The 72,089-nt window shown below is 33.8% G+C and overlaps 5 protein-coding genes and 1 long non-coding RNA gene across 7 annotated transcripts; 5 read left to right on the forward strand and 1 right to left on the reverse strand.

Annotated features, from left to right (window-relative positions):
* Positions 1-1,112: 1,112 nt before the first annotated feature.
* LOC11428804 (pathogenesis-related thaumatin-like protein 3.5) lies at positions 1,113-2,502 on the forward strand. Its single transcript, XM_003614737.4, has 3 exons — positions 1,113-1,267; positions 1,349-2,012; positions 2,151-2,502. Exons 1-3 carry the CDS (start codon positions 1,207-1,209, stop codon positions 2,272-2,274), a joined length of 849 nt encoding a protein of 282 aa, XP_003614785.1. The 5' UTR covers positions 1,113-1,206; the 3' UTR covers positions 2,275-2,502.
* Positions 2,503-5,271: 2,769 nt separating this feature from the next.
* LOC11432446 (ubiquitin-fold modifier 1) lies at positions 5,272-7,946 on the forward strand. Its single transcript, XM_003614738.4, has 4 exons — positions 5,272-5,429; positions 5,518-5,615; positions 7,160-7,192; positions 7,599-7,946. Exons 1-4 carry the CDS (start codon positions 5,359-5,361, stop codon positions 7,682-7,684), a joined length of 288 nt encoding a protein of 95 aa, XP_003614786.1. The 5' UTR covers positions 5,272-5,358; the 3' UTR covers positions 7,685-7,946.
* A 13,693-nt stretch (positions 7,947-21,639) lies between these two features.
* LOC11436038 (O-fucosyltransferase 10) lies at positions 21,640-29,212 on the forward strand. Its single transcript, XM_003614741.4, has 10 exons — positions 21,640-22,361; positions 22,776-22,860; positions 23,213-23,280; positions 23,376-23,464; positions 24,465-24,662; positions 24,814-25,018; positions 25,137-25,304; positions 25,623-25,790; positions 26,748-26,938; positions 28,242-29,212. Exons 1-10 carry the CDS (start codon positions 21,990-21,992, stop codon positions 28,465-28,467), a joined length of 1,770 nt encoding a protein of 589 aa, XP_003614789.1. The 5' UTR covers positions 21,640-21,989; the 3' UTR covers positions 28,468-29,212.
* A 4,293-nt stretch (positions 29,213-33,505) lies between these two features.
* LOC11436039 (serine/threonine-protein kinase MPS1) lies at positions 33,506-39,804 on the forward strand. Of its 2 annotated transcripts, none has more exons than XM_003614742.4 (6): positions 33,506-33,861; positions 33,947-34,093; positions 35,507-36,516; positions 36,940-37,140; positions 37,762-37,923; positions 39,005-39,804. In XM_003614742.4, exons 1-6 carry the CDS (start codon positions 33,759-33,761, stop codon positions 39,578-39,580), a joined length of 2,199 nt encoding a protein of 732 aa, XP_003614790.1. In that variant the 5' UTR covers positions 33,506-33,758; the 3' UTR covers positions 39,581-39,804. The 2 variants fall into 2 exon arrangements, with proteins under 2 accessions (XP_003614790.1, XP_013453986.1); XM_013598532.3 differs by having other exon boundaries at positions 35,576-36,516.
* Positions 39,805-41,537: 1,733 nt separating this feature from the next.
* LOC25495017 (uncharacterized) lies at positions 41,538-45,300 on the reverse strand. The gene is made up of 3 exons (XR_003011898.2): positions 45,097-45,300; positions 43,578-43,722; positions 41,538-43,486 (listed from the first exon to the last, which is right to left on the reverse strand). It is a non-coding gene; the product is annotated as an uncharacterized lncRNA (long non-coding RNA).
* Positions 45,301-55,723: 10,423 nt separating this feature from the next.
* On the forward strand, positions 55,724-62,580 carry LOC25495019 (oxysterol-binding protein-related protein 1C). Its single transcript, XM_013598538.3, has 10 exons — positions 55,724-56,366; positions 56,664-57,020; positions 58,048-58,147; positions 58,315-58,745; positions 58,848-59,003; positions 59,601-59,768; positions 59,860-60,000; positions 60,125-60,355; positions 60,608-60,721; positions 62,209-62,580. The coding sequence occupies exons 1-10, from the start codon at positions 55,911-55,913 to the stop codon at positions 62,392-62,394; spliced, it is 2,340 nt and encodes a 779-aa protein (XP_013453992.2). The 5' UTR covers positions 55,724-55,910; the 3' UTR covers positions 62,395-62,580.
* Positions 62,581-72,089: the final 9,509 nt, after the last annotated feature.

Here is a 72,089-nt window from a genome sequence, read left to right on the forward strand (position 1 = left end):
ACAAACACTTAGACGGTTGTTACAAATGAAGTGAGAAGTGAAGGTTCGGCACTCGTTTTGTGAAGCTAATAGTTGTGCTGATGCATTGGCATGTACATGGTGTAACATGAGATATGGTTTGATGTTTTACGAGTCTTGTCTGGCTTAAGTTAGCCATCTTTTAGTTGTTGATCAAATGAGAGTTTTTTTCCCTCTTATGATTAAGATTTAATTTTTCTTTTGGGTTGGGCCCCTCCATTTAATAAAAGAAAATGAAATGTGAACAAATACTCTAGGGCACTTGATAATAAGTTTAAAGTATAAAAAATTTCTTGGGATTTACGTATTGAACAAATTGAAACATAAAAAAGTAGTTTCTGTCACATGAAAGTTATCAATTCTTTCGATTTTTAAATCCTTAAGCCCTTGTTAGCAAAATCCAAAAACATGCAAGAGATTAGGCAACGCCTAAGACTACTATGCTTTAAAATATTGCGTGAAAAATGTAAGGGTTTTTGTTTTGACCACAATCTCAGTCGATCAAAGATATATTTTTTTGTTGATCATTTGGTTTGTTATTGTTTGGACAGAAATCACTTGATTTTCAATGAAAAATATTTTAATAACAAAATCATATTGACCATTAAAAAAAAAAGTAACAAATCATGCTGTTGAGGCTAACCTAAAGCTGATTGGAAAGGAAACAAATGTTCAGATTAAATTTAAAGTTTCCAGTCATTAGCTATTATTAGGAATTGTATTTGTATTTTTTATTTTATTCATTGAGTTGCTACTTTGTATTGGAAAATTCATGGGACTTGAAAGGTAATTAACATAGGGATTGTGCCATTGTGGGTTGTGCTGCAAAGTTTGATTTTTATGTATTTAATTTAATAACCTGTTGGTTATACTTAGCATATATTTCAAGTTATAAAACTCAAAGTTGAGTGTTGTTGCCACGTGTCATATTATAAGTTTGCAATCTGTAGCTCTATTAATGGAAGTGTATGAAAGATATAGAACATGGATAAAACTTGTAACTATGTATTAGGAAAAGAATAATCCAATTCTTTTCATAAGATGATGGATAACTTGTGTTGCTTTGATTCACTTATTTTCTTTGTGCACGTATTCTTTTATTTCTTCACCTAGCTTCTTTTATATTCACATGTTGCTTTCACTTTCTTGCTCTCAATTCAATCCTTATCAATCATAACAATCACCGATATGGCTTTGCATGTTCAAATGATTTTACCAATCTCATTGGTTCTTGCAATAATTTTATCAGGTAATAACAAACTCAAATTCTTTTATAATAATTTTTTATTTCTTTCACAATAATTGCTAAAAAAATTGTTGATGAGGACAGGGCAAAGAACATGTGAGTCAGCTAGAGTATTCACCATAGTAAACTATTGCAAGGAGACTCTTTGGCCAGCTGTGTTTCCCGGGGAACACTTCAACGGCGGAGGATTCGTCCTTAAACAAGGACAATCCTCCGTGTTCACCGCTCCAGTAAGTTGGAGTGGCCGAATTTGGGCTCGAACTGGGTGCAACTTCGACCAAAATGGAGACGGACAATGCCAAACCGGTGCATGCGGCACCACTTTAAAATGTGGAGGGGCAGGAAAAACTCCAGCATCGCTCGCTGAATTCACACTCGCTCAACCCGATTTCTACGATGTTAGCCTCGTCGATGGCTTCAATGTGCCGATTTCTGTTAAGCCGATAAACGGAAAAGGAAATTGCTCAACTGCTGGTTGTGATTCTGACCTAAGATTAACTTGTCCCAAAGAACTTTCCGTTAGGTCTAACGGAAAGACCGTTGGGTGCCGAAGCGCTTGTGATGTGTTTAATACTGATGAGTATTGTTGTAGAGGAAATTTTGGGAACCCTTCTACTTGTAGACCAACATTTTATTCAAAGAAGTTTAAGGAGGCTTGTCCAACTTCTTATAGTTATGCTTATGATGATCCAACAAGTATTTTCACATGCACCGGAACGGATTACGTTGTTGCTTTCTGTGCTGACAGGTTTGTGTGTAAAAACCTTAAACGACACTCGTTTTAAAACTGATGGAGTATTTTTTTTTTTTTTTTTGTGAAAGTCAAAATGTTAATGGAATATTATATTGATTGGGACTAACTTTTATGTTTTGATTTGGACTTCAGGAAGAAACAGATGTGCACTTACCATGATCACAAGCTTCATTGTAGTGGATCACAAGGCTTAAGGTCATTGATTGGAAGCTGGTGGATAGCAATGATAATGGTGTTTTTAGCTCTTAGCTTGTGAATTGGATTCTAGTTCAAGTTGAAATTGAGTTGATTTTATGAGTTTGTATAAATGGAACCGTTTTCTTTTCTATGTGATTTTTCTTTCCTTTTTTGATTGAGCATATATTGTTCTACATAAAAAAGGCACGTACGTGCTAATGTCTATGCGCACGGAAGCTGCTATCATAGTATTTTAATTGAATGTTTGATAAAAAAATTAATGTTAATTATTTAAATTAATGGATTAGTTTATTCATATTCTTTTCCTTCAGCATAAGGAAAACGGTGATGTGCACTAGAGGTTATCCTTATGATTCATCCATCTTGAGTCTTGACAAATGCTAAACACAAGCATTCAAACAGAAGTTAGTGTATTTTTCATTTTTATTTTATGATTATTGGTCACGCATTTACAAACTACACTAAACTACTAAGACCCTTTAACATGCATGACAATGTAGCTTCTGTACCTAAGAGTGGCTAAACGGACTAGCCCGACTCGTGATTATTCAGTCAATAGCAAGACACGACAAACATGTCAGTTTAAATGGTCGAGTTGAAACTCCCGCTCCACCTCGCCCTGTTCCTCGGCTGCCTAACCCTAATGTGTTGGCGGTACAAAATGGTAAACGACGATTTGCGCTGGAGGTTATTCTTATTGATCCATCTAGACAAATGTTAAACACAAACATTCAGACATTATTCTCAACACTCGCACGTCCATATAAATTTGATAACATTGTCACTTTTTTCATCTCTTTACTTGTTTGTTAATCGGTTTAGTAGGTTAGTGTATTTTTCATTTTTATTTTATTTTATAATCATTGGTTACACATTAACAAATAACACTAAACTACCATAACCCTTCACCATGACAGTCTTAATGTAGTTTTTGTACCTAGGAATGACCGGACGGATCAGCCCGACCCATAATATGAGGGGATCTACACCATTAATTCTCAAGCATTTTTTTAAGGGTTGAGATTTCATTGTTATAGTCACCGCAGAAGATCTAGTTTCTTAGTATATAGGTGTTAATGTGTTGGTATATAATATGAAAAATTATTAATTAGATGATATATTCATGTAGTTCAATTAATTAAAATGAGGCCTTGTGTCCTCTCACATCTGAGTTCAAATCTTTAATTCAGTAATTTTCATATTTTATTTCATTTATAAGCCATGTATTTTTTTTCAATTAGTGTTGGTTGAAAATGTACATGTTGAAGAAGTCCTACATTGCTTATGATTATAGAGGAAAAGGTAGAACAAGATTATATGAGTCTTTACGCTTTATCTTCGTTTTTCAATATTCACTCAAATAGTTTCTAATTCGAAGATAATATCATTCAGAGTACTTAAATGACCAACCACTTTCGTATTTTCATCCATGCGTAAGCTATGAAATTGCTCGTTCAAAAACTAATTTGAGATACCCTTTGCTTGATATAGACCCTCAAGTTTCTCCCAATACTTTTTGGATGACGACGTGCCAATTGAACATTCGCAATAATATATTTAGCCAAAGACATACAAATTGCACTCGAAGTTCTCCTATCTAGTTCCTCACATTGAAAATGTTTCCTTTCAACGCTTTGTATAATCCTAATTGTACCGACACATTTTTAACTTGTATTTTCTATAAGTTAAAAATTGATTCTTCTATTAAATTTCTCTTAATCAAACTTCATTGAACTTGAAATTGACATTGCTGGAAGCCATAACCTTTCCCAAAAAATTCTTTAAAAATATAAAAACTGTTTTTTTTTTTGACGTGAAATATCAAATAATGTTACAACCGTAAAACACACTAAGAATTTTATACCCCACTTAATGGAAGCTACTCATACAAATTGTTGACATAAAGAAAAATAAGACAACACAACAAAAATACAAGAATATAACGTGAAAACTTTAAAGCGGAAAAAATTCATGAATATTGTCTTATGACAACCTAAGAATAACAAAATGTAAAAATCGTTACAATACATAGACTACCAATACTAGGGTTGGGAATAGGCTAGGCCGGCCTACAGGGGCCTACGGCCTGGCCTGTTTAAGCCTGGTCTGGCCTGGCCTATTTATTAAAAAGGCCAGGTTAAGGCTTTTTAAAAAGCCTATTTGATAAAATAGGCCAGGCTTAGGCTTTTAAAAAAGTCTATTAAGCCTGATAGGTCGGCCTATTTATACCCATAAGTTAAGCCTAATAGGCCTAATTATTATTATTTAATATATATCAACAAAAAATCATTCCCAATTCCCATTGTCCGCTAAAAAAAAAAAATCAATCCCAATATAAATAGAAATAATTTTTTATTGAGATTTAAAATTGTATTTTCAGCCTACAAAGAAAGAGAGTCTCACTATGATCATACCCCTTCATTTGAAGAATGGGACAAAGTTGAGAAAGTGTGTAAACTACTAGAAGTGTTCAATTCTGCTACTCGTCATCATATGAATTTCTATTTTTTTTGTGAATTGTACTCAAATGGTTGATAAACATTGAGTACTAACGAAAGATTATTATTATTAGCTCTAAATTCATTGTGATTTGTTGTTTTGTTGTTATAGGCTTTTAAACAGCTTGTTATGTTGTTAAAATTTGTTTTTAGCAAAATAGACTTTTAAGTAGGCTTTAAGTCTGTTTAGCCTATTTAGTATGTAAAATGAACTATTTGATTACCATAACGTTAAATAGGCTTCAAAGTAGACTTTCAGGCCAGATCAGACTTTTTAATAGGCCAGACTTAGGCTTGTATAATTTTTCGTAGGCCAGGCTCAGACCTTTCAAAGCCTGGCCTGACCTATTCCCAACCCTAACCAATACACACCTGAACTCTTCAAAGAGATTCATTAGCTGGACTATAGCTTTTAAGAAGAAAAAAAATAGTCCATTTTTTAAGTCACAAAGTTATTATTTAATATTTTCTGTGGTGTCTTAATTTTTTTTTGGTGGTGTTTATTATTTAATTTTTTTTTACCAAAAAATGATTATTTAATTATTGAACTATTAAAGTTGATTCTACCAAAAAAAAAAAAAAAAAACTGTTGAAATTGAACCTGTTGAGAGAGGGTAGCGTTCGAGTTTTAGTTGGTGGTGAATATGGCGAACGGTGGTGGAAAGGTTTCTTTCAAAGTCACTCTCACTTCCGATCCAAAACTACCCTTCAAAGTGTATGTTATCATTATCATCATCATCTTTTTTTATTCATCGATCATAAATATTCTAATTTTCCGTTTTATTCTTCTTTCACGATTTCAGTTTCAGTGTTCCTGAAGCTGCACCTTTTACCGCCGTTCTCAAATTTGCAGCTGAAGAATTCAAAGTTCCCCCACAGACCAGCGCTATTATCACCAATGGTAATTTCTTTCTCAATCATCATCACCAATTTTGAATTTCTCTTTTTTTATTACTGTTATTTTGGATAAATATGTTTTTTTTTTTTTTAATTTGATTATTCTTGAACGGACTATGCTATAGGGAGATTGATTTTTACGATTTTGGGGAATTTTTAGTGTTGTCAATTGTGGATCACAGAAAATTTGTTAGGGGATGGGACTTTGTTGTGTTCTCTATGGTATTCTTCTCATGGCTGCTATAAGCTCTATTTTGGAGAAAGAGAGATTGGGTAGCCTTAATGCATTTTTTAGGTTATCTCTTAGGATACATTCCTCAATCTTCATCCTATAGTGTAGCAGATTTTAAAGAGTTTGCTACATAAACCGTGATGCTATCCCAGTATCGCTCTGTGGAAATAGTAGCCGCTATTCCGGTATTGGCCATAGAGATTGTGGTGACAATAGTTGAAAAATAAAAATTGAAGTTTTTTTGGCTTTTACTGCTCAAAATTCCGTCCAATGCAACTTCACCGATCTATTAGCTTTACAATAAATTTTTATTTTTTGGCTTAAGCAGTACTTTTTATCACATAAAACACCACCCAAGGCCCTCCTCTATTTCAAGTTTCAACCATTCCGCGTTTGTCCAATGGCTCGTATTTCCCTCTATTTCTCCATCGTTTAGTACAATGGGCCTTAGGCATTTCAACTGTGTGCCTTGTGGTATGATATGGTCTCCAACTTTCATCTCTAAACTATGGGGTGCTTTGCCTTTTGGCAAACTTATATTTCATATACTCTTTCTTACTTCTGCTCATATGGAAGCCATATAAACTTAGTCTACCAAATATGAGAATGTTGTGCTGGATGAGTGAAAATACTAGATGAGACAGGATTAGGACGCCCAATCACTAGAACTACGAGAACGACAAGAAAAACTACACATGAAACTATCAAATAAGATTCAGATGTCAATAGTTTGACTATAGCCCTAAAACAAAAAAATTAGTTTGACTATAGAAAATAAAGTGAAACCAAAAGGACATTTTTTAATTAAAAGTTAAAAAGAAATGTTTTCTGAAACCAAGGACTCCCTTAACTACTAAAACATCAAGATGGCGTTAATGAAATATTTGGTTTGGTAACAAAGAGGGTTGGCTTAACTGGTAGGATCAAACAGTGTGGCAGATACAATTCTTGCAGGTAGTCGTCCATTGGTAGATATAAGGACCTCTATAAGCCCCTGCCGGGGCTGTGCTTTGTGGCACGTCTCAACCTTTGACGTGAGGAAACTCTTTCCCCCTTAGATTCCACAACCAAAAAAGAGGGTTCAATACAGTTAGTAAATCTATTGGACTAACGGTATGTTGGGAGTTAAGCCTTGAGCATTTCTTGAAAACAGGGGAGTTTTGTGGGTCATTTAATAAATGATGGTATATCTGTATGTTGAACACAAAATAGTACAAGAGAAGGAGATAATTTATTTATTCTATTCTTCCAAATTTCTGTTATAGTATTGTTAAATGCGTATTTGCTATAACTCTTGTTACTCGCTATGCTTGCAGATGGTGTTGGGATAAATCCTCAGCAGAGTGCAGGTATATCCTTGGTTTACGTCACTGTCTGCTTTTGAATTTTTGTTCTATGTCACGTAACATGTTTGTATATCTTTTATTTTTCAGTGCACTGCATACCTTTATCAAAGTATGTTAAAAAGTTCATCATAATGTCCTGATCGAAGATGTTTTATTACAAATATTCTTAAAAAAAAAAAAAAAAAAAACTTATTTTAGATAATTATTCCACCAACCAAAAACAAACAGAATGATGCATTCACGGCTTTTCCTTTTTCTCTGTGATTTGATTAAATATCTGGGATGGGATAATCTGATATTCTGTTCCAACATTCTGACATTGGTTTTGTTACTATCTGTAAAATAGTTATACACTCAAATGCTTAATGTTTACTTTGATCTGACATGCTATGTTGTGACACTTATTCAGGAAATGTCTTCCTTAAGCATGGTTCAGAACTACGTCTAATTCCGCGTGATAGAGTTGGTGCATCTGACATGTTTCGGGATGTCTGAGCTGAATGCTTCCTTTATCTATCTTGGCTGTTTTAGTTCAATACCGGTGCTTTATTTATATCATGTAGTCGATATTAAGAGTGTCCTTTAGACAGAAAAAGTTTAATCCAATAATGAATAGCCTCCACCTCCTCCCATAGTGACTATGTTTGTAATGGAGGATTGTGCAAAGATTGTTCAGCATGTGAGTTTGTAATGGAAATAGGGGAAAATATATCTTCTTGCTATTGAAAAGATTATCGTCTGATCTGCAACATCGAAATTTTCAAAAAATATTGGAGATGTGCAAATCTCGTAAAATTGGAAGCAACTTCTAATCACTAGTGAAATAAATGTTTTCATTGTTGAAGTTTTAAACTTCTGGACCACTTTCCTTGCCCGACGAGCCCGACGAGGGCAAGGAAGAGGCATGATGGGATTAAGAAATCCAGATCATATACTTCTTTCTATAGTAGTAGGAGCTTCCTTTTCAAATTGGAGTTTAAGCAAAGTGGAGAGAAATGTCATATCATGACATAACCATTTTACGTATGTTATTTCATATTTTTATTTGATAATTGTGAAATGAATAAAATGAGAACATTTTTATTTGATGATCGTATCGAAAATCTTAAGAGAACTGTGCTCTTAACCTTTCGGTATTTCGTACTCTCAACCTTAACTCAAACTAGTTGATCTATCTAACCTCCCCCAAGTAAATACACACGGAAGTGTTGCAAATTTTGGGGTAGTGAGTTTCATTTCTTGCTCCTGAGAATACGACATCATGCAAATAAATGGGAGAAGTTTTAGTTAATTTGGAATTGAGAACACAGTTTGTGCCGTCAGGACATGTATTTTCAAACAGCACAGTTTTTTAGACAAAAATACAAAATATTGTTTTTCCGTTCAAAATTATGTGATTTTTTTCAGAAATGCAGAGTCAGGAGAGTTGTTTGCTTCTTAAAATCATGAGTAGTGATATTTGAACAACCATTTGAGACAACTATTGTGACAACTTCATTTTTCTCTCTTTTCATTGGTTAAACACATTGGAGAGAGAAAAAGGAAGAGAGAGAACAAGAGGATAATATGAGTATGAGAGAGAAAATTGTCAAAAAGTTGTCTTAAAGTGGTTGTACAAATATCATTTCCCTAAAATCATACATGAACTTTTTCTTTAAAAAAAAAAATCATACCTGAACTTTGGACAAAAAAATAAAAAATGATAATGCACATAACTTTCTGGCTATGGAGTACTACCAACTTTCTCGCTACAGTACACTCGTAAATTGAGGTGTATCGATATTCTTGCTTCATAAATTTATAAACTAACGATCAATTTTATGAAATAAATAGTTATTTGTCGACATTTCTATTTTAGAAAATATGATTTCAGAAGAAAAACACATCATTCACTGTTTATAAGAATCATAGTAATTTTATTACATATTATCGTATAAAATAATCAATGTTCTCTATTATGAGCGATAAAAATTTTAAAAAATTATTTCATTTACACTTTTGATGAATAAGATTTAATCATTATAATTATAAATGATAAAAAATAACATTTTTCTTCAAAAAACAACTCATTTACCTTTAAAATTAAAAGATTGGTGTATCGATACACTCAAATATGTTGGGTGTACCGTAGAATTTGCCTTTATTCAAACAACTTTATTTATAATTTTGTATTTTTTATCCAATGAAATTTTGTAATTTTTATCCAATGAAAATAATTGAATATTGTTATCTGTATAAAAAGATGATATCGATTTTTGATGTAATTCTCTTTTCTTCCAATTTTTTCTAACAAATACTTCCTCCGTCTTAATTTATAATAAAAAAAGATTAATTCACACTTATTAAGAAAACTAACACTTAGTGATTTGAGGTATAATTTTTTGTGTTCTCCTTGGAATAAGTTTCATGGAAAGATGTAAAAATAATTCTCATTGGTTAAAAATTATGGAGAAAATAAAAAGGATAACAAATTAAATGCAACTTGCATTTAATTTTACATTGGAAAAGATGATTTATTTGAAAAAATATAAAAATAGTATAAAAGTTGGTTTTTTTTGCTTATATTTTGAGACAAAGACTTGCATTTAATTTTTTGCTTATTACTTAACTTTACACATATTAAGAAATTGTTTTAATAGTCTTTTTTTACGAAAAGAAATTGTTTTAATAGTTTTGATTTTACTAGATTATTATTTATTACAATAATCATTACATTATATTTGTATTGGGACTTCATATTCATCTTAGAAAATTAAAAAATAACCAAGTGTTAAAGAATATTCTGGTGGATATCCAATTCCTAATAATCCTTTTCATATTTGCTATGAGTCACTGCAGTTCATGATCTTTAAAACGTAAACATAGTGGAGTTCATGTAGAGGGGTCCAAGGTTATTATGAATTTTTTTATGGTTGTCCTTTTGAACTATTTTATCAGCAATCAACAATTAAAATGGACAGTACAAGTTTCAGAAGCTGCTAAAGGTAAGAGAGAGATCAAGGATGTGGACCAACATGACCTAGTTCTTGTCCCCTTATGGTGTTTTTCACTGCCTTTGACTACATCTTTTAAGAGAAACTATAACCGACCGATTTGGCTCTCTTTTCTTTTACCTTTAAACACCCAAAAAATAACATTTACTTCCACAAAAGCCATCTTTATTTTCTTTCAAATTAATTTCTTTAGCAAGATTTTATTAGGTTGTCTAGGATTTCAGAATGTCATTGTTCATCATGCTCGTAAATTTGACGATTTGTGTTTCTTGTGTTTGATCAATTTGAAATATAAGGAACTCCATTATGTTTTAGAAAAGTTTTTAACTCTAACTTTGTTGAAATGCATCAAATTATTATCACGGTTATGACTTCAATACAAAAAAAATTAACTTAACTTTTTGTTGGAAATCGTCAAGTTATTATCGTGGTTATGACTACTTTTTGTTGAAAAGCGTCAAGTTATTATTACTCACCCCGTTTCAAAATATAAGCAAATTTTACTTTTTAGATTTATTGAATTAATGATGTATGTGGTCCATATTATGAACCACATACATCATTAATTGAATGAACCTAAAAAATAAAATTTACTTATATTTTAAAACGGAGTGAGTATCTTGATTATAACTTAAATTGTTAGGTCGGTAACATTTATTCAAACTCCCAAACTTTTACTTATTTGTTTTTCTTCTTCTGAACAAGCTAAAATGAAACTTATATTCACAAAACGCTCTTTCTGACTAGCATAAGGAATGCCAGAACATAAAGCAAACAATGTTTACAAAGTTCACCTACAAGTTACAAGTGCTAAAAAGCAAAATTACATGGCAATACCCAAACAAGCCAATGTATTAAACCACCAACAATGATAACTAAAAGCAAAAATTATATGTTTCGTCTTCAGCCACAAAAAGAAAGTAGCTCACCTTGTAGTTGTATCTTTTTTAAACTCTTAACTCAACCAATTTAGTTTCCTTCAAAAAAAAACTCAACCAATTTAATTATGGGAAATGTTAACCGGTCCTCCCAAGATACTGGTTAAAGAATCAAATGTAGTAAGCATTGCATTGAAACTTGTGTTGTCAACTCCTAAAACGCATAAAAAAAATGTTATTTTTACTTTAAAACATTCCTTTTTAATTTCCTTAACCAGTCCTGAGACACCGGTTAAGGAGACCTTTAATTATCCACCCCTTATGTAGTTGTATGTAGTGTAGTGCACTCAGCTGACCTTGCAGGATTACATCAAAAACACGTCAATGTTTGGATATATGGAATCCTTCATATTCCTATCAACTTTATGCTCTTCTTATAGCTTTGTATGCCGTTGGAGACAAGCATTCGAAGCATATGATATTTTTGGATACAATTGGAAGCATATAATATGATTAGTCATAGTCATTAATCAAGCTATTACAAGTTTCAATTCATATATCCCACTATGGTTCAATGAAAAGACCAATTCTTCTTTCTATTTTCATATGAAAATGAAGATCAAGGAGAAGTTAATTCGATTCTTTTATTCCTTACGTACCAGAACCATTCTAAGTGGTCCTATTCTTTTCCAAGGAATGTTGCAATCTTATCCCTCCATTTTTTAATGCTTCATCTTCAAGTTTTTTGATTGACAAAACCAAATTGAACCAAAAAAACTCGATCATATAACCTAGATCTATATAATAATTTGTTTTTATATCAAATTATATTGAATCTACTCGATCATATTTATGTCCAACTTTATGACACGTTTTTCATATACAAATCTCTAAATTACATATACACACCGGATAAAATATACTTTTAAAATATTTTTAGTAAAGCTTTTACCAGCACCAACGAAATTATTCATCAAACAAAACTATGAATTATTAATACAAAAAGAAAAGCAAATAAAGTGACTGCATTTAAAATGAAAGGCGCAATTAAAAAAAAAAAATCACTTTCTTCTCCCTAGATATCGAGCGCCTTCCATCTGCTTTCTTTGAAGTATCATCTTTTGTTGGAACATATGTGGAAATTGAGTAATTGACTAAACACAAATTCCCACAATGGGTAGAACTAGTGTAGTGTGAATTGAAAAAAGGAAGTCTCACTTCGAATGGATCACACATTAGTAGTGTTTATATAATGGGGTTGTACCTGTATTTAATAGGGGTACATGATTAAGTGAACGAAGTAAGCACTAGGAAAAATATATTGATATATATTTTATTATTTGGAAATGATAAATTAAAGGATTAATTTAATCATTATTTGAAAGTGCTTTCTTAGTCTCCAAGATTGACTAAGATATTTTTTGGAACGCAATCTAGAATATTTTGGAACACAATCTGAAATATTTCTAGTAGGCAATCTAATATATTTTAGAGCATAATATGAAATTATATTTTAGTAGTCAATAATATATATTTTTGTACTGAAAAATATATTATTGTCCTCAATATAACATATTTTGGTACTCAATTGAGATATTTTTGTACTAGATCTAATATATGAGTTACTTGTTCCTAAAGTCTTTCACTTATTAGTAGAGAACTTTCTCTATAAATAGAGAGCTCTCACAGTGCATTCTTCACACCGAATTCCACAGTCGATGATTCCTGTGTGATTCCTCTCTTCTCCCTTCGACTTGAATTAAAGAGTCATTCTTCTGCTTCTACTCCTTTCTGTCCCTTTCGATTTCAAACAGAGCGGCTACGTACCGTATTGAATAGTCTAATCAAACGATTAAACTATATTTGAGGTGTATATCTACGAGCGGTTGTATACTGTGCAGTATATAATCGTAACAGTGATCTGGGCTGTTTTATCCTGGAGACGGCGTGGTTGATAGTCTACCTTGCACAACTTGGATAGTGCCGCGAAACGTCTTAAAGAGAGCGACCTGGTCGTGACTCATCCCGGTATTTTCTTTTGGCAGTTTTAATTGCAAAAACAACATCTTTTCACTCTCTTCTTTTAAGATGAGTAGTGGCGACGAGTGTTATAGATGTCGTTTTTTTTCAGTGGTTGGTAAGTTTAGGAGTCAGCTTTCGGAGGTGATTTTTTTTTTTTTTGTGGATGTTGTCCTTATGAGTGTTGATCGTAGGAGTGTCTTTGTTAGTGTTTGTTTTCGGATGTTCCGACTATATATGACGTCTTAGTTTGTACTTTCCATAACACCGGTCTTTATTCGTCTTGTGCAGAGACCTGATTTTTAATAAATACAATGACCTAATTGAGAAACTTTTGACAAACTCAGATTAATTTAAAATATTAATAAAAGAATGGACTGATTTAATAGTGGCTTACAAAAACATGATCAATTTGAAGATTTACTCGATATTTTAAGGAAGAAAGCTGAGGCCTATGGAGAACATCTCTTCTCTGATTTTTTTTTCTCTTCTGCTCCCTCCGTTTTAAAATGAGTGTCGTTTTAGCCAATTGCACATAGATTAAGGAATAAAATGAAATAATCATTAGATATAACACTTTTACCAAAATGCCATTGTTTTATATAAAAAAAAAAAAAACAAACTTAAATGTAAAGTGACATTCATTTTGAAACAAATTTGTTTGGCTAAAGCGACACTTGTTTTGAAATGGAGAGAGTAGAAAATAACAACTATGCATTGAACCTACCGACACATAACGGTAAAATACCCGGTTCAATGCATGGTTTTTTACCCTTATACAATAATTAACTCCGCCTCAAAAAAAAAAAATCATTAATTCCATTTTGCTTGTACATAGCCCCTTTTATTAAAACAAAATAAAAAATTTAGGGTTCTGTTTGGCTTAAAAAGACATGTGTTGAGTAATTAGTTTTTGACAGTAAATAAAGAATTGTTTTAGAAATGAAGCTTTCGCATTTTCACTGTTCGAATCTTCCACCACGTTGTGTCAGGAATAGAGTATAAATGCACCATGAAATAATTTGCACATGAGTGTCTGTAGTTTCCGTTATTTTTTCATCACTAAATTATAATTTTTGTCGCTACAAACTAAAGAAAGAACGAACAACAAAATTTATTGAGAAGTACTAACATCTTACTCTTTAACTTTAACACACATTTTCTATCACACTTTCTTTAATTAATTATAATTAACATGAATCATACAAAATCACGTGGATTCAATATAAAATTGGTGGTACTTTTGTGAATTCTTTATTTTGTTAGTGTAAGCCTTCTAATTCTAAAGACAAAGAGATTTTGATAATTTGAAGTTCGATCTTAAAATAAGTATAAAAATTATTCCCCGAAGAGTTGAAATGAGGTTATGGCTCTTGTGAATTCTAACCAATTAAAAAGATTACGTTGAAAAAATTAATGTTAAAAATCAATGAAATAAAGTGCATTGAAAAATCAATATTAAAGAGTGTATTGTTAACGCTATTCAAATTTTTTATCTTAAAAAAAGCTTTCCGGAAAAAGTTAGGACAACAAGTAAAGAGAAAATAACAAAAGAATTCATTTTCCAACATAATATTATTAGAAGATTCTATTTCTTTTCTCTGATCGACATAAGGGAGAGGTAAACATATATAGATAGCAACAGCCATTGCATTTGCAATATTATAAATATCACACTACAAGTGATGATAGTGATATAGTGAGTGTCCTTCATTTTCTTCCATTTCCCAATATGGTCACTCCCACCTTCTTCTCTTCTCCACCATAACCATTACAAATGGAGCCAAATTAACTAAGCACACTACAAAACCCTCACTATTCACATTTCTCACACTCACTACAACACTAACACATCATTTTCAAAATTCAACTAGCATCAAATCACACTCTGTAACGAATATGACACACATTTAAAACGATTACGCGTCTTTGCCTCGATATTTTGGTGTTTTGAGTATACGGAGAGTACGACAGACTAAGACATTGTCGGCAGCGTTTGTAACACGGCGCGGAGCCTCCGATACTACTTTCTGCTTCGTGTGGTTTACCTCTCCGGTCTTTTGATGTGTCTGGAAACGCTTTCCTTGAACCAAAATGTTTGAACATTGAACAAATCTACGCTCCATCCTTAAACTAGTTTCATACACATTAAATGCATCGTTGAAGCTTGTTTTTAAATTTGTTCAAAATCTCAAGTTAAACATTCTATTTGTTGATATTGTTGATAGTTTCCTATTCCAATATTAAAAATCAACCACAACAATAATATAACAATAATCAATGGTTGGTTTAATGCATCTTTATATTTATAATAAGTTGTTGAGTGGAGCTGATTCCTCTTATATGTATAGTATACCTTCTATCTCTAATTATAAATTCTTTTTTTAAAAAAGCTCTCTCTGCATCTAACTCTTATTACAAAGGTCCTAACCAGTGTCTCTAGAACACTAATTAAGAAAAAAATTACATTGAAAATAATGTTTTTTACACTTCGAAATAGTTCTATTACACATATATAAATCCTAGAAAACAATTCAATAAATTAAAACAAAAAAAAGTTGGTTTTTCCTTGTATCAACACTATATTTAATGCATAGATCAGTTGGTAAGAACAATGCATAATATATGTAAGGTCCAAGATACGAAACTCGGACACCACCAAAAAATCATTATATTTAATCTTGAACAAAAAACATATATTTAACGAGAAATTCATGAGACATGGCTCCTAACTATTAATGTAATTGATTATAGAAAATGATAACCCCGTAATATTTTGTTTTATATTTTTGAGAGGTCAATATTTTTTTTTAAGTAGGTCCATAATATTTCTTTATAAATAGGATATATAAACATATCATTTTAAATACAACACGCTTTTAAATAGTTAGGGTGCCTCCTCTTTTATGATCTCCTTTTGTAGCATGAAAAATCTAGTTCCTAATCAAATTATTTGATTGCCTCATGTGGTCTCCAACAAAAAAAAAAACATTATATTTAAAGAGAAATTCAAGGGACGGGACTGCCAACTATCAAGGTAATTGATTATAGAAAATAATAACCCCGTAATATATAAAGGTAATTGATTATAGAAATAATAACCCCGTAATAATTTGTTTTATATTTGAGAGGTCAATATTTTTTTTGAAGTAGGTCCATAATATTTTTTTTTTTTTGAAGGAAGTAGGTCCATAATATTTATTTATAAACAGGATGTATAAACATATCATTTTAAATACAACATGCTTTTAAATAGTTAGGGTGCCTCCTCTTTTGTGTTCTCTTTTTGTAGCATGAAAAATCTAGTTCCTAATCAAATTATTTGATTGCCTAATGTGGTCTCCAACAAAAAAAAAAACATTATATTTAAAGAGAAATTCATAGGACAGCCAACTATCAAGATAATTGATTATAGAAAATAATAACCCCGTAATAATTTGTTTTATATTTTTTAGAGGTCAATAATTTTATTTTTGAAGTAAGTCCATATATAATACTCTCTCCGTCCTAAATTATAAGCAAAAAAATTTCATTTTCTTTGTCGCAAAATATAAGCAAAAAAGATCAACTTTTATGTTATTATTATGTTTTTTCAACAAAAATCATCTTTCCAAAGTAAAATTAAATGCAAATTGCATTCAATTTGTTCTCCTTTTTATTTTTTCCATAATAATTAGCCAATGATAATTGTTTTTACATCTTTCCATGAAACTTATTCCAAGAATAACACAAAAAATTATATCTCAAATTATAATGTTTTAACTTTTTTAATAAGTGTGAAATTGTGTTTTTTGCTTATAAATTAGGACGGAGTGAGTATTTCTTTATAAACAGGATATATAAACATATCACTTTAAATACCACACACTTTTAAAAAGTTTGGGTGCCTCCTCTTTTGTGTTATCTTTTTGTAGCATGAAAAATCTAGTTCCTAATCAAATTATTTGATTGCCTCATGTGGTCTCCAACAAAAAAACATTATATTTTTAGAGATAAATTCAAGGGACATGGCTGCCAACTATCAATGTAATTGATTATAGAAAATAATAACCCCGTAATATATCAAGGTAATTAATTATAGAAATAATAACCCCGTAATAATTTGTTTTATATTTGAGAGGTCAATATTTTTTTTTGAAGTAAGTCCATAATATTTATTTATAAACATGATATATAAACATATCATTTTAAATACAACACGCTTTTAAATACTTAGGGTGCCTCATTCTCTCAACAAAAAAAAAAAGTTAGGATGCCTCCAAATTTGTGTTCTCTTTTTGTAGCATGAAAAATCTAGTTCCTAATCAAATTATTTGATTGCCTCACGTGGTCTCCAACAACAAAAAACATTATATTTAAAGAGAAATTCAAGGGACAGAGCTGCCAACTATCAAGGTAATTGGTTATAGAAAATAATAACCTTGTATTATATAAAGGTAATTGATTATAGAAATAATAACCCCGTAATAATTTGTTTTATATTTGAGAGGTCAATATTTTTTTTTGAAGTAGGTCCATAATTTAATTTTTGAAGGAAGTAGGTCCATAATATTTATTTATAAACAGGATGTATAAACATATCATTTTAAATACAACACGCTTCTAAATAGTTAGGGTGCCTCCTCTTTTGTGTTCTCTTTTTGTAGCATGAAAAGTCTAATTCCTAATCAAATTATTTGATTGCCTAATGTGGTCTCCAACAAAAAAAAAAAACATTATATTCAAAGAGAAATTCATAGGACAGCCAACTATCAAGGTAATTGATTATAGAAAATAATAACACCGTAATAATTTGTTTTATATTTTTGAGAGGTCAATAATTTTTTTTTGAAGTAAGTCCATTTATAATATTTCTTTATAAACAGGATATATAAACATATCACTTTAAATACAATCACACTTTTAAAAAGTTAAGGTGCCTCCTTTTTTGTGTTCTCTTTTGTAGCATGAAAAATCTAGTTCTTAATCAAATTATTTGACTGCCTCATATGGTCTCCAACAAAAAAATATTATATTTAAAGATAAATTCAAGGGACAGGGCTGCCAACTATCAAGGTGATTTATTATAGAAAATAATAACCCCGTAATATATCAAGGTAATTAATTATAGAAATAATAACCCCGTAATAATTTGTTTTATGTTTGAGAGGTCAATATTTTTTTTGAAGTAGGTCCATAATATTTATTTATAAACATGATATATAAACATATCATTTTGAATACAACACGCTTTTAAATACTTAGGGTGCCTCATTCTCTCAAAAAAAAAAAAAAAAGTTAGGGTGCCTCCTCTTTTGTGTTCTCTTTTTGTAGCATGAAAAATCTAGTTCCTAATCAAATTATTTGATTGCCTCATGTGGTCTCCAACAAAAAAAAAAACATCATATTTAAAGAGAAATTCATGGAACAGGGGCTGCCAACTATCAAGGTAATTGATTATAGAAAATAATAACCTCGTAATAATTTGTTTTATATTTTTGAGAGGTCAATATTTTTTTTAAGTAGGTCCATATTATTTTTTTATAAACAAAATATATAAACATATCACTTTAAATACAATGCACTTTTAACTCGTATGCGGTTGATCACAAAAGGAGTTCAGTGCCCCCAACTTATGCCATATGCAACAATCATGAGGAAGATGGGAAACATCTGTTTTTTGCGTGTAGTAAGAGTGTTGGGTGTTGGCAGCGGCTGGGTTTTTGGCCTTCAATTCAGCAGATTTGGTCTCATAATGCCTCCTGTGTTGATATAATTTTTTCTTTACTCCAACAGTTAGACATCGCTCAATAGCAGATTTTTGCGGTTACCCTTTGGAGCTTATGGAAGCACAGGAACAATCAGTGGCGGATCTTGAGTAATTTTGTTGGGGGTGCCAAATATCGATAGAATATATAATAAACAGTTTCAAACACTTTCTAGGATTATGATGTGGTGTGGTGGTTTGTTAGCCTGAATGTTACTTGGAGGGCACTGGTTCAAGTCTTGCTAGGAGTTATTTTTTTGAATATAAAACATTAAAAATACAGTTGAATTAGGGGGTTGTCTAACCACTGCAACAGCCATTACTCATGTGTCATGCTATGACTAATATCATATTTATAGAGAAGTTGGGGGGTGCAGTGGCATCTGCAGGTCTCCAAGGAGATCCGACACTGAGAACAATAAAGTGTGGAATAATATTGTAGAAACAACAGAGCAGATTGGTGACCGAGCGGTGGCTTTCCTAAAGAGTGGGAAGACTGCGCAAGAGACAAGGATTCACAACTCGTCAGCAAACCCTCATTTCGACATAAGTAAGTGGTCAAAACCAAGTGTTGGGAGATTCAAGTGCAATGTTAATGCTGCCTTTTCTGCTTCTCTCCATAAAGTAGGCTTTGAAGCTTGTATTCGAGATGCAAATGGAAATCATGTTATAAGCCGTACCGAGTGTTTCACACCTTTACTTGATGTGGAAATGGGTGAAGCTATAGGACTCCTGCATGCTATGCGATGGGCGAAAGACCTAAATTTGGTAAATATGGATTTCGAAACGGACTCAAAAGTGGTGGCAGAGAGTATCTATAAGAGGGATGGTGTATCAGATTTCATGGCCATAATACACGATTGTAGACATCTATTAATGACTGATTTAGCGAACTCTGATGTGAAGTTCATTAGGAGACAAACCAATAGTGTTGCCCATAATCTAGCTAGAGAAGCACTAAATCATGCTAGTTTCCATTATCATCTTAATATTCTACATTGTATTCATACTTTGATTAATAATTAAAAACTATAAGCTTCTTTCCTTAAAAAAAAAAAATAGTTATGATGCCTCCTCATTTGTGTTCTCTTTTTGTAGCATGAAAAATCTAATTCCTAATCAAATTTTATGCACCGTTCCGAAGGAATATAGTAAATTTCTTCTATAACCTGTATTATTGATTTTAAAATTATCTGTATTATATACTGCTATTACGAATCATTATGGCAATTATTTTTCAAAAGAAATTATGACAATAATTTAAATAGACACTTCGCCACCAACTTAGTTCTATTTAAGTTTTTGCGGGCTATGAACTAACTACCTATTGTTCATTGTTATAGCCCGCCGTATTTTTTATGGAACGTAGCGGATTGCTTATTTTTTTTGGTCGAGGTATAAATCTCAGACCTTATATATATTATGCATTGTTTATATCAACTGAATTAAGTTTATGAAGACTTAGCATATTAGTTTATATGAACTAATCAATTTTGACAGTTCAATGATAATTGAACGGACTAGACCACCATATCACAATTTAATTGATTGAATAATGTATAATAATTTATGATAATTATTAACTAATCAAAATATAAATGTGGGAAAAATAAAAAAAAAGAGCAAAAATACAGTATAAGAAAAAAATTTATCCAAAAATTATAATATATATAAGGCTAAAATATGGTTTTGGTCCCTGCAAATATGCCTCATTTTGGTTTTAGTCCCTGCAAATTTTTTTTGTTGTTTTTGGTCCCTGCAAATATGTCTCATTTTGGTTTTGGTCCCTGGCTCCACTTTTGTGATAATTTGCACACGTGGCACATGATGACTGAACCATTTATTAGAGAAATAGTCCCTGCAAAATCTTTTGATTTTGTAAAAGGTCCCTGCAAAATATTTTGTTTTTGGAAATAGTCCATGCAGGGACTATTTCCAAAAAAATAATATTTTGCAGGGACCAAAAACAACAATTTTTTTTTACAGGGACTAAAACCAAAACGAGGCATATTTGCAGGGACCAAAACCATATTTTAGCCTATATATAATAACCGTAGAAATGTTATTTTGTTATTAATTCAACCAAACTTGATACCTACTCATTTTACATTGAAATGGAACTAACCGGCTAATTGGTGGTCCTGATTTTTTTTTGTTTTTTTGTAGATAGACGAAATGGCAAAGCCATTATAAACTCACACACACAAGTGGAGGTACCGGGGTTTGAACCCCGGTCATAACATCCGACCTAACAATTTCGGTATTTTGCCAGTTGAGCTAGGACTTCTGGATTGGTGGTCCGGATTTAATCTAGTAAATTTTTAAACATTGAGAGTAATAAATATCTTAGTGTAGTGTTTGTTTGGCTAAGAAACGTGTTGGAGGGGTAATTAGTTTTTGACAGCAAAGAATATAGTTTTAGCAATCACAACACAAGCATTGTCATTGATCGCATCTTGTACCACGGTGTGTGTCAGGAATAGAGTATAAATGCACCGTGAAATTATTTGCACATGAGTGTGTCCCGCAATTTCCGTAATCTTTTTTAATCACTATTATATTTTTGTGGCAACAGAATAAAAGGAAAGAACAACAACACCAGCCGAATTCGTCTATGAAATGAGTTTAGTTATATAAAATTGACTCATCTCTATCTAAAAGGTTATTAACAAAACATACCAATATCAATGACTATTTTGATTAACAAAATACACAATCAAATACCATTTTAAAATTTGGATATATTGAAGAACAAGTGTGTTTATTCGTTAAATATTCAATAAAAGTTGACTCTGTTCTTACCAATTTCACAAAATAAACTTAGATTCTCTTTCTCCGACCATTGTAATTGCAATATTCACACACTCACTCACAGTCACAGTGAGTGCCGTTCATTTTCTTCCATTTCCACATCTGGTCCCCTCCCACCTTCTTCTCTTCTCCACCATCATCACAACACAACAATCCAAATCTCTCTCTCTCTCTCTCTCTCTCTCTCTCTCTCTCTCTCTCTCTCTCTCTCTATTTTCTGCCATACCAAACAAAACAAATATCTCATTCATAAAAATCCAAACAAACAAACACACCACACTACAAAACCCTCACACATCATTTTCAAAAAATTCACTAACATCACAGATCACATTCTCTCTGCACAACTTCTTATGAAATCAAAGACACATAACGGAAACGGTTACGCGAACGAGAATGGCGGTGGCGGAGGCGGTGGTGGAGGTGGAAGTAGTAGCTCACCCAGTCCGCCGCGATCTCCACCGCGACATTCTGGAGTTTTACATTTACGGAAACGATTACGCCGGACGAAGTCACTGTCGGCGGGGATAATGACACGGTGGAGTCTTCGCTATTTTTTCTTGCTGCCGGTGGTTTATCTCTCCGGTTTGTTGATGTGTGTGGGACCGTTTCCGTTCACGTTCTTCATTGGTCATACTCCTCTTCCTGGTTCTCGTTACCGGAGTCACGAGGTTTTCGATCATCTTTGGCCTGAAATTGATTCTGATAATTCCTCTTTCATTGAGGTTTGTGAAATTAAGTGTAATGTACAATAATCGCGTTTGGTGAATAATTTTGTTTATGGATTTGGTGCTATATGAAATTTTATTATGGAGCTGAATTCATGTTACTAATTTTGGATTATTATGTAGCTGAATTTGCGTTACTAAATCTTGTTTGGTGAATAATTTTGGCTTATTATGTAGCTGAATTCGTGTTACTGAATTTGTTTGGTGAATAATTTTGAATTATTATGGAGCTGAATTCGTGTTAGTAAATCTTGTTTGGTGAATAATTTTGTTTTTGGTGTTATTTGAAATTTTGTTGTTTTGTTGATTTTGTTGTTATTTATTAACTACTTATTATAGATGTGTGATCAAGAATGAAATTATTTTTGTCTATAAACAGAGTTGATTTTTAATTGTTTATTTATTTTGCAGTTGTCTTCTGTTTGGAAATACAAAAGGAAGTTGAGAGAGAAGAAGCCTTGTTCGAATTTGACTGATTTGCATCATGAACATTTTGGTAATAATTTAATTTAAGAAAATGATATTAATTCAATGTAACCGTATGTGTTGGTATTGTGTTGTGTCGGACATGCCTTCGATTAGAGATGTCGGTGCTACCGAGATTAATATTGCTGCTAATGTGTGATTTTGCTTTGTAATATAGTCAGCTTTATTTGAAAGAGCTTATTAAAATATGAATCATAAGTTATTTTAAGCTGATTTTCATAAGCTCAGTTGTAGAAATAGTTTATATAGAATTCATGCTGAATTTGCCCCATTTCCACTTTGTTTGTAACCTTATATGATAAACTGCTATTTTAGTTATTTATGGAAAATGCTCTCTAATACTATGTTTTCTATAATTTCAGTGTCCCCTGGCCTGAATGGTTTTTTGATTGTCGAGGCCAATGGTGGTCTTAACCAGCAACGCTCTGCGGTGTGTCATAGTTTTCCCTTTCTGTCTTTCGGCAATTTTTTTATTCGACGGATGAACTATTTTTTACCATTGTGATTTTAATTGTGGCTCTGTAGATTTGCAATGCTGTGGCTGTTGCTGGACTACTCAATGCAATACTAGTTATACCTCATTTTGAATTTCACAATGTGTGGAAAGATCCAAGGTGACCACTTTACTTATTTATTATCTTTCGCTTTGAACCTTAAAAGATAGGTCTTACTAAGTGTGCATGAGAAATTTTTCATCACAAATATTGCTAGTAAAGTTTCATTGTTTGGCCTGTTTTTGTCAAAGTATATCACCACATGTAACAACTCAGTAATATGTGGTTGGGGCGAAATTGCTTTATATTCTTGTTTATGTAAACTAATAATGTGCTTGGAAGCAATTGTTTATGAACTGAAGTTTTGTCTTCCTTCAAATGTCTATTTACAATATTTTTAGATATAAAACAAGGTACTCACTGCTGCCTTTGTTAGTCTGATTTTTCTATCTCTCATATTGTATAATGACAACTCTTGAGGAAAAAACTGATAGCAAATGGAAAAAAAGATTTTCAATTTCAGAGAGGAAGTTATTTGCTAGGCTGTTATTATTCAATAGGAGGGACACATGAAATGGGGATAATGGATTTGAATCCTTTCCTAAGAGAACTATACCACATGCCAAAAAGAAAAGAAGAAAATAGAATTTCCATTCAATAGTTTTTAAGAAACTTTCCTACCATGTAACTCATAAAATATTTGATGTAAATATGTTTCAAAAGGTTATTTAATTTAATCATTTCCCCATAATCAGTGCCATGTCAACGTTGTTTTTTATGTTATAAGTAGTGCATTAATTTTACTTCCTATACAAAACCTACGCTAGAGGCTGATTCTCCTGGGATATACTTTTTGAATTACATTAGTTAGCACTTTTAACTTTATGGTATGTTTATGATGCCGTCGGTCAAGCATTACTTGTTTAACATATGAGCCTTTAACTAGAAGATACTGAAATCATACCTCATTTGGTTATGTATTTTCTTGTAGAACCGCCCATGCAAACAATTAATTATTAAATATACCCGTAGTCAACAATATTAGGCTAAATAAACTTTTATGCCTGATTTCATTTCTGCATTCACTTATCTATTTTAAATAATGTTATTTTGTGTACAGTGAATTTGGGGATATATATGATGAAGATCATTTTATATCCACACTTGATGGTTATGTGAAGGTGGTTAAAGAACTTCCTGAGGCAATAATGGAGAGACATAATTACAATATGACCAATATAACTAGCATCAGAGTCGAAGCTTGGGCTCCTGTCAGTTATTACCTTGGAGTTGTTCATCCTATCTTGCAAAAGGAAGGGTAGGTATTAGACCACTTTGCCCTCATTTCTTATTCTCTGTATTGGTTTTGGAGTGAACTTGTACTGTGAATCCATATTAGGCAGTCGACACAACTCAATTTTAAGCAAACAATTTGATTAAAGGAACTTCGTTTTGGCAAACTTATGCAGGGTTATTCGAATAGCTCCATTTGCTAATCGTTTGGCAATGAGTGTCCCTCCGCATATACAGTTTCTAAGATGTCTTACTAATTATCAAGCATTAAGGTTTTCTTCTTCTATATCTGCACTAGCTGAGAATCTGGTTTATCGAATGAGTGAGAAGAGCTCGAGGACAGATGGAAAATATATTGCTGTGCATCTTCGCTTTGAGGAGGTACCGATGCTCATTCTATCACATTGAAAATTAGGTTTTGCTATATGCATCTCTAGGTGTCAAAAGTAAACAGAATTGAAGTATTATGTAATAATTGCCTAACTATTCTAACATACAGGACATGGTAGCATTCTCCTGTTGTATATATGATGGAGGAAAGGCAGAGAAGTTGGAAATGGATTCAGCTCGTGAAAGGGGGTGGAGAGGAAAGTTCAAAAGAAAAGGTCGTATCGTTGTACCTGACCTCTATCGAGTCAATGGAAAATGCCCACTAACTCCCCTAGAGGTATTTATTTGCTTGCTGATTCTTCTCAGATCTTGAATTCTTTTTTCCCTTAATTTAAAATCTCGCCAGTCTCATGTCCCTAAGTTATTGACTTCTTAATGAGATACTGCTTTTCTTTTTTCCCTTAATTTATTCTTGATTCCAATTTCCAATTGATTATGGCCTACCTTTGTGCACCTTTTAAATTAATTTTGTAGAAAAGCAACATATTGAGATGAAAATCAAACAAATCTCTGGAAGTTTAAATTTTGATAAAACTGAGATTATATTATGGAAGAGACTGATGTTTATTTCATGTTGATTTCCATAATTATGTAGGTTGGGATGATGCTACGTGGCATGGGATTCAATAACAGTACATCAATATATTTAGCTTCTGGGAAAATATATCATGCAGAAAAGTATTTGGCTCCTTTAATAAAGATGTTTCCCAATCTTTATACCAAGGAGTCTCTTGCAACAACAGATGAGCTTGCTCCTTTTATGGTAAAAATCTTTACTGTGGTGAAAAAAAAATATATTTCATGCTTCCGTTCCATGAAACTGGATGGCTACAAAGCTCTTCAGCTTATGTTTTATTTTAGTTCATTTTTCTTAGCAACCCATATATTATTATTATTATTATGATTTGGAATATTTTTAGAATGTTTTTATTCTTGTAGTGGAGGGGTAACCTTGGCGCAACTGGTAAAGTTGTTGTCATGTGACTGGAAGGTCACGGGTTCAAGTCCTGGAAACAGCCTTTTGTGTAAAAAATAGGGTAAGGCTGCGTACAATACACCAAATGGTGGGACCCCTTCCCGGACCCTGCGTATGCAGGAGCTTTAGTGCACCGGGTTGCCCTTTTTTTTTTTATTCTTGTAGTGACTAAATGAAAATACATAGGAAGTCAGTTGAAACGATAATTGACATTGGACATGTAGATGTATCATCTACATGACCTTTCTGTGATAAAATTTTACAGTTACCAATTCGACTTGGTGGCATGGAGTTGTAACAACCCTTCATTAAAACTCTTAAATTTGGGTGGGAATTGGACCTAGGATCCGAAGTTCATCCATCTTAAAAGAGGATCAACAGTTTAAACTTCCATTGGTTAATTGTTTTGGATTTATAGCTGATGCCCCAACACCAGATTGCATTACTGGACAGGAAACCTGAATATTGTAATATTTATAATAATCAAGGATGTAATTAACTTTCAATTCCAAATGATGTATTTGGCTTTTTATTGTGGTTCTCTCTTCATCCCTCATTCTAATACTTATTATATTTGGCATGATGTTTAGTTGTTAACATCTTTACTGCCCTCTGTGTGACTGAGGTAAAATGTAAAAAAAATCATGGGCAGGTTTAGTTATTCTTTCTTTCTTTTAAGTGTATGCCTTAATATTTTGTGTGATTTTCGAATATGCTCTTATGCTTAGTTTCATCCTTCTTTAGGGCTATTCCTCCCAATTGGCAGCATTGGACTACACAGTGTGCTTGTTTAGTGAGGTTTTTGTAACAACCCAAGGTGGTAACTTCCCTCATTTTCTAATGGGCCATAGAAGATTTCTCTACGGTGGGCATGCCAAAACCATTATTCCTGATAAACGCAAACTTGTTGTTCTTTTCGAGAACACAACTATCAGGTACTCTCTCTCTCTCTCTATATATATATATATATATATATACACATTTATAGTTTATAGTAACCCTATTCTCCACTAACATATTTTGATAGATCTTGTGGAATACCATACATCATTTTCGTTGTCTTTTTAGAAATATAATAAAACTTTAGGTAATATGTATCTAGGATTCATATTATAGTTTCCAGCCTGTTTTATGACATGAGTGCTAACTGATTGAAATATTCCCTAGACATGAATGAGAACCTTTTGCTATGCACTAGGTAAAATTGAGAAACAGATACTTTTTTTCTATTATATCTTCTTTTAACTAAAATAGGATACAGCCAAATTCACGAGATCATTTACAAGTACTTATTATACTTTTTTTTCTATTATATCTTCTATTATACTCTTCATTTTAGCCCAAAATATCCAATTTTCGTCTTGTTTTAACCATGTTTAAGTAATTCAATTCCACTCCTCCAAATGCCAATTTTCAGTGGTAGCTGAATTTAAAATCCAACTAAGAACACCTTGGAACCCTTAACTCGTCCAGTAATTCCTCTATAACTAGAAAGGGGGATTTGTTGGGTATTGTAACTTTGTTTAGAGGCCCTGTAATTCATAAAAGATTCTCAGCCGCCACTTTTTTCTGCACTAATATCATGGGACTCGAATAATAACTTACACTAGGTCGAGTGATGCCTGCGGCTAGATGTAAACAATTCGAACTGAGCACCTAAGACTTGAATTTGGCTTGTGAAAAAAAGAGTTGCTCAAGTTTGACTCATTTATTTTAACGAGTCTATTTATACATGTATATTTGGAGGGATCAAATTACACCAGTGTCATACTTGGATATTGTTGCACTGTTTAATAGTTTTTTTTTCTTCCAAATACTGATATTACAAAACTCACCGTTAGATAAATTATTATTGTTTATATCATTTATGTAAATTCTTACGTAAATATAAAATCATTTGATATGCCAATGAGATATTTACAGGTTAACATTGTTTGATAAAAGTCCATAAGTCGTTAATCTTGATGTATCCTCAGCATCTCTCCTATCAGAACCGAACAGAACAAGCTGTTCTGATCTGTGTCCACTGTCCAAGTCCCAAGTGCTTTCTCTAATTGTTTGATTATGTCTATGAATTAAAATTGCCAATGAGTTTTATACTGGATTTGTTTCCCATCCTTGTCTGCATCTTATATTTAAGCATAGTTGCCATGTGGATGGATTCAATATGGAAGCTTAGGCTATGCAATCTTTGAAACACACAAGATGACACGAAATATTTGTGTATCAATTTTGCAGTTGGAGTGCTCTCAAGGACCAGATGGATGACATGCTTAGTGAAAGTGACCGCAAAGGAATCATGGTCCCTAGAGTTAGAAAAATTAACAGAAAAACTTCTGTTTACACTTACCCTTTACCAGAATGTAGATGCCTACAGGAGAGTCTTGTCAATAAAACAATTGACCATAATGTAGACATTCCTGATAACTACAGTCTACAGCAGAACAAAAGCTTGAACAGATGACATGATTCATATATTCCGAAGTCTCTGCATCAGATTTATATTATTTTCAACTCCATGGCTTTGGTGTTTCAACTTCCAGTAGTATGGCTTTCTGAAGTTGTTTTCTCTTGTCAAGATACCGGCTTCCAAGTTCTGATAACACAAGTAGAGATTTCGACTTTTGTGTGATTGGAAGCTTCAACTGCTTGAAGATTTTGTGTGCATATTACTTAATTCATTTAGCGGGACAGTTTTCTAGCCTCCAGTGTGAAGGTTTGAGTGGGAACACTACATCAACGTAGTTTCCAGGAAAGGATATATCAGGAGCAGGACTTACAAAAGAGGGGATTATAATTGATTTTCTTCTGATCAATGTCTTTTCTACTAGTATTACTCTTCGCTTACATTTAAAGATGATAGCAACTTACTCTCTAGCACACTTCCAAACACATTATCCTATTGGTTGAAATTCAAATGGATTTCACTAAATTATGTTGATAAAGTTAGTGAGATCCATGTGAATTTCAAACAATAAAATGGTGTATGTTGAAAAGAGTGTTAAAGAGTGCGGTGCTAACATAATTTTTTTACATTTTTTAGTTCTTGTGTAAAATTCTTTGGCTAGAAATAAGATAACTAGTCTATAGAGTCGCGAGTATTCTTTGTTTTACCCAGTTTTGGTTCAGTTGACTAATGGCTTTGTATTTGCTCCCTTTCCAGTTTCCACCATTTTAGAAAGGTAATATCATGTCTTCTTTATACTCTATTCTATTCTATCATCAGTACTTTCTGAACTCATTCTCTATTTCTCTTAATGATCCTAGGGAAAAGAGGTTATGAAATGAAATGAATCTTGATCCGTGGACAATTACAGAAGTTCTTTACTAATAATGTAGTTTTAAAAGAAACAAAACTAGCTACTATTATTTGAGTTTGGGTTTTTGCAAAGAAAATGGACCCCCAAAGTTGATAGAAGTTTCTTTGTTGTCACTTTAGGTAATAGAAGCCATGGGACCTAGAAATTACATAGAATCTGTTTGTGGCCAGGCTTAAAGTTGGTGTTAAAATTTAATGAATGGTTGAAGGTACAATGGAGAGCAGTGGAATGACAAGAGTTGGTCCCCATAAGGTAGACATAATAATGTAGGGGGGCTGTGTAACTCGTGTAGTTGTATGTTGTATGCAGTAGATAGCTGGGTCAATGTTGACTGAGCTCATTCTTTGTCTGCGGGTGTGAAGAGTTAGTATATGTAATGTAAGTTGGAGTGTTGATGGTAATGACGACAAGAATGATTAGAGTAGAGAAGTGTCAAAGGATTCAGAGTTCATGAGGAAGAAAATGAAAATCTTTTATTGAATGAATCAATCAGAAAGCAAGCGTACAAGGGCTCCCTTTATATACACGAGGCAGTTAGCTTTGAACTAACTAACTATGCCAGCGCAGCAAGTGGTAAATCAGTGTAACTAACAACTAACTAACTATTTTAGAACAAGTAAGATAATTAACTAGTGTTAATCTTCTAAGTTTGATACCCCCGACAAGTTGGAGAGTGGTAAATGTCCACCATTCCAAGCTTGGAAAGAAAATCATGAAAGATACGAGGGTTTGAAGCCTTAGTGAAAACATCAGCAACTTGAGCCTATTAGGAAACTGACAGCAATCTCATGGATATGCTTGAAGCTTTTCACGAACCAAGTGGCAATCTATGTCTAGATGTTTTGTGCGTTATGGGAAGACAACATTTGTAGTAATCTGTAACACACACTGGTTGTCGCAATATAAGACAGACAACCTAGATGGATGTTGTAACAAATCACGTAGGAGGAAAGAGATCCATTGGAGTTCTCTTGTAGCTGAGGTAAGGGCACGATACTCCGTTGCAGTTGAGGAGCAGGAAATGGTTTGTTGCTTTTTGGACTTCCAAGACACCAATGAGTGTCCAATAAAAAAGCAATCACCAAGGTCAAAAGTTCTGGGAAAGAAAGTTCCACACCTAGGAGACCGTTTAAGGTATCTGAGTACTCTTAAAAGCAATCATCAGGTCATAAATGTATGATTAGCTTGACCCCGAGTTAATCCATATTCTATTAGGAAAAATACACAATGACTTAAGCAACTTACAAACTTGCCCAGGTTTAGTAGGTGTCACTTCTTGTGGTGGCTTCAAATAGACAACTTGATGCAATTCTCCATGCAAAAATTCGCATATAATTGATGGATATGCCAACCATGAATTGAAGCTAGAACCACTAGAATTATAATTGTGGACATCTTTGCAAACTCGGGAATAAGTCAAAATAATCTAACTTTAAATCTCTCAACAGTCCCATTTGCATGTCTTTTGATTTTATTTACCCACTTGTTTCCATTTGGTGCAGTATTAGCAGGTAGGTCAACAAACTGCCAAGTTCCACTGGCATTTAGTGCATCAATTTCAAGTTGCATAGCCTTGACCCATCTAGGATCTAAACTAGCTGCGGTGTAAGAATTAGGCTCAATTTCAGAGTTGAGAGATACAATATAGGCCTTGTGAGATGGTGACAGATGAGTGTATGAAATGTAAGGAAATAATGGGTTAGTTATAGTAGTATAATTGTAGACTGTTAAAAGGGAGAGAAACATGCTACTCCCTGAATAAAATGTCGTACATATGGTGACCACACATTTCATACTAACTACAAATCCTTACCGGGGACGCTTCTCCAAAAAGACTTGGTTACCAAGGCTTTCGGATCCACCCAACCGTAAATAGAAGCATCGGGGGAAGGTTTTAGGGCCACCATAAACCTTGGTAACCACCACTTAACGTCATCCTCGGGAAGAATTTACATGTAAGTTTTCTCTAATGTGTTCTTTACCCATTGGAGCTTATGATCTTCAAGAAGATTAGAAATAACAACGAGGGATCTCAACTGGACTTCAAAAAAAAAAAAAAAATCCTCGACCAACTCTAAAAGATTAAGTCCCATAATCACCTTGTGTGAGGTCAATCACCTTTGAGGCTCTATTGGGATTCTTTACATTCAGAGGTAAATTTGAGTTTCCTATTCCATCTAGGTTTCCCAAGTTCGCCGTTGATGCGATCAACAACACCAAGCAACAAACAAAGAAGAAGAGGTAGATGGAGTACCTTTTGAGGCTGGAGTTGAGGGGCAATTGTTCCGGACTGGGCCTTGACCCACATCGTCAACCCAATACATAACGACCCATTAGCTTATAATTCCCCACTGTTCAAGGAAAGAAGGGAGACTTTATGTGTGCTTCACCGTATAGAAGTGAACTCATCCAATCTAGACTGTTCATATGTTCTCTTACGACCTCCCACATATCTCGTCAAATTTCGCATAGTTAGTTAAAACTATGCTCCACTATACAAGTGTGGCCCACACACATGATCTCTTACGACCTCTACTAATTTTTTTTTAAAAATATCAACTGAGGAAACCCAAATCCCCATTTTATAACTTCAATGCCATCGGCTACAGACCTAACTTTTCATGTATTGCTAGATGGTCTGAATTAGATCTCTAAACTATGATTGTTCATCATCCAATAAGGTGATTTGCTTACAATTGTTACCATCAAGTGATTTTATTTCTACTAACATGTGTATTTACTATCTAATACTTTCTCCGTCTCATTTTTAATAGTATTTTTAAGTTGATTTTAATTATAAAACTAGTATAACTTATTAAAATACTTTTATTAATTGTAGTTTGTGGAGTAACTAAACGGAGTGAAATTTAATAAATAAGACTATATTAGTCGAAAATAATAAATGTTGTATTGATATTCTAATGTGACAATTACATAGGAAAAAATGTTAAAATGACAATTAAAATGAGACGAAAGGAGTATCAATCTACTACGCTACCCTATCCTTATAAATATTTCTACCAATTATTTGAGGAAAAAATGCCTTTAAATATTTGCATTATTTCCGATTATTAGATTTATTTATAATTTTTCTAAAATACATTTGTACCAATTTGTCTTAAAAAAGTTAATATTAAATACATCCATTCATACACAAAATATAATTTAGTAACTGTCATATACAATAATTATCTTGCCATATATTTTTTTTAACTCAATTACTGATTTTTTTTCTCTATTTTTTTACAATAACGTTTTCTCTTTAACATGTGAAATTTAAAAACTGGCAAAGAAACTTAATAAAAAAGAGGTTTCTAGTGTATTAGAAACTTTTTGATACGGTGGAGCTATTCTAGTTAACTGCCGAGGTAGTTCTTTAGTGAAATTACAATGAGATTATAGAGATAATCTGGAGAGAACTATATGAAAGAGTAAGTGGAAGTTGTGAAAATGTGGAACTTGTCTTTGTTGTAACGCGCAATCACCATTATATAGGGGTGTCCAACCATAACTCTCTCCATGAAGTCTGACGAAAGAAGCATGAATTTAATGGAGATTGCATCAACAGCCCTGATAGATAGAGTCATGTTCTGGTAAGGCAAAGCTCATTGTGTAGTCCTCAACCAGGCGATGGTTATGGGTTATCGGGTCATTGTCTGTTGGCTTGCCATATAAACGAAAATTTTAAGAGAATCGCTCTTCACACTTCCTTAATTGCTCAAAATTACAAGCGGTGTTGGCTGAAAAACATTTTAAGTGTCATTCGACCATTTAGTGGCGGTTAAGTGTCTTTCGACACATTTTAGTTCGGTTCAATCACTTTTTAAGTTGATTTAACCAATTTAAAAAGTCTCTTTGAACAATAAAGTTAACTAGAGAAGTTGAAAGCAATTTTCAACTTTTTTTTTTGAAAGAGCAATTTCCAACTTTTAAAACACCCGTTAGTATTTAAAATAAATAAAAAATACCCACCATAGAGAAGCAAATTCTGTTCCCGTGAGCATAGCTCAATTGGCAGGACATTGCATAATTTATGCAGGGGTCGGAGTTCGAACCCCGGACACCCACTTCTCCACAGTTAAATGTGTGAGCTCCAGCCACTGGACTACCACTGGACGGAAAAAAAAAAAAAAAACAAATTCCTAACGGGCATTTTAGAGTCCCATCAAACCCAATTGACAAAACCCAACTGAGTTTAGAATCGTCACATAGCAGAACTTAATTGGAGCCATTTTCATTTTCAAAATGTTACTACTACTTTGTTTTCGTCTCACTCTCACCCACTTCATTCATCACCATTGAAATGTGAAACATAACATCGATACTATACTATATACACACCATGATGACATTATTAACACCACCACTAAAGTTTAATTTAAAAAACAAATGAAAATGCTCCCATTTTGGGATTAAAAAATGTCCCAAATTTTCCATGGATGGGAACCCTAAATCTAACCCTTCGCATCTTCCTAACCCTTCCTCTTCCGAACTCCTCCGCCAATTTCAAGTAGCTCTTAAACGCCGTCGAAACCCCGGTACCGTTCCTCTTCTCATAACTTTTTTTATGTTTCTACTTCTTCATTCAGTTTCTGATGTTAATTTTTGTGAATTCTTTATCAGGTGGTGCGTTGCAATCGAATATTATTCGACCAAAGCGTTCTGCTGTTGCTGAAGCAAAGGCTATGAGCAAATCTGAAGATTCTCAAACGAGTTTGGATCAATCTGGGAATCATTCGCTAAAGGGTAGTGCTGTTGTTGCTGGAGAGGGTAATTTTGTCATTTTTTTCACCATTTCTTTGATATATACATGGCTGTTTTTACTATTTAATTTTAAAGTGTATGTGTTGTGTTGTGTTTTTAAAACACTCACATTGGACAAGTGTTTTCGTGCATGTTTTGATTGAAGTTGGGTTTGGCGAAATTGTTGTAGTGATACACTGTGATTTTGTTGAAGATTCAAAATGCAGCTTTTACTAAAATCCAAGTGGCCTTCTGTTATTCTGCCAAACTCACTGTTGGTCCAATATGGATCCTATTTAATGATTTAACCAAAACATGGATTGAGTTTCAAATTGAAATTTGGAACCAAACTAATTGGAATATAAAATAAGAAAACTACTTTTTTTCCTTCAAAATTGATCCAATTCATGAACACTATATTATAAGGGTGTGTTTGGAAGTTGGGTTTTAGAGGGTTTTGAGATGGGAGATTTTGGAGGGCTAAGTCTATATCTTAATATATGATTTCAGGCACCTACCACAATTTTAACCGACTTTAGAAACATTTTATGATGTTTTTAATGAAAATTAAGTCTTCATATCGCTTTTCATCCAAAACCCAACTCCCAAACTTGGTCTAAGGCTTTGTGGGGACCGGTGAATGGAGGGAGAGGTTCAGTGGAATCATGGCCTTCTAAATTACAAGATTTAATATTAACACTAGGAGAGAGAGAGGCATTTAAGGGTGTGGATGAAAAATTGAGAAAAGTTCATGGGAGGGAGTCTGTTCCCATATGGGATTTTGGAAGGGAGGGCTTTGGAGGGAGAGAAGGACAGAGAAAGAGGGAGAAACCTTCTACCTTATTTGAGATAATGCTTTTGTAGAAAATGATAACAGAATGTTTATGCTTAGTATATCTTTAATTGTGAGGATGTTATAAAAGATGGAAATAATTCGAAGAATTTTTTAAGCCCTCTAAAACCTCCTCTAATACATTTTGAGTCCCCCCCATAGTAGAGAAATTCTTTATTATGAACAAAAATACACCCCCATTAAAGTTGGGGAACTATTCCCCTTTTTCCTTCCCTTTTTCAAAAGCCCTCCCCTCCCTTCCCCTTGTAAGCTCCCAATGGAGCATAAGCTCTGCCTAGTGCACGAGGCTTCCATTAGGTGGGATCTGGGAAGGGTAGGTAGATGTATGCAGCCTTATTTCGCAAGCAAAGAGATTGTTTCTGGGATTTGACCCCGTGACATCTAGGTCAAAATGCAGTAGGTTTACTGTTGCGCTAAGGTTTGGGCTCAACCTGTGCACACTACTACGATGTTTGGTTTGGCTTTTAGACAATCTATTTATGCATTGTGACAGACAGATTCCTAAAGATGATCGGTGACATTGCGCAGATCGTAAAACAGTTATTATGCCCTCCCATGTATTTCTGTTCTTCTCTTTCAACATGCAGGGTTCAGTGATGTTAAGGTCTGTGAGTTGGAGAACATATCATCTCACTTGAGTTCACTTGCATTGACAGAAATGGATTTGGCAAGTGGCGTAACTGAAGCATCAACCAGAATCAATCAAGACATGAAGTACAGAACTAGTCAACAGGCAGAGTCTGAAAAAAGCTTGATATCTAAGGGAGGAAAAATTTCTATGTTGCCAAGGAGAACGTTAATTTCTCAAGATCATTCAGACAAATTCAAAAACTTTTTAAGTCAACCAGCTACACAATCTTCTATAGTTGGTCCATCTTGTGCGACAACTACATCAGTCCATTCAAGTTCAGCTCCAATGCTGAATTCTCTAACTGGTTCTTCTCATTCCCATCCAAATAGTGCCTCAAATTTGGTTGCAAACCGTTGTGGGAACCTCAATCCTCATCAAATAACTCACGGGGTTGTTAATTCAGTAAAAGAAACCAATATAACATCAACTGATCAAGCAACTACTGGGGTCCAAGCTTGTAGTTCACTTACTGATGCTGAATTGACGTTTAAGGAGAGAAACTCATGTAAGGAGCAGCAAGGATGCGCATTAAAGGAAACTATCATTTCAAATAATGCTTCCTGTTATGATGATGCGTTAAGTAAAGGAAAAGAGTCTGCAGTTGCTACCAACACTCAGCCTGAGGCTCCAACTGTATCTTCAGATGTAAAGTTGGAGTCTTCAAAGTTAGGTAAACCAGATAAAGCTGCCAGTTCCAAAGGACCATCAGGTTCTCGGAAAAGGACCTACGACCCTGATTATTTTTTTAAAGTTAGTGGCAAGCTATATCAAAGGCTTGGCAGAATAGGAAGTGGTGGAAGTAGTGAGGTACACAAAGTGATTTCATCCGACTGTACAATCTATGCACTTAAAAAGATAAAGCTTAAGGGTCGTGACTATGCCACTGCATATGGATTTTGTCAAGAGATTGAATATCTTAACAGGTTGAAAGGGAAAAGTAATATCATACAACTTATAGATTATGAGGTACTCTCTCCCGACTTCTTATTTCTGTTATGAATATAATAACCAATATAAATTTTTGTTAGATATTGCTGCTTTATATCCCTCTTATTAATATCTATCTGAAAAGAGAAAAGAAGGGATGAACTGATTATAATTTCAGTTCCATCTTGTACAAAGACATGTTACATTTTATAGACTCGGGTGCGTAAAGTGTTTAGTTGCATTCCTAAAATCAATGAAAGATAATATGTCTTACTTAGTCCTACTTAATAAAGATATAATGGGCCGAATACAATTATTACTAATATTTACAAATTACTAATAGACATTATTTACAACACTTTTCTCAATTTTGTATTTGTTATGGATTATATATAAGTCTGTAAGGGTTATCTTATTTTTGTTCTAGTATAATTCATTCTATCCACGCTTGTAATTAATTAGGTGACTGACAAGGCTTTGCTTGAGGGAGTCTTGAGTGGCTCCTTCAACAATAAGGATGGTAGAGTGAAGGATGATGGATTTATATACATGGTACTTGAATATGGGGAAATTGATTTGGCTCATATGTTGTCTCAGAAGTGGAAGGAACTGGATGGGTGCAACCAAACCATAGATGAAAACTGGCTTCGGTTTTACTGGCAGGTTTCGAGTCTACAATTTAACCTTAAAGTTATTTTATCATTTTCTGACATGCATGTTGTAGAATTACATTTTGCCTTGTCTGTTCAATCATTAGAAGATTTTCTGTTTAAATTATCCAAAAGAATGCGGGCATCCTTGTCTTTCCAGTTGGACATGTATGTTTTGGGTGGTCTGGTCTGTTCCTCATGTTTTGTTTTTCTTTTACCAGTCTAGTGTAGTTTTGGGGTCAAAATTACCAATCTAGAGGAAATCTAGCATTCTGAGATGTACAATTCTTTTTTTTATAGAAGTTGTGTACATGCCATGATAGAACTTCTACTATTTTTTTATTTTTTTTAAAACAGTAGTACATAGAGTTTGCAACTTTTAAAATACCATACATCCCATTGAAACAACCTCTTTTACATGGCATCAATAAAAGGCGCATTCATTCAGTCTTACTGATGATGATCTTTGAAATAATTTTCTCTTACAATTTTATCCAGTTTGCCTTTTAATTAATTTTACTTGCGATCAATTATGAATTTTTCCCTTCCATTTTCTTTCTTTATTGGATAGATTAAAATAGGACGGAAACTCTGCCTAAGTAAATTAGCTAAGACTGTTTGTTGATACTTACAGCAAATTCTTCAAGCTGTCAACACAATTCATGAGGAACGTATTGTGCATTCTGACTTGAAGCCAGCTAATTTCCTCCTTGTCAAAGGTTCCCTAAAATTGATTGATTTTGGTATAGCCAAAGCAATAATGAGTGATACAACAAACATCCAGCGGGATTCACAGGTATTGCTTATTTCCACGGCTTATTTTCTCTATTTGTTCAATTGGTTATAATGTTATTGTTGAAATATATTTCATACTCCGGTTGGGGCTTTCACTGCCATTTACCACGTTACTCACTAAATTTAACCATCAATAATCTGGAAAGTTCGACCAGAGTTTCTCTTGCATTGTTAATTGTTATTGCTGTGCATGTTAGGGATGTACACAGTATCATTAAGCAACACCAAAAACAAAAAGAACAATCTTATTAACTGTTAATGATAGGTCTATTATGGTTAGTTAAGTGTTCAGTTAGTTTGTTGTTGTCTGTTATGGTAGTTAAGAGATCAGTTATTTAATTAGGTTGGGTTAGTTCGATGAAATAAAAAAGGCATGTCGCCTATAAATAGGGAGAAAGGATTGGAGAGTGGGCACCATGTTATTTAAGGGATTTAGGCCCTTTTGGCATTTGGAGGTAGGCGGGTCCTTTCAGACGAGGATTTGGATTTTAGGGAGGAATCCGGTGAAACCTTGTTCTGAGGAATAGGGACTCCAGAACAGAATCTAGTGTAAAGAGAAAATATAAATTAACAGAGAGAATTAGAGTTTTAGAGAAGATAGTATTTCTGAAAATGATGGATAATTCCTTCAGTGGACCACTTGGTCATATGATATAAACATATATGTGATGACACAACCGTTGGTACAAGAGGGAATATTCTAGCAAACTAGAAACTGTCAGCTCAACAATGGCAAAACAGAAAGCTTAATGGAAACTAAATGGATATAACAAGACAAATATGAAAATCCAGATTATATAATAGCCTAATAACCTGGTACACTATGGAATTACTATAACATTCTCGAAGAGCTGCCATTATTCTGTAATCAAAGGAATTCTTCAGCATTCATTACAATAGCAGTTGGTTGACTGGTTCTATCAATCAATGATTTAATTCATAGACTGTATTGGAGCTAAAAATATTTTAAAATCATCTTAACAGGTGAGGTGACTGTCATTTTCCTAAGCTTAAAACCATTAGCAGATCAATTGCATCCTAATATGTTAAATTTTTACTTAACTTTCTTTCAACTGCTGTAGGTTGGCACTCTAAATTATATGTCACCAGAGGCATTTATGTGCAATGAGAGTGATGCGAATGGGAACATCATAAAGTGTGGTCGGCCATCAGACATCTGGTCTTTAGGATGCATCCTTTATCAAATGGTATATGGGAGAACACCTTTTTCCGATTACAAGACATTTTGGGCCAAAGTCAAAGTCATAACTGATCCAAATCATCAAATTACGTACGAACCGGTTTCAAATCCATGTCTTGTGGATCTAATGAAGAGATGTCTTGCATGGGATCGCAATGAAAGGTGGAGAATTCCTCAGTTACTCCAGCATCCTTTTCTTGCTCCTCCAGTTTCATCTCATCCTTCTTTGTCCCAAGATCATTCCTTTAAATGGCTGCAAGTTATTGCCGAAACCTGTAAATGTGACCGAGAAGCAGTGCAGCTTTGTAGTCAGCTCCAACAGGTGCTTGGTGACCCCTTTTCTTTAATAACTTCCGACACTTCAAATTCACGAGACGGACAGTGTAAGTTGCTGTCCCGCATATCAGAAGTCTGTGTTCAGCTGCATGAACGATTAACGAATTCGGATAATAAATAAGTAGGTGATGGAGGAAGGTAGTGGTTTTGTATTGGTGGTTCTTCCAAATTCCTCTAATTTTTATCCATTTGTTTTCTTCATTATACTAGTAGCAAAGGAAGTTTTTTGATCATGCTACTTTTCATAGGACTAGAGGTTACGTCTCATGTCTATTCCCAGCTATGTAAAGGAGTTAAAATGTGTGTAGCCATTAAATCATTAATCGAAGGTTCCGTATATATCAATTTGGAATCTTGTCAAAATTTATGCCTAAAAAATACTAGGGTTAAATATGTTTTTGGTCCATATGAATATGTCATTTTTACGTTTTAATCCCTCTAAAAAAACTCTTCAACTTTTAGTCCTCCAAAATTTTTTCATCCTCACTTTTGGTCCCTCCTTTAAAATAAACTCACATGTAGAATTTATATTTTTAAATAAAATTTTCCCATGGGGTGGTAAACTTCCAATTTCAATCATAATGCAAAAGTTTTTCTTTTTTCATTGGGAGGAGTTTGTTACAATTACTCAAAAACTATTCTCAAGAATAACTTGTTTATCTAATAAAACTCAGGAATAACTTGTTTATCTAATAAAATTTCACATGAACCTTATACCAAAAAAATATCATAGAAATCCACTTTTTCATCTTTTAATTTCGAATAATTTAATGAAAATATTGAAAGTTACATAAATATTTCATTTATTTATTTGACAATTAAATACAAAATAATTCTTTTTCAACCTCGCGAATAGTCTGAAGAATAGATTTAATCATTATCTCGCGACCAACTTTAGATAGACATTATTATGTAAGTACGAGAGACTTGTCAAAAAATTGTTACAAAATGGTTGTACAAATATAATTTCTTTTATAATAATGAATGATCAAAGAAAGTAAGAGATTATAAAAATGACAAAATGGGTCAAGATTATAAACTCCAAAAATAGTAATTTAGAAAGTAAAAAAAAAAAAAAAAATTAATATTGGATTGGATGTGTGGGGGATAGCTCTGGCGTTGGGTGGGAGAAAACACTATCCATTCCCGTTTATAAAACAGTCACATAGGGTTATAGATTTAGGTTGTGTTTGGTAACAACGAGAAGCTAGCTTATAGGTTATTGAATTAGCTTATAAGTTTGTTGGATCAAAACATGATGTATTTGGTAACAATTTTTTCTCATGAGCTTATAGCTTTTTGTGAGAAACTATTTCAAGTAGCTTTTGAGCTTAAAGCTTGTAGCTCTTTATTTTATTTTTTTTTGAAGGACCTGTAGCTCTTTATATTCTCTTCCAATTTTAATCTCGTTAATTTAATTTTATTATATTTTTAATAAAAAAAACTACCCACTTTTAGTATATATATATATATATATAACTGCCACCTTTATATAATTTGATGCAACAGCATGTTGCACGTTATTACCTTCCTCTATTTTTTATTTTTTTTTACTTTTGCACCGGTTTTCGACCCAGTAAAGGTGGGCGACTAATCCGGCTCGTGCATAGAGGCATGCGCACTGGCCAATCGTTGTTCGCCTTGAAAATCGAACCTGATATCCTTGGAATGAGCCCCTTGCTACACCTTGCTCTATTTTTCTTATTACCTCATGTTGTAGTTTTTTATATTTTTCTTATTACCTTGCTCTTAATTTATATAATATAATTTTAATTTTAAATGAAATATACAATAAATAGTGAAACAAATGTTTAGTAAAAAAAATGTTAATTGCTTGACCAAAAAAAAAATGTTAATTGAATTCATAAAACACATTATCATATTTAAAAAGAAATAAATTAAGTAATTTTTTTATGTATATTTATAAAATAAAATGAAAAACATGTCCTTTGATGTCATTTCATACTTATCAACCACTTCAAAAGTTAATTTGCCAAACACATTATTTTTAATAAGCGAGTTTTTCAGCTATAAGCTATCACCTATCAGTCATTAACAACAAGCCTTAAAATAGTATATGAAGAAAAATAAAACAAAAAAATATTAGAAGAAAAATAAATACAAAAAAAATGAAAAGTCGCTAAAAGGAAGGGTTGAACCTCTGACCTTGTGGTTAGAGCCACACACACTAACCAACTGAGCTATTCCAGCTTCTTATTTATGAACTGATAATAGATTAATATAATTCAATTGTTCTTAATGAAAAGTACGCAAATGCCACGAACCCATCAGTGAAGAATGAAAGGAGCATAAATCGAAAACGCAAAACATGGTTGAATGAAATGAATAATGGCGAAAAAACTTATGAAGTTGAATGTTGTTCCATATAGAACAAGATCATTCTCCTCCGAAACTCCATCTCTTTACTCATTCCTTTTCATTCGTGGGGCGGCGTGCTCGTTGATATTGCTAGAAACAATGACAACCTTGCTGCCTTTTTACCTCTTTTTGAAGAGAACTGCAGGGTTGCTTTCGATGACAAGCTGGACTTTATGATACCTGATGTTTCTGCTTGTAATGCTGCTCTTCAAGCCTGATGCTGACAGAGTTATTGGAATTATGACAAAGCTTGGTGTTAAGCCAGATGAGTTTAGTTTTGGATTTCTTGCTTATTTATATGCACGCACTTAAAGGGTTACAAGATAAGATAGATGAGCTGGAAATAACAACCTGTCGGACATGGACAGTCCGTCCTATAAAATTTCTCAATTCTATATATATCCTAACAAATTATGTGGCAAAAGCACTTATAATACATAGATGAAACAGATTGCTTTTCAAGGCTTTTGATCCTCATAGTTTTTTATGTTTCATCCAGATAACTTTGTTTATCAATCATACTTGAGCTTTAGACATTGTTTTAATTGTTTCTATGATGTACAAAGGGTTTACTTGGTCGGATGTTAAATTTTTTGCAACATTCATGCCTAAAATCAAGGTTGGTAGATTGAGATAGAATTGTAAGAAGGTATCTATACAATCAGCTGCCACAAAGAGCTCTGCTGGGACTCCTCAATTCACCCAAGAAAATCAAGCCATCAAGAGGCAGGAAAAACTAGACACTAGACAGGTAATTGTTAAAAGGTCTCTTTGTTTTCTGGTATTGGTCAAGATAGATTCTTATACATTTTTTTAACTATTGATTGAACTTTTTATGTTCGTGACACACCATCTACACGCAACTCAACTCCAAGAGTCACTAGTCCAAATCCATTACATCTTCACACTGAGGAGCCGAGAAAAAAAAGAAATTTAACATGAGACTTTTGCAGAAAGAATTGGAAGAGGAAGCAGCACGGCTTCCAAAGGCTAACCCAATCCCCTGCACCACGGACTATGTCGTGGTACAAAAGTGTTTATTTTGGTGGTTCATAATCTAGTTCAATTTTTTACGACATTATTATTAAATCTACTGATAATTTGCAGATCCCACCAAAGCCAGAACCCAAACACTGCACAAAACCTGAGGGATTTCAATTGCAGAGTCTAATAAGACATAAGGAAGAAATGGGAACCAGAAAAAATGGATGACCAGTAAATTTTGTATATTCCACCCAACAAAAAAATGGGTGGAACATACAAAATTTACTAGTCATCCATTTTTTCTTGTTCCCTTTGCATTTCTTCCTCATGTCTTACTAGACTCTGCAATTGAAATCCCTCAGGTTTTGTGCAGTGTTTGGGTTCTGGCTTTCTGCAAATTATCAATAGATTTAATAATAATGTCGTAAAAAATTGAACTAGATTATGAACCACCAAAATAAACACTTTTGTACCACGAGATAGTCGATGGTGCAGGGGATTGGGTTAGCCTTTGGAACCCGTGCTGCTTCCTCTTCCAATTCTTGAATTTCTTTTTTTTCTCGGCTCCTCTTTCCTCAGTGTCAAGATGGAATGGATTTGGACTAGTGATTCTTGGAGTTGAGTTGCGTGTAGATGGTGTTTTTGGTGTGTCACGAACATAAACCTTCACATAGAAGTTCAATCAATAGTTAAAAAAATGTATAAGAATCTATCTTGACCAATACCAGAAAACAAAGAGACCTTTTAACAATTACCTGTCTAGTTTTTCCTGCCTCTTGATGGCTTGATTTTCTTGGGTGAAGTGAGGAGTCCCTGCAGAGCTCTTTGTGGCAGCTTATTGTATAGATACCTTCTTACAGTTCTATTTCAATCTACCAACCTTGATTTTAGGCATGAATGCTGCAAAAAATTTAACATCCAACCAAGTAAACCCTTTGTACATCATAGAAACAATTAAAACAATGTCTAAAGCTCAAGTATGATTGATAAACAAAGTTATCTGGCTGAAACATAAAAAACTATGAGGATCAAAAGCCTTGAAAAGCAATCTGTTTCATCTATGTATTATAAGTGCTTTTGCCACATAATTTGTTAGGATATGTAATAATGGCTAACTAGAGTAGTTAAAGTAGTTAAGATTTGTTAGTAGTTAGTTTTTTTTTTTTTTTTTGAAACTGCAAATATTATTGATGACGAGCTCGTGCAAGATGCACTAAAAGCGCGCAGGGAAACGAAACAATACAAGAACAGCAGCTGCACTAAACACAAGCTGCACAAACAAAACACCCAAAATAACCAAGAGCCAAAATTGGCAGCCCCTTACAACCAAGTAACAGAGAATAAAAACTCCCTAAAGCAAAGAAAACACCTCCAAAAGCAATAACAGCCGCACAGCAGAAGCATACCGAAGGCTGAAAACAGGAGGCACTGACAGTAACAACTTGAACAGCCTAAAATACGTTACATCCGCATACACTCTTCAGGACACCAAATCCATTCATAATGTAAACAGGCTGCAAAGTTAGACCTACCAAAAAGCCATTTCCAAGATACAACTTTAATCTCCTCTACAATCTCATCCACCCTAATAGCCTTATCGTTAAAAATACAATTGTTTCTAGCTTTCCAAATTAGCCAAATTGTTAGTAGTTAGTTAGTTAGTTAGTTGAGGTTGTTACAAGGCTATTTGTAAGGTTCAGTGAATTGAATAGTTACTCTATTGTGAAGGGGAAACGCTTTAGAAATTCTATCCTATTTCGTAATCAAATTGTTATTTCTTAGCTTCAGGATCGAAGACTTGGGTTCCTAACATAATTGAAACACAATTCCTTTAGTATTATGAATCATATAGAGTTCCTTTAGTACAAAATTAAGATTAATAGAATTGAATCCCAATCACCAAGTCAAATCAAAAGTTTGCCCACCCTAAGCAACAAAAAATCTGAAAAATCATTGAAATCTACATAATAAACCCAAATAACGAATGAAAAAAGAATTCACAAACACAAAATCATCAATCAAGAATACAAGAACAAAACCTTCACTGTCTCTTTCACAATTTCATTCTGACAAGAAAAACAAAAATCAACTTTATCGAACCACACACACACATAAAAATTCCAAATTTCCAACAATCTTCACATTCAATCCAGTGATTCAAAGAAGAAAACCCTATCTTGTAATTGAATTTCTCAAAAGAAACCCTAATTACGAAATTAATTTCTCAGGACTAAATCCATAATTGAAAGAAGAGATTAGAGAATGCATGCATACCAGGAGGAGCATAGGATAAAGCGGTGTGAGACCGAAGCTGTTCAGCCCTACGAACATCATCATCGGATTCACGGAATTCGTAATCATCTATGATCGTTGTGCCATTTTCAATTCTGATTAGGGTTTGTATGAAATTAGTTATGATTTTTTTGAGGGAAGCGTGTTTGTGTAAGGGAAGTGTGGTTAAGCAACAAGACAACGAGGGTTTGGTTTGGAGTTGTCTTATTTGAATTTAGGTGAAAACTTTTATGATAACCATAAATTTACTGAGAAAAAGATATATTGACACAAAAATTAAAAGGAGAGAAAGTAAAAATATAATGTGAGTATGAGATAGAAAGTTATCACAAAAGTTGTTTAAAAATGGTTGTTCAAATATCATTTCTCTTTGGTTTGAGACATAAGCTACTATTTACACGTGTCGTGTGGGGAATTAGATGAGAGAAAGATGAAAGGATTTATTTTTAAATTTTTCTCAATTTTTAATTTTTTTTTCATTTATTTAATTTAGAAATAATTATGTGGCTTTTTAAAAAATAATTAATTGAATAATTACACACGTGGCATGACACATAAGCAATGATTGAGTCAAAATTGATTAAAAGGACTAATATTGTAAATGGGCTAATTCATAGGGGACTAAGTTTGTCATTTTTTTAATAGGGGGTTAAAATTGCAACATTTGAAAAGTTAGGGGCTCAAAAGTACATTTTAACCTTCATTTTAATGATAATCACTTTTCTTAAAAAAATAAATAAATAAGTAGCTTGCACCTTAAGCTATCTCAAACCCTAGTTGTAGCTTTTCATCTTTTTTTCATTTTTATCTTTCTCTTCTAATATTTTTGATATCGATGATGAGGAGGATCTTCAACATGATCCGAGTTTGTGTTTGGTCAGTCGATTTCTGATGGATCATCCAGATGATCTAAAGAGTGTGAAGGTTCGTCTTTAGCTTTAGAGGTCGGTGAAAGGGGTGGTTGTGAAGGAGACACAACCAAGAATGTTCAATTATTTCACACAAATCTCTGGATTCAAGTTCACCATTTGTCTATTGGTAATTTGGTATGATAGAAAACACTCTTTTTAACACAATATGGAAAATACTCAAACAATTTCTTACACTCAAACAACAAGTTCACAATATGGAAAATACTGACACCTTCAATAATTTGTTGGAAGCCCCTCCCTTTCATTTGGTTTCTTTAAGTGTGGTGTAGATAGTGTTCTTTTTCAACAACACTGATTGGAGGCACATGCATCTTCAACCCATAAAATGTGAAGTGTGGGGCATTTTATATTCCTGCCAATGTATACTAGCATCTGATTTGATGAATGTCATCCTTGAAAAGTGAATTCAACGGTGTAATTTAAAAGTGAATTCCCCTTCTCCAATTAAAAAAAAAGTAATTCAATAGTCTAATTAATCTCTTAATGGAGGGAAATGCAATTTTTTTTAATATATTTTGTAGAGAGTGAAGTGCACATTTTAATATGAAAAAAAAATAAGAATTGTGTAATTTGAGTCTCTCTCAAGGGATGAAAATGTAAATTACTCGAAAAATAATATGTATTATTCATGAGCAATTTCTGTAGAAAAAGGTCCGTAAAATTGGTAATTATATTTAGAGTTAACTATATATTATACTACCTCCGTTCCTTTTTGACTGTCAATTTTTAACATTTTACACAAACCAAGACACACTATAAATGTTACTTTTTCTTATACAATGATTTATATTTTTACTATAATAACCTTAGTCATTTAATATCTTATTTAATAAATTTTCCTCTCTGCAATAAATAATTAAGGATAATGTTGGTAAAACAACATTTATTGTTACATTGAACTTTTTAAAGTGACAGTTAAATATGAACAAAAATTTCTTCAAAGTGATACTTAAAAAGGAACGGAAGGAGTAATATAGAAAAAAATTTGTGAGTAAACCCTGATATGATCGTAGAACCTAAAAAGGCATCTTTTTAAAATCGTGAGCAATTCGAGGAACTTTTTGAGCAATCACATGAACTTATTGTCACAAATTTCCTAATAGTCATTGTTACAGATTGGATTTCTGCCCATATAATGACCCAATTCAGGTCCACTAACCCAATACACCGCCATAGGAAGGCTTGTGAAAGGTCACATATGCGACCTACCGCACAATGTAACACTTCTATTTCTATTAAAGCAATTAAACATGTGAATAATACATTTATTCAAGAAATAGAGGCTACGCCACATGCAAAATTCAAAAACCAATAAACATGTATATAAACCTCAACAGTTGCAGCAGAATATAAAACAAAGTAATTCAAATAACATATCATGAATCAATAAATTACAACAACATCGATGCATCTCAAAAATCCCAACAAACGGGTAATCTCCAAACATAACAAAATCCAAAATAGACTAATCTAGACCGACACAACAAGCCTAGATCAGAGCCGACTCAACACCGATATCGGAGAAAGCTCCCGATATCCATCAAGCACAAAACTCACCGAGCACTACTCCTGCACAACGTCTACCCATCCATACAGACAGGTAGGCGGTTAAAACCACTGGGGGTAAGTATTACATCATCATAATCCAAATAACAGTTAGCATGAATAGTTCAATTTAACATCATGCATTTGATCAATAATAATCACACAATAATATTTACATCACACCCCAATATCTCACAACAATAATAATCAATCACATATGTCACGAACAATTATCAATTCACAATCAGCAATCACATATATCAGTAAGACTCATGTCATGATATGCACCTATTGACCCATATATGCATGTGGTACCAAATCTCCTCAAGGTCGTCACCCATGTCCAGATCTCAAAAGATCTCTGCCAGGCCGAAGCCCTATAACGAATAAAACATCGTATCTAGATCTCAAAAGATCTCTGCTAGGCCGAAGCCCAAAACTAGATCTCAAAAGATCTCTGCTAGGCCGAAACCCAATAATGAATAAAACATCATCTCAACACGACTATGATGCATGAACATGTAACAAGACTCGATAATGCGACAACAATCACAATTTTCTCCACAATATATAGGACAACATGTAACGCCCACTTTCGTTTAATCGTTATTTAATCGAGTTTAGGCAATTATATTATAATTATATAATATATGCGTGATTTTGTTATGTTTTGGTGATTCACGATGAATTTAGTGATTTGATTGATGACGTGATAAGTTATGAGTTTTGGAGGATTTGATTATGATATGAGATTTATTTTATTGTTAAATAGAATAAAGATTTGAAAATAATATAAAATATTTAGTTGAGGGCTGTTTTGATATTTTAGATAGTTTTGGGGGAGAAAGTGAGATAAGATAAGTTATTAGAAAGAGGTATAAATAGGGAAGACCTAATATCTTTAGAAAACCATTGTACGTGAAAACTTTTGGAAAAAGGGAGAAAAGCTTAGAGAGGAGCAAGAGACCAAGAGTGCTACGATTTTCTTCAAACAAGGTAAGGGTGAGACTAATGATTCAATAGCATTGATCGTTGTAATTCTGATGATTAATTGACAAAGTTAGGATTGATTTAGAAAAGTTTTGGAATTAGGTCAAAACCCTAAAAATTGATGATCAAACGGTAAAACTTGTTTAGAGTGATGTAGAAACCGTCCTTTAACCTTAGAACATGTTTAGGATGGATTATGGAATCAAAATTAGGCTTTGAACCATGTTGTGTGATGGATTTTTGAGAAAAACCCTAGTCTGCCCGTGCTTCTGTTCATCGCTCGCCACGGCGAGTGATGATCCTCGCCTCGCGAGTGATGAACTTCATCGCTCGCCACGCGAGCCCCTTCCCTTCGCCTCGCGAGTTGTTTGGTGCAACTCGCCATGGCGAGCAACCCTTCCTCGCCTCGCGAGCTTAGGCAGAGTGCATGTCATATTTTGTGTTTCGACATTTTTAGTTGGACCTTGGCTGCCATAGAATGCTTGAACATACCTAGTATTGATTAGGAATGAATGTAGGATCAGAGGGAACCTAGAACAACATTAGTTTGGGAGATGAGTGGTACTCGCCATGGCGAGTAAGTACTCTCGCCTCGCGAGTACAACCAGGATGAACTTGTTTATGTGTTTATGCGATCTGTGTCGCACTTGTTGATCAAGAGTGAACCCCTAACTGGTAATGAGACCTAGTGATGTCGTTTAATGCAGACTGTAGAGTTGTTTAAGTTATATTAATATTAATTGAATATGAACTATTGTATTGTATATTCATGCAAGATAAGAAGATGTGATAATGATACAAATTATGTGCTTTGATATAATGATATCATCTTGTTATGTGACCTGTTTATGCTGCTTCCGTTATTTAACTAAGTGCATAATTATATGATGAAGTTTAGCTCCAAATTATTGGATGCATGTTGATAAGTTGATTACGATGTTTTGTTCATATGTGTCCATGCATAGCATATCATTGAGCTTAGTCCTCACCACGAATATTAGGAGCTTGTCCTCCGCACGTTTTATAAGAGCTTTGTCCTCCGCACGATTAAAGTATATTAATACTTATGATGACGATTGGTACCACATGCATATAAGGAGTCTAGGAGCATTGTCACATTGTCATGATTAAGATGCCTTGTTGATAATGAATGAATATGTGATTACGTGATAAGTGTTTATTGATTATGTTACGTTGTTCATAATGAATTGGATATATGATTACGTGATAACTGTTTAGCATTTATGCAAAGTTAATAATGGAATGATTATGATGTTAATTTATGATTCGCAATTACATTGATTAATGTTATTTTATTATGAAATCTCACCCCTTCTGCTTGAAAATGTTGCCCTTCGTATGGGTAACTTGCAGGCGATCGTGCTTAGTGTGCAGTTGCCGTCGTGAGTGGCCTTGCCTTCACTGTGTCGTCTAGGTCGCTCTGATACGTAACGGGATGGGGTTTTATGCTATAACATGCTTCATTCTCTTACGTGAACTGCCATGAATATTTACTGTTTTGATTAACTCTTTTGAGATACTTGTTGGGCCTGCGTGCCAAAACGTTTCATGAATTATGGTTAAGATTTTCCGCTGCAAATGTTTAAGATATTGGTTAAATTATTATTTAACTGTTGGATTACGTTATATGTGATATCCCGTTGTTTGATGTTTACTCTGATAAATGTTATGTTTTTAAAGAAATTTTAAATATTGGGAAAACGGGGTGTTACACAACACCCAATTATATTGTTCATCTCCACATCATTTGTGTAACACTCCGTTTTCCCAACGTAAAAATTTCATTTAAACAATCAGAGTATTCATCACAAACGGAATGTCACACTTCTTTTCTTAAAAATATAACTGGAATAATTAACCAATTTTCCTTCAAAATTCAACAACATAATATTTAATACTTCGCACCGGAATTTATTCAAACAACTAAAATAATTTTGGCACGAAGGCCTCATCAAAGTATCTCATAAAAATCCAATTAACAACTTAATCATGTAAATTCATAAGCAATACGTAAGGAATAGAAAAGCATGCAACAAAGCTCCCATCCTGTTACGTATCAGAGCACCTAAAGACACACGTGAGAGATAATCCACTCACGACAGCAATCTAAATTATCGATCACCTGCAAGTTACTCATACGAAGAGCAACATTTCCAAGCAGAAGGGGTGAGATTTCACAAAACAATAATATCAAGCATATAATTCATTAATTATATTTAACAACATAAATAACTTCATCTATTAGTAATAATAATCCTTCATATAATAATTCTTAATAACTCAACCAACTTCTAATTATCATTAACTTCATATTCATCACAATCATCACTCTTAACCCTAATTCTCAAATTCTCAAAAACTAAACCTACAACATGTTAAATACAATTTTCAGAATCATAGACTCAAGATTATTGAATGTTAGTCTCACCCTTACCTTAAGAAATCGATTGCAAGGTTCTCTTCTCGTTCCTCCTCTTCCCTAGGTTTTCTCCCTTTTTCTCCAAAAACTGGTTGTACGTGAAAAACTATTCCGACTTCTCACTTTTCTCTTTTTGTAACCTTAACCTACCTATTTTCTCTTAACTCCACTTATTCTCTTAAACTCTTCTAAATTCCCAAATCAGCCCCCAAAGTCTCAATATTCTATTTTAATATATATATATATATATATATATATATAAAATACTTCTACACCAAATAATAAATATATTTCTATAACAAATATATTTCTACACTAGATAATATAATATAATATAATATACTACTAAAACACCAACATATAACACAAAAATAACACACATCATCATAAATCAAATAAATTATTCAAAAAGACTCTAAACTTAATAAAATAATCAAATAAAACAAATAATTCAAAGAGGGCGTTACAATTTGCATTATCAAGAAAACATGCCCATACACAATTAAATCATAGTATTCATCATCACACATCAACATGATTATCAACAATGTTATTCAACAACAACTATCACATATAGTTTCACTCATTCAAGCATTTCCTACATCATAAGTAAGATAGCATATACATCTAATGATAAATATCATATCATTCATTCATACAACTTCACTTAGTTATATAAACATAGTCACCACAATTCTTAATACAATTGGTTCAAGAAACGTTTTTGACCAAAAACCATATCAAGTGGCCACCGGCCAACCTTGACAAACTCCAAGACAAAACGACATAGACAAGTTGAAAACCTTCAAACAATCTTAATCGACAATGTAATCATGAATTTAAGTCGCCTCCGAATCATTAACATTAACCCAAGCACAACTTAAGTTCATATGAAAATCCCATTTTCACAACCTTTCACATTCCCACCTGAAATATCACTTTTTACATGATTAAGATGTTTGACCAATCTTACAAGTATTACCTAAGTCTATATGAGCTGTAGGTTCAACTTGCAAGCTTCATTAATTTACAAAAGTTGTTTTCGACAAAAGTTTAGAATTCCCAAAATTTCCCAAGTTAAGACTGAATTCAAGAATTTCAAGTATAGGCAAGCAATCATTGTTCCAGTAGGTTTTAGGGGATTAACCGTAGTTAAACATGCTTAAAGAATCATTTAAGAAAGCTCGGATTGGCCCCCAAAGACCCGGAACAAAAGATCAAAGTGGCTGAAACTGAACATGTTCGCTTAAGCGATCACCTGGTTCGCTTAAGCAAACGAGTTACAGTAGCACAACACTTTGTTCGCTTTCTGGTCGCTCACCAGTTCGCTTAAGCGACCACATGTTCTCTTAAGCGAACGAGTTATAGTAGCTACCAGAAAACTTCGCTTACTAGTTTGCGCACATTTCGCTTAGGCGAACTGAACCCAGAAAAAGTATGAATGTTCGCTTACCAGGTCGCTTAAGCGAACCTTCATAGGTTTGCAGAAAATGTTACGGGTTTGGACCATTTTTCACCCCAAATCCCCAATTTTGATCCCTCATTGCCAAAATGTGTTTCCAGAACATGTTTATAGGTCAATATGACTAAAAAGACTCACAAAGACACAATCAAACTTGAAAACACTTGACAATTGGACCAATTCATCATTTTCACCAAAACACCAACAACATCTCATTTCTCAACAACAAACCAAGAATTATGCAAACCCAAGCCATGAATTATCATCAACAACATGACTAAACAACAACAACAATTGATCATGAAACATAACAATTCATCAACAACAATGCATAATTCACCAATTGAGCATATTTTCACACATACCCATTTTCATACACTTTGAACATGTAATTCAACTAACACAATTCAATTATTCATAACTTCATACATCTAAACATGTCATCATAATTAGAACACGAATTTCATCACTTATGAACAATTAATCAATTCATCCAATTAAACACATAATAAAAGTAATTTAAATAAATCTAGCTAAAAATCAGGTTTTTACACACAAGAACACCGCCCCAAGCCGCTCCTGATCATTGCATCGATTTCTAACTCACTCTTGCATCCGTCGTTGAATTTCACATAAGTAGTTACACTGAACTTATCTATATAAGTGTGACTCCGCGCCACGCCACGCTCTAGGTCACACTTTACACTGCTCTATTATGTTTTTAGTAATAGGGATAAATTCTTTAAAAGGTTATTTACCCTCTCTGTGATTTTTTTCTTTGTTTTAGAATTCTTTACAAATATTAAAAAATTGATAGTAAAATCAGTCTTCTGTATACTTTTGATAGTAAAAAATTGATAGCAATTGTCGCCATTTATTGTGAATTACTCTCTGAATATGGTAAATTTTTGTACCATACTTTAATGCTAGTTTTTGTTTTAACCAAATTAAAATTTGTTACTTTGACTTTTATATTATTTGATTTGCATATTAATTTTCATTGAAGAAGAGCAAATCTTTAGCAATTCGGCTTTCTAAACACCAAATCCCCAAATTGGTTTTAATTGTTGTTCATCATTCTTTTTATAAATAATTTTAATAATGTTTCTTACAATTTAGTTTCTTGTTGGCTGTACGTGCCAATTGGTTATGCAAAATTAAAAATAACATTTTGTCAAATTGTCCATACTCTATACTGTAAGTCGTGCCAATTGAACATAATACCCAAATTCAACGTGACCTGGGAATGGTAAATTAAGCATTTCGTTTCTCATTCCTTCTCCATTTTTAATGTTTGTTTGTTTGTTAATGGGTTGAGGAAATGCTTATTGTTAGAAAATGGCTTATGGTTCAGAAATTGTTAGAAAATTACGCACTTAAGCACTCGTTTGTGAGAGACAATGTCTACTTGGAAGAGTTTTTAAAAACAACTTCTAACTTATATGAAAACAATTCGACAGATGTTGAAACGAATGAGCAACAACAATGGCTGCTTATGGTTGTCATCCGTAGTGAGGCACTACTCTAGAGTTTGTCCCCCGAGGCCCGTTTTAGTTGATAAAGTAATCAGAGTTTTCGAACAACATTACTCGCTTGGATGTGCCCAAAGATGCTCCCAAACTTAGACAACTACCATTGTTGCCTACTTTTCCTTCTCACCCTTTGCCTCGCAAGAACTCAACCAGTGCACCTAGAGAGCGTGATCATGTTACTGCTGTCAACTGGATTAAGTATTACTTTAAGGGTGCGTCCGATTCTGTCACTAAGTCACATTTCAGGGAGGGTCTAATTATTCAAGCTGAGTAGAACCGTAATGTATTAAAAAAAAAAAAAGATTCCTCTAAAAAAAGATTTAACATATATCCCTTAATTAATTGGGAAAAACTGTCCCCGTGAGTAGAGCTGTCAAAATGGGCCGGGCCGTAAGGGCCGGCCCGAAAGCCCGAATAAAATGTAGGGCTTGAGCCGAATAATTGGAGCCCGAAATTTGAAGAGGGCTTTTTAGCCCGGCCCGTAAAAGCCCTTGGCCCGTTAGGGCTAGCCCGTCCGGGCTCCGGGCTGCCCGGAAGCCCGCAAAAAATACAACTTTTTTTTTTTTTTTTAATGTTACTATGGATAATTGTTATTATCTTGGATCAATCTTAATTTATCTTTTGTTCACTATTAACCTATTTGTGTATATTTAAGTTATTATGTTCAATCCTTAAAGAAAGGGAAGGAAAAAAAAAAAAAACTGATACGGGCCCGGGCTGGCCCGTTAGCCCGGCATATTTATGTATGTTTCGTACTTAAAAGAATGGAAAAGGGAAGAAAAAAATACGGGCCAGGGCTGGCCCGTTAGCCCGGGCTCGGGCTCATTTTTTGCAGCCCATATTCAAACCGGGCTTTTTAGCCCGGCCCTTAAAAGCCCTTGGCCCGGCCGGGCCGGGCCTAAACGGGCCGGGCCGCCCGTTTTGACAGCTCTACCCGTGAGCTTAGCTCAGTTGGTAGGGACGTTGCATAATATATGCAGGGTATGTGGTTCGAACCTCGGACACCCCACTTCTCCACATTTAATTGTGTGAGCTCCAGCCACTAGTCTACTAGACAAAAACAATAAATTTGGTAGGTCATGTAAATTTAGTTTCAGTAGGTCATGTAAACTGAATTTAAGTGTACATACTTAAACGGTTCATGTAAACTTAGTTTACATAAAAAACTGAAACTGTCGTACAGTGCAGTTGAACAAGAAGAAGAAAATTGAAACCAACGTTATTGAAAAGGAAGAAAAAATTTACTTATTTATATGCAATCGAGTATGAATGAAAGATGTTTTGATTCACTATTTAATCTTCCATAGAGATTAATTGAACATCAGGATTGTTTGATCGTTGGTTGGTGAAAGAGAGTGAAATTTTAGAGTGACAATGAATGAAATCAAGATTTTAAGAAAATTTATATAAAAGGATAATTTTAGTATTATCAAAAACTTTTTAAAAAAATTGGATGTAATCAGAAATATATAGGGTGTGCATCTAATCAAATCATTTTATAGAATATTTACGTCACATAATTTTACTAAATGCATGTGTGAAAATGTTTTATATAATCCATATATAAGAAATAATTAATAAAAATTCCATTTCCCCTAAAATAAAATTTCCATTTACTCAATGTTTTATTCTATTTTTTACTTTTTTTTTTTATGAAAATTTACTTGGTCAAATATTTCAGCACGTAACCGTTTTTGATCCATCACGCAAATTAACCCTTTTCTCTCTTGACACTTCCTTTCCATTCCATTCAATTCTTCTCATTTCCATCACCACCAATAAAATACTCTCTTTAACATGAACCTCAATTCAATCACCACCGTCATCCACGGTTGCGCCACCACATTCCACCACCACAACACCACCGCAATTCTTTCACCACATTAACCAATTTTATGCATCCTTTCTGCTGCATCTCCGCAGTCTCCGATCATCAATCTCCCGCTCATCTCTCCATGCCTCCTCTTCCTTCCTCCACCTCACCTCGCTCCGAATCTTCCTCCGCAGCAATCTCCGCTAACGGAGGAGGTGATTGCAGCCGCGGAAGTCAGCTCGCGGTGGTTCATACGGCGGTTGACGTTAGGATCAACGACCTCGTTGGGAATGGAATATCTGGAATACTTCAGAAATGGGTGAATTACGGTAAAGGATGGAGGCATCGATGGTTTGTGTTGCAAGATGGTGTTCTTTCTTATTACAAGATTCATGGACCTGATAAGATTGTAATCAATCCTGAAACTGAGAAAGGATTCAAGGTTATTGGCGATGAATCCATGCGTATTATCAATCGTAACAGAAATTCTCATCACTCTCAAAATTGGCGTAAGCCTTTCGGTGAAATCCACCTCAAGGTTCATGCATTAACCGTTGTCCTTTAATTCGTTTTTAATTTTAATTCTGTTGTTGTTGTTTAAAAGAGGAATTTGAGTCTGAATGTTGAAATTCATAACTAGTAATTGATTTTTAAAGTAATTAATTAATTAATCAAGCTTCAATTGTATATGAACCTGAATAAATGAGTTATCCACTTTTGATGGAAGGCGTATTCGGTGTCCGACACATGTGATTACATCTGAATTTTATTGTCATAAGATCATATTATCAATATTTATGTGTAGTATTTTACGGGAAGAAAGGTTTGATTGTAGGTTTCAACTATTCGCGAGAGCAGATCCGATGATAAACGGTTTTCCATTTTCACCGGGACAAAGACACTGCACTTGAGAGCTGAGACTCGTGATGATCGAGTGGCATGGGTGGAGGCTTTGTATGCGGTCAAAGATATGTTTCCTCGGATGTCCATCAGTGAGCTGATGGCTCCAGTGGACAATACGGCCGTTTCAACTGAAAAGCTAAGGCATCGGCTTATGGAAGAAGGTGTTAGTGAAGAAGCTATTCAGGATAGTGAGCAAATTATGAGGAATGAGTATGCTGCTCTACAAAACCAGCTATTGCTACTTAAGCAGAAGCAGTTGGCACTAATCGACAATTTACGCCATTTGGAGGTACATTTAATGAAAAGTAGAACACTTCATACCAATCAAACTGGCTAATTTTGTTTGATTTCTGCTCTGTGGAATGCTGGTCTTAAATACCGTATATTACTATCAGCAAGAAGGCGGGATAGTGCCTTTTTTTTTTTCATTTAAAAGAAAGTAGAGAATCGTATATTAGCCTGTACATGTTTTAACTATAGTTTTTCTCCATTTTTTGAGCTGTACATTTGTATGTTTGCAATTAAAAGCCAAAAACAAATGGTTTTGATTAATAATATTCAGTATTCTTTGGTCAATTTCTCCCCCTTTACTTTCCCATTGGTTTTAGCAAACAATTAGTCCTATAGCCTGTATTCAGTCAGAATCACTTCTTTACTAATTAGATCCTTCAAATAGGGTTTCGGTGTTGTGGTGTCTCTAAGATATAAATTTTAAATCAGAAAAATGAAGCTCTAGTTAGTGTGTTTATGTAAAGTCTAAATGATCTTTTTTATTTTTTCATTTAATCATTATGATAATTTTTGAACATAACAGCAGCCAAATACTATTGGGAAATTATTCCGCCAACTTATTATGAACAAATTAATGTTAATTGTCTTTATAAAATTTTGTATAAGGCTGAAAAGAGACACTGCTGAGATATATTTATGGGTTTCGTTTGTTTATCTGAACGAAGAAGTCTTTCAGCAATTGAGAAAATAATAAAATACTACACCTAAATTTGAATTATCTTATATTATTTTTATCCAAAAATTTCTCGCGCTTTCATAAATAGTTAGGCTGATAGCCCATTATGAATTAACGTGTTTTGCAAATGCAATTCCTTACCTTGCTGACCACTTCCAATTATTGTCTTAGCATTTCTTTTTAAGGAAAAAATGGTTTTCCCTCATTAAAATTCCAGGAGTGGGTTTTTGTTTGATCCAGTTTTTTTTTTTTTTTTGTTGCTTCTTTATATTTATTGACATATTGATTAAGGCTAAAATTTTGTTTTCCTGATGTAGTACTAAAATTTATTTGTACTTAATCATTGTAGACAGAGAAGGTTGACCTGGAAAACACTGTTGTTGATGAGAGCCAAAGACAATGGAATGGCCAACAGGCTTCATCAATGATGAGGCAGGAAAAGTTTAGTGGTAAGTGGTTGAATATTCAGCCGTTCATAAATTTAAGAACTTCTAATTGTTCATTTTTTGTTTTGCTTATGCATTTTCTTAAAAAACTAGAAGTACTTCCATGCCAGCTATTATATTTAATACACTGATTTTCTATGTACTGTTCCCATTTTCAATTTTTAATCCAGAGGTTAGTGCAAGTGGGTCTGAGGATGATAATGAGAGAAATGATGCAGCAGAGGAAGAAACAGATGATGATGATACCCCCTTTTTTGACACCCGTGATTTTATATCATCATCCAGTTCTGTTAGGGCTTCATCCTTTTCTTCAGATGATGAAGGGATCTCTGTAGTTGGATCCGAGGGGGATATAGATCCTTCTATTAGATCTGTTGGGACTAACTACCCCCACGTCAAGCGGCGGAAAAAATTGCCTGAACCTGTTGAAAAAGAGAAAGGTGTCAGTCTTTGGTCATTGATTAAGGATAATATTGGGAAGGATCTAACTAAAGTATGTCTCCCTGTTTATTTTAATGAACCTCTCTCCTCTCTTCAAAGATGCTGTGAAGAAATGGAGTACTCATATCTCCTTGACCGAGCTTATGAATGGGGAAAAAGAGTAAGTCTGGATTTAGTACCCAAGTTTCACAATGTTTATTGCTTCAGTGTATTGCTGAAAACAATGTTACAACTTTTTAAAACCATTGATGATGTTGTTCAGGGCAATACCCTTATGAGGATTCTCAATGTTGCTGCTTTTGCTGTATCTGCCTATGCTTCAACTGATGGGAGAAATTGTAAACCGTTTAATCCATTACTAGGGGAGACATATGAGGCGGAATTTCCAGATAAAGGTTTTCGTTTCATCTCAGAGAAGGTCTAATCTTAGTCTACACAATGATATTATTAATACACAATTTTTCGTTGTGATTATGTTGATTGCATATGTGTTAACAATGTACTATTCGACACCTTAGAACAATTTCATTAGAAGTGAAAGTTTCTTATTGTTGTTATGGGGAGGGGAGGTTGCCATGTTTCAGGGATAGGTAATGCCACAAGCCTTACTATGTCTTTAGCATTATACTTTATAATAACCTGTCATTGATGGACTACCAGACAGAATTGAAAAGGTGTGAGCATGTGACTCTGTTATTCGTGATTGTTATATGATGTATGTATTTAAGTTTTTATTTGTTGAGATTCCCAGGCATAAAGTAGTTATGTTTATTAGAGTTCCTTAGAACTTCTTGCTCCAGGATGAAAAGGAAACAGTTTTGAGGAAGAACTGAAGTAGAATCCTAGATACCCAACTTAATTTGATGAAAAGAAATACACGTGGTTGTGTGCTTGAGTTCCATAGAACCCTATAAAATACAATAGATCCTGATTTGTATTTAACAAGTGATATCATTGTTTCTACAAACACTATTTGCATTATGAATTTAAAATACTTATTTCTGCTTCCTCTCAGGTCAGTCACCACCCTATGATAGTTGCATGTCACTGTGAGGGTACAGGTTGGAAATTTTGGGCAGATAGCAACTTAAAGAGCAAATTTTGGGGCCGATCAATTCAACTTGATCCTGTTGGTATTTTGACATTAGAATTTGATGATGGTGAAATATTCCAGTGGAGCAAGGTACATTTAACTTCTTGCACTATTATGTGTTGAATGCCACAAAGAAAACACTATACCCTGATTCGGTTCTAAATTGGAACTGTTCTTTCAGGTTACTACATCAATATACAATATCATTTTGGGAAAGCTGTATTTGGATCACTATGGTACAATGCGCATTCAGGGAAACCAAGAATACTCATGTAAACTGAAATTCAAGGAACAATCTATGATTGATCGCAATCCTCACCAGGTGCTTTTATATGTTTTACAGATTATGTATTTGCAACAATTTAACTTTTGTGTAATATAGTACTTGAGATGTGATCCTTTATTGTATATGATAGTTTCTAATTGCAGTTTGTCTGTCTTTGCAGGTTCAAGGTACTGTTCAGGATAGAAATGGGAAAACATTGGCTACATTAATGGGAAAGTGGAATGACAGCATGTATTATGTTAATGGAGAATATGGTGGAAAGGGGAAAGGTTATGAATCTCTGCCAGAAGCGCAAATACTATGGAAGCGGAGCAAGCCTCCCAAGTTTCCTACTAGATATAACTTAACTCGTTTTGCCATCACATTAAATGAACTTACCCCAGGATTAAAGGTCTGTGCTTTTACCCGATCTTTTATTGTGTTTCCAATCTGTGTGTTTAGTTTTTACTTTTTATATTTGCTTTTTAAAAGAAAAATTTGCTATGTTTTTCACTGTCATCTTTTGCCACATGAAAAAATTGTTACTTGCATTAGGACAGGAACCTTTTGACTATCTCTATAACATGGCATAGCTTTAAAGTTTAAGATATTGTGCATGTACCTGGAATTGGACATTGATTATCAATTTTATTTGAGCATTTAGGAAAAGCTGCCACCTACGGATTCCAGGTTAAGACCAGATCAGAGGTATTTGGAAAATGGGGAGTACGAGATGGGAAATTCAGAAAAATTACGGCTAGAGCAGCGACAACGGCAGGTAGATATTTCATTTTATGTTATGCATTTCATTTGTTTGTTTCACTTGTAGGGTAGCCTTAAGTGTGCGTTTGGTCAACATACTAGAAGGCCAAAAAAACAAACGGAAAAGGCGTGAGAGTTGATAATTGGTACACTTTGGTTTCATGAAAATGGATAAGAAATGATGAATATACCAAACCTTTTAGTCTAATTCTATCTGATTTTGTTTCCTCATAAACCATGCTCTATATGAGAGGGGAGTGAGTAAGTTACTTAGAAATTCATATCATTTTAGATTTCCTTACATCTTACTGTCGAACAATTAAAGACTAGGAAACAAATTTAGCACTGAGCCACCCCCATAAGCATTACCTTATTTCTGACCTTTTAACAGAAACGTTTTTGACAAAGTTGTCCACAACGTGGTGTCTCATCCACTCTCATTAGTTAGTAAGAATTTCACACGCCATTCCTTGTACACTAAGCAATACTAGTCTACATAGAATTATGAAGTAGTAAATAGGAAATATCCATAAACACTGCTTATTACATGGCTAGAGAAGTTTTAAACTTTCAAAACTTTTTATACGTTCTCCTAATTCTCAATGTTCTTATTTTGATTGTTTATTCAAATTCAAGTATTTCCACCCTCCATGTGAAAAGGGAAATGAAAGATGTTATTCAGAAATCAGCATTGTATTGTCCTTTGTCTGTTCCGCTGGAACTCTACATTTTAGTTTTAAATCATGTAAATATTTTTTGGTCCACTAAAATAAGTTCATTATGGCCCAGTCTCTCAAATTTAGTCAGCTTTTATTCCCTCTTTTTTGAGTGAAAGGGACCAATTGCGATCATTTTCACAAAGAGGAACCAAAAGGTAACAATTTTTTGCATGGAGCTGAAAACAACAGGTGCCCTATTTTGAATTAATAAAAAACATCTTTAGGGCTTTTTAAATTCGCTGCAAACACAGAATTTTTTTTCTTAGTTTAGTAATCAACATTGAATACACTTGTGAAGAAAATATTAAGAGAAAAACTTATTAGGGGAACACTTTACCATATCTTTGCTTTAACTGTAATGTCTTGATCTCTAGCCTTGAGCACGATCTCTAGCCTTGAGCACATTTGATATATCTAGATGCAACGTTGTAGGGGATCTGCTCTTTGTTTAGCTAGTAGATAATATCAGAAAATATTCAAAAGGTACCTTTGTGAGGTGGGAAATTGGAGCGATAAATATGCTAGTGCATTTCATGTTATAACTTATATTCCTATTTAATTTTAATAATTATGTACTCAAACTGTAAATTTTAGACAAAGGTCCAATTATATTTGACTACCATGTCTTGTTCTAATGCTACCTCCTAAAATATCTAAAATTAATCTACATGATTTTGTTTTTTTGACAATGGTATGTTTGATATCTATGTAAAACGTTTTTACACCATATTTACCACATGTTTCTGGTCCTTACGGATTAAACACTTGTTTTATTGGGATTTAGGCTCGGAAGATGCAAGAGAGTGGTTGGGAACCACAATGGTTTGCTAGGGATAAAACAAGTGGTACCTACCGCTACGTAGGAGGATATTGGGAAGCCCGGCAGCAAGGAAGTTGGAATTCTTGTCCTAATATTTTTGGTCAAATTCCTTCTGAGCATCTTTTAGATGAAGGTTCAACTACATTGTAGTTTTTCAATTTTTTTCCTCCAATTTTTTTACTGATGGGTGTCACGACTGTGATTGCAGTTAAAGTACCCCAATGAGATCCATGATAGTATTAGTATATAATTTGAAAGTTACCCCAATGACATTCTTGATAGTATATAATTTGAAAATAATGAGCAGGTAATAATATGATTTTGTTTACATTCCAAGTCTCATTGTATACCATTTTTGTTATTAGTCACCAAAACTATTAGGAAGAGAGGAACTTAGAAAGAAAGAAAAGAAAAAAAAAGAGGAACTTGAGTTGTTTTCAAATGTTAGTATTCAATTCAATATACAATCTTATTTAATTCCATCTTTTGAAGGGAAGAATTCAATATACTATTTTATCGACCGTTTTGATCTATAATAATAGTGGCCACTGGCCATATGGTTAGGTATTAGTGTAAGTCCTCGTGAGCTTAGCTTAGTTGGTATGGACAATGCATAATATATGCAAGGTTCGGGTTCGAACCGTGGCCACCATCAAAAAAGGTATTAGTGTAAGCCTCGCGGTGATTGTTTAACTGAGTTGTATTTTACCTATATACTACTGATAGTGAAAGTATTAAATAATTGCGACAGCATGCAGGTAAGAAGTTGAAAGCTCCCTGCCTTTGAAATATAAACGGCAAATACATAGACCATAGTAGAGCTTCAGTTATCTAGGAGATTTTGGTTCCTTTTCTCTTTCAGTTATTTTGGTGAGTTTTGTCTGGTGGAAGTTTTTTCGAAAACAAGTACATGATGTGCGTAAGAATCACATCATCAGGTTTGCTGAAGAAGAGAAAATGAAATGATGTATCTCCTTCCTACTTCCTGACTTGATGTTTCAAGTTGACATCTACTTTTTCCCAAAACCCAAATCTCTGCCATATGGACATACATCTCAATACATAACCCTCTGACCTGAATTCCAATTCCATCAAATCAACAGCTATTATGGTTCCCAATTCTCCTCATAGGGATGGATGCCATGACTCACAAAGGAAATGGGATTGTACAAATTTGAAAAGGAATGAGATTCTTGTTTCTTTTTGTCCTATCAGAGTCTTGTCAATTCCATAATAGGAAGAATAAGCTGGGATGATAATAAGCCCTAAATCTAATTTCATCCGGAGTCAACTTTTCGAAGGTCTAAAAATTGTTATTTTCAACTTAAAATTTTATTTTTTTTGGCTTTCTTAACCAGTGTCTTCTGCTTAACATGATCCTTAAAAATAATGGGAAACAAATTAGAGAGATTAAAGTGAAATATATTTTCAATCTTTGTAAAGTTTGTAAATACTGATTTGTGTATAATTAAAAATAAAATTAAAAATTATATACATTTTTAAGTTCTCAGATATATTTGGATACACCTCAAAATTGCTCACTTGATTAAAAAAGCTGGTCGAAAGTTACGACCTGATCAGGAGTAAAATTGAAGTGTCAATTGAGCAACTTTCATTTTGGTATGGCTATGACTCAATTAGAATTCAACCGAATGATTTATAGAGAAATAATCTTTAAACAACCATACACCAGATGATATACACGTTGAAAGGGAAACAAATAGAGTGGTGTAATAAGAAAGTCAGCGATGTTCAATATAAGAGCTCATATTTATTTAAGAGAAATGATATTTGAACAATAATTTTTGTACAATTTTCTTTCTCATACATTCATTATGCTATTACTCTCTCTCTCTCCCTCCCTCCCTGCCCCCCCTCTCTCTCTCCCCTCCCTCCCCCCTTCTTTTAAGAAAAAGAAAATTCTCACAAAAGTTATCATAAACTGATCTTACAAATATCATTACTTATTTTATTTATATACCTCTCCCACATCGGAACCCAAGATAAACCTTCGGTCAAAAGTTCAATGCAGCAAACTCTAGCATCCATCAAAGATTCAAAGAGAAGGTGGCTTAACATGCTGCTTCTTGCAAATGTCTCTAGCTTATCATAATGCGGTAAAAATACTATGGATCTGATGATGGGTTCTTGAAATTTCATTGTAATATCAAGCAAGGGATATCTCTTTTCTTTTTCTATTTTCCCCCGGAACAAGGATATATCTCATCTTACAAGTTGATGTTGATGCATAGGGCTGGCTCAACATGATATAGGTTTAAAGTAAAAAATTAAATGCAAATAAAAAACAAAAATATTTTGTTGAGTCTAATTAGGTTTGAACCTATGTCAAAAGACAATTGCCTTCACAAAATGAGGTGGTCAAAACTTTTTATTAGAAATCGTGGTTGGGTCTAATACAACCCCACAAAACCGGTTTGCCCCCATTTATAAACATATTGTCAGATCAACTCCTAACCGATGTGAGACTCAAGTGGCCCAAAGAATCGTGAAGAGGCTCTGATACCATATTAGAAATCGTGGTTGGGCTTAACACAACCTCACAAAACCGGCTTGTGAGGTGAGGATTACCCCCACTTATAAACATATTTTCAGACCAACTCCTAACCGATGTGAGACTCTTAACACTTTTGAAACCTATTTTTTAGTCCAAAATTTTGAGCTAAATCCCTAAATCAAACCATTTGACCCTTGAGCTGGCCCTGTTAATGCATTGGACAACCTATCAAGTTACTTGCACACCACTACAGTCCCAAAAAAAACTAGGACTGATAATGTTTATTAAGATTTTTCTAATTTAATAAGAGATACCATCCGATAACAATTTAATTTATAAAAAAATACACTTCTTGCAATGAATAAGTCCCAATCGAAGAATCTAGTAACCTTCGATAGATAATCTACTAATCGGCAAAGGTAGGTGAAGGTAACAAGAGAAACTCTTGTGACCCCCGACAGTCTCACGACATATAATTTCCATCTATATATTGTCATTTTCTTTGTTCCACTGTTACTGTGTATGGTGGTGGTCGTGCATAATTTTTTCTTTCTAAAAACAACAAATTATTGACCCGTTCTTAATTTAAAGAAAATTGTTGTTTACACTACAAACAAAGTTAAGAAACACCATGAAACAATAAATTCATTCCTAATTTTCATTGGGCAGTTAACTGCCGATGAAGTTACTTTGATATTTTCATGGTTTTCTAGAATCCTTTGATGTGGAAACAACATTTTTCTAATCTAAATTTCTTTGGATCGAAGTCCCAAAGGAATATTTGGACCACTCAGAATGAATCCAATGATGGTCCTTCAACAACAGTTGTTCAAGTAATGGTCCAAGAACTAAAACCCTAAATCGATCCTATAGTTAATTACTCTTGGCATTGGTCAATATACACTTACTTTTTACCCTGGATACTTCTATCACTCACGAAGCTACCAACTTGACCTCAGAGTGTGTGTAGATACAACATTTCCCTCTGGAGAAGAAGGCTGCTACTCAAGAGTGTTCGACACTCAAAGTCCACTCTACACCACCATATTAGGGATGACAATTGAGCCCAGGCTCGATGGATCACCGCAAAAAATACTCACAATTGGTAGGATAAAATCCCGCTTTCATGGGTCTGAACTTGGGTTCGAATATTACCCGCAAATTTAAATGAGTATGAGTACGGGTAAAGGTAAAGGTACTACACTGCCCAGCTCTGCAACCCGCATATACAAATTTATATAATATGATAAATAATTTATTTATATTTTGTGTATAACTAATTAATTTATTTAGCTATTTAAGCCTAAACCTATACCTAAAAACTACTTAATACAATAACTGATCCCTCCTGCTGGAATACAATCTTTGATATTTTTAATTTTGTTAAATACTCAATTCATACTATTTTATGAGTTGATTTGAAAATTTTTGAACCATAGTTTTATTTCAATTGTGATATTTTTATTGTCTTTTCATAGTTAAAGTGTGGGTAATGGGTGCGGGTATAGGCATTAAGGTGCGCATAGGGTATGAGGAAAGGTACTAAAGTTTGTTGGGTCACGAGGGGAGTCTGAGGGACCGCCCACATCGAGACTAGAACAACCGCACAAGTAAAAGAGACGCCACACTCTTACGCAAAATCTTAAGGCAATGGGTTTATGGGTTCTTACTAATAAGGTGTTTAACCTTTTCTTTTCTATCTGATGTGGGACATATAACTCACACTTGAACACAACACTCCCCCTCAAGTGTGAGTCCATCAATTCATCATGCTACCCCTCAACCAGAAGCTTTTTACTTTGTATCGCCGTTGCTGGCTTCTCCGCAACGGACCGACTCATTTATACCGCCATTGTTGCTTTATGCGCAAATGGACTGGCTACCTCGGTCGTACCCTTCGTCGGATCGGGGTTCTGATACCACTGTTGAGTCATAAATGGAGCTCGGGGGGAGTGTGGTGTCTCTCTTGCTTGTGCAGTTGTTCTAACCTCGATATGAACGGTTTCCCGAACTCCCCCCAGTGACCCAACAAAGTTGTTGCCCACGAGGGTACAGATTCAAATGTGGGTATTGGGAAGGGCATTGCAGTACCCTACTCATAGGGTACCCATTGCCATCCCTACACCATATAAAGATCCAATTGGAGTGAGAATGATAATTTATTTCATTGATAGTTTGTTTGTTCTTATGAAATGGTGGAATTTGACAATGTCAACTCCTTTCACATTGTAAAAAGAAGTGTTCATGTTTTACTTTAGCACAAGAAATAATCGGGGTTTTCTCAGGCAATATGGGACCTAGCTTCAATTTCCTAAATCCTATCTTTTTGGCGTGTTTCTATCCCACCAAAAAGGTTTGTTCAAGCAGCTTCAGTGGGTTATGTTTATGCCAAATACATTCTGTCGTGGTCATGCTTAATTTTATTGTACGACCACTTCTTCTCATGCTGTCCATTTTCATTAATGAATGCTGCATATCTTTGGTTCTTATTTTATTTACTCAATATTTATATATCATGAATTTTTTTTTTGAAACATAATGTTTCTGGATATAGAACATAATGTCGAGCAATTTATACTAGTCTACCCGTCAGACAAGGACCTAGACTTGTTTCTTTCGTTTGTATTTGACATGATTAAGGATTTACCCATTTCGAAGGGAATGTATGTCTGGTGAATTTGTAGAAGCTAGGATTCAGGAACTAGGAAAAAACAACTAAAATAATTACTATGAAAATTTGTTTCCAGATTCTACAATAAGATTTCTTGAGAATAAATTCCTCGTGGGGCATTGAACCTTAAAAAGGTTAATTTTGTATTTATAAGATTAAGTAAATGTTTTTTTTTTAAGTAAGATTAAGTAAAATTTATTCTTAAGCCTACTTTTTGTTGATGATTAATGTTGATCGAAAAATATATTCTTTCAACAAATGAATACGATGATCAATCTAGAACTAAGTTAAATATGTGAGGGCTTCTTATATTATTAACATGTCAAGAGTCTTTGGTTGTAGAGCAAGAAACATGTAATGGTGAACAAACGTTGTGAAAGATATAAAATGAAGGGTTAAATAAGTAAATGGTCCTTCTAATATACCAACATTTGATTTTAGTCTCTCTAAAATATCTCTTAAGTTTTTGGTCCCTCCAAAATTTCTCATCTATGAAATTAGTCCCTCTAAAACTCATGTCTAACCTTCATATTTTTTTAAGGCTTAAATGTGAAAATAGTCCCTGCAAATATCTGACATTTTGGTTTTAGTCCCTGTAAAAATATTTTTTTGGTTTTAGTCCCTGCAAATATAGAAAATTTGGTTTTGATCATCGGTATTTTGTTTTAGTCCTTGTAAAATTGATTCATATTGGATTTGGTCCTTGTAATGTGTAGAATATTTGATTTTAGTCCCTCAAAATGAGGACTAAAATGAATATTATAGGGACCAATTTCAATATGAAATGATTTTACATGGATTAAAACAAAATATCAAGGACCAAAACCAAATATTCTATATTTGCAGGGACTAAAACCAAACAAATATTTTTACAGGGACTAAAACCAAAATGTCAGATTATTGCAGGGACCATTTCCATATTTAAGCCTTTTTTTAATTAAATTCTCCATAAATGGGAAGAATATTATGATAATCTCTTCCAAGTACCTCAAATATACCGAATCATATGTTTTCTCAAAATCAACCTTGAATTTTTCCTGATCTCATTCGCAATGAAAACACCATCAAGAATTTTTTGTTTTTTTTTTTTTGATAAAAACTGACCGAGTCTCAGAAATAACATTACCAATAACATTCCTTAATCTTTTGGTAAGCACTTTCGACAAAATTTTATACAAGTAACCCACCAAAGAAATTGGTCGAATCCGTCAACCGCTGATGGCTCTCAACTTTATGAAAGTATTATTAATACCTTTTGTTAATTTACCGATACGGTGAAACTCAACAAAAAAGCGTAACAACTCATCCTTTAGGATATCCCAAAAATATTTAATAAAGCCAAGATTAATTCCATTCGATCCTGGACTCGTGAAACTGTCACAATCTCAGCCCGCTTGCTTTATCTCCTCTAAAAAAATGGTTTAATTAAATCTAACCCTTCAGGCCCAGTAATCGATTTTAAAGGAAGATTATCAATCACAAGTTGATTCGCCACAATTGACTGATAATGTGTCTGAAAATGTTGGAAAATTGCATTACAGACACCTACAACTCCCTCAACGTGAACGCCATTGACATGAATCAATATGACAACGTTAGATCTCCTCCTTGACGATATTATACCGTTTAAAAATTCAGAACTAACATATCCCTCTCTCAACCAATTTAATCTAGAATTTTACCACCAAATACTAGAATTTATTTTAGTACTAAAAAAATGCACCACAAAATTTTCATTGTGATTCAATTTTGTTGGAACAAAAGTGGTTTGTACAATTCCTCTAAGGTTTTGATGATAACAAAGTATTGAAGAACAATTGGATATACTAATATTTGTTCAAGTGTGTGATCATAGAATTTATCCATCAAATTATTAAACATATATTAAAGCATTAGAATCAGAAGAGAAGCTTAAATGGCTATAGTAGAAGACCTAAAGAAAGGTCGACCAGAAGTCAACATCTTGGATCAGAAGAAAAAGACGTCCCTCAGAAGTTGAAGATTAACCTCATCAGACTCAAAAGGCCGCATCAGACTTGGAAGACCCCAGACTCAATAGATCATGAGGGACACAAACTCCACATTAGATTTGTTGTCTTCTATAGTTGTCTCTGTCAAAGGATATGAGTATAGTTTTGTCTTCTTCTAACCACGTGTAGAAACAGACAAAGAACTTAAAGGACAAATAGAATGATTAGATACTTCCAGTTTCAGCAAAGGATTTTCGAATGACTATCCAACAGAATTATCCATATCAGGCGATGGCCCAACGTCCTTGATTTGATGTTTCTCAACGATTCTTAATGCAATGACACTCTTCTCGAACGTCTCTCAAATCCCTGCCTATAAAAGGAGTTGAATACCTGAAGAAGATCAACAAGACTCTACTATTTTACTGTGCTATTACTCTGCCAAAATCAAATAGCGTAAATCACTTAGGATTTTTGTAACACCCCGTTTTCCCAACTTAAAAATTTCAAACAATAATCAGAGTAAAACATCACATAAACGGGATATCACACTTCTTAAAAATCTTAAATAGATAAATAATAATTTATCATTCAACATAAATCATCAACGTAATAGCAGCAGATTAAATTCTTCAACATAAATTGTCTTGGCACGCAGGCCTCATCAAAACACCTCGTAAATTCAGTTCAAACAACTTAATCATAATTCAATAAATCAATACGTAAAGGAATAGAAGCATGCAATCAAAGACCCCATCCCGTTACGTATCATAGCAACCTAAGACTCAGTGAGGAAAGGCCACTCACGACAGCAAACACAACAACCTACTCTTGATCACCTGCAAGTTACTCATACGAAGAGCAACATTTCCAAGCAGAAGGGGTGAGATTTCACAAAACAATAATATTAAGCATATAATTCAACAATTATATTTAACAACATAAAAATATCTTATTATTCATCATAGATAATAATATATCATAAATCACTTCGTTAACAATTCATATGAGTAATCACAACTTCACAACTTATCATCTTCGACTCAACAAATGCAACTATGCAACTTAGACCTCTTATATGCATGTGGTACCAATACAGGGCATCAAGCCCCCATCGCTATTTGAGTATTAATATACTTCCAGGGCATCAAGCCCCCATCGCTATTTGAGCTAAAGCTCCATCGTGTTGAGTACAAAGCTCCAGGGCATCAAGCCCCCAACAATGAAATGCTAATGCATGGACTCGACCTCTTAAACATCTTATTTCGACAACCTCTTATATAATCCAATAATTTGGAAACATCATCATCTTCATCAACTTAGACCGACTCATGCAGCTTGGTTAAGTAACAATAGCAACATAGGCAGTATACAAAACAGCATGACATAATAATATCAAATGCAAGTCAACAACATCTTAAATATTCAATTATACTTCAAGTGATGCACATAACATTATATCACATCATAATCAACATCAACATATCTTAAATAGCTTCACAGATTATAATTAACATCATTATTAAGTCTTAATACTACCCCAAGGTTCAACTCTCAACAACTCGTGCAACAAAGGTCGCAAAAACCTAACAAGACACTCTGTTTATGGGTTACTCACGAGGCGAAAGCCTCTGCTCGCCGTGGCGAGTTCAGGTCAGAATCCAAAAAGTTTCATTCTAAATCTTTCCAGGTTCAATCTCATCCTACATTCTTTCCTAATCATTATTAGACATGTTCAGGCGTTCAAAAGCATTTAAGGATCAACTCAAAAGTCAAAATCACGAAATCTTGCATGCTCTCTGGTCAAGCTCGCTAGGCGAGTTCAGCTGCTCGCTATGGCGAGCTGCAAGGTGCAACTCGCGAGGCGGGTAAGGTTGCTTGCATGGCGAGCGATGAAGTTCATCACTCGCCGTGGCAAGGATCATGGCTTGGGAGGCGAGCGATGAATGTCGCTACGGGCAGAAGTGCAGTTTTTCATAAAAATCACTAATTCTCATGGTTTTAAGCCTAACATTGATTCCAGAATTCATCATAATCATTATCTAAGGTCTAGGAACAGTTTCTACATCAATGGAACAACTTTTCACCGTTTAATCATCAATTCTACAGTTTTGACCTAGTTTCCGATTCCTCTTAAATTCATCCTATATCATATTAAACCTAACCATTGAATCACAGACTTAATAGAATTGCAAAGTTAGTCTCACCCTTTACCTTATAGAATGAAAATCGCAGCCCCTCTAGGTCTTCTCCCTTCTCTTGGCTTTTTCTCCATTTTCTCTAAACTAGGTTTCCCTATTTATATCTCCTCCATCTATCTTATCTTATTTCTCTTTCTCCCCCAAAACTCTCTAAAATCTTAAAACAACCCCTAAACTCAATATTTATTTTCTTTTCAAATCTTATTTTATTAAACAATAAAATAAGTCACAACTCCTCATAAAATCACATAACATCACCTCAATCATATAAATCACACATATATTATATAAATATAATATAAACTCATCTTAATATCTTCTAGACTCAATTAAATAATTAAATAATTCAATACGGGCGTTACAATTTTCGTAATAACTTTTGTATTTTAGAAATCCTAAAGTCTTAAAGAGTTTGTTCAAACATTGTCCAGTTTACACTACCATTGTATATCAAGTGTAAGAACAAATTTGTTTATATTTGTAAACAA

Source organism: Medicago truncatula, chromosome 5 (genome assembly GCF_003473485.1).
Source record: "Medicago truncatula cultivar Jemalong A17 chromosome 5, MtrunA17r5.0-ANR, whole genome shotgun sequence".
Lineage (NCBI taxonomy): Eukaryota > Viridiplantae > Streptophyta > Magnoliopsida > Fabales > Fabaceae > Medicago > Medicago truncatula.

Coding starts and splice junctions, on each gene's coding strand:
- LOC11436039 (XM_003614742.4), top strand. CDS start 33,759: ATGGATGGGAACCCTAAATCTAACCCTTCGCATCTTCCTAACCCTTCC. Junction 34,094..35,506: donor TGCTGTTGTTGCTGGAGAGG/GTAATTTTGTCA, acceptor TTCAACATGCAG/GGTTCAGTGATGTTAAGGTC. Junction 36,517..36,939: donor TACAACTTATAGATTATGAG/GTACTCTCTCCC, acceptor GTAATTAATTAG/GTGACTGACAAGGCTTTGCT.
- LOC25495019 (XM_013598538.3), top strand. CDS start 55,911: ATGCATCCTTTCTGCTGCATCTCCGCAGTCTCCGATCATCAATCTCCC. Junction 58,746..58,847: donor CTTATGAATGGGGAAAAAGA/GTAAGTCTGGAT, acceptor GATGTTGTTCAG/GGCAATACCCTTATGAGGAT. Junction 60,356..60,607: donor AACTTACCCCAGGATTAAAG/GTCTGTGCTTTT, acceptor TTGAGCATTTAG/GAAAAGCTGCCACCTACGGA.
- LOC11432446 (XM_003614738.4), top strand. CDS start 5,359: ATGGCGAACGGTGGTGGAAAGGTTTCTTTCAAAGTCACTCTCACTTCC. Junction 5,430..5,517: donor CCAAAACTACCCTTCAAAGT/GTATGTTATCAT, acceptor TCACGATTTCAG/TTTCAGTGTTCCTGAAGCTG. Junction 7,193..7,598: donor AAATCCTCAGCAGAGTGCAG/GTATATCCTTGG, acceptor ACACTTATTCAG/GAAATGTCTTCCTTAAGCAT.
- LOC11436038 (XM_003614741.4), top strand. CDS start 21,990: ATGAAATCAAAGACACATAACGGAAACGGTTACGCGAACGAGAATGGC. Junction 24,663..24,813: donor CCTATCTTGCAAAAGGAAGG/GTAGGTATTAGA, acceptor AAACTTATGCAG/GGTTATTCGAATAGCTCCAT. Junction 25,791..26,747: donor ATGAGCTTGCTCCTTTTATG/GTAAAAATCTTT, acceptor ATCCTTCTTTAG/GGCTATTCCTCCCAATTGGC.
- LOC11428804 (XM_003614737.4), top strand. CDS start 1,207: ATGGCTTTGCATGTTCAAATGATTTTACCAATCTCATTGGTTCTTGCA. Junction 1,268..1,348: donor TCTTGCAATAATTTTATCAG/GTAATAACAAAC, acceptor TGATGAGGACAG/GGCAAAGAACATGTGAGTCA. Junction 2,013..2,150: donor GTTGCTTTCTGTGCTGACAG/GTTTGTGTGTAA, acceptor TTTGGACTTCAG/GAAGAAACAGATGTGCACTT.